A 72,089-nucleotide genomic window follows, 5' to 3' on the forward strand; every position below is an offset into this window, starting at 1 on the left:
CCTTCTAGCTGCCATAACATCACCCCAGCGGACCCCTTTAAGCAGCGTCGGTCCCCACTGACCGAATACCACAGGTGGCGTTACGAACACAAACTTTATTCACCAAACCCTTAAAAGACCTTTGCCCTTTAATTGGGGCCCAGGGCCACGGACCGGGTTGAAGCCACGTGAGATCCCCTTTAAGTGCGACTGGACCCGGTATGAGTACCCCACGGCCCTGGCGGGTGACTCACCCTCATTATTAGCCACCCTGCAGGGGCCCCCCGGAGCCTCTGGGCATCAATGCAGCCGCACCGGTTGGACCGGCGGTATGTCCGCCCATGGCCTGGGTACTCTGTACCCACTGCCACACTCCAGTAATGCCCGTGCGCTGATCTGAGTGCCACCCTGCCATGAACATGGTTATTCTTCCTCCTCGGCCTACTGTTTCTCATCATCATCCTCACATACTGTCCCATGGCTGTAAAGTTGGGTACCTGGCCAATGTTGGGACAGTAACCCACACTCCGAGCCATGTGTGGATGACAGGCCTGATAGCAGTGTGAAATGGCTCTGCTACTCTTGCTCATGAGCCACCATATCATGTACTATGGCTTGAATTGTTTTTTCCAGCAGGTCTATAAGTGGTATAGTACCGTTGGCATCATCAGCGCTGGCCATATTGGTGGCAGCACAGCACGACACACACATCTCGCATTGAGGCCCAGTCATTGGTGGTGAAGTGTTGTTCTTCAGAGCAACTCAGCCGTGCTCCCTTAGTCTCTCCAGCATATGCAAGGGAGAGTTCCACCTTGTTGGTATGTTGCAAGCCAGTGAGTGGGAAGGCAGAAGTGATGCTACAGCGCAGACAGGCGAGCAGCAGCAAGGTGAGAACATCCTAAAAAGAGCACTCACTGTCCACACTTTCAACAGCAACTCTGACATGTTTTTCAGGAAGCTCTGCATCACCAAGTTTAGCACATGTGCCAGGCAAGGGATGTGTGTCAAACCAGCTAAGCCCAGAGCTGTTTCGAGATTTTGTCCGTTATTATCACACATTACCAGACCAGCACCAATCATTCATCTGTCTGCTGTTTGATCCCAGTCCACAGCTCCTGCGCTTTGCGGGATTTGTCCCCCAAACAGTAAAGTTTAATAACAACCTGCTGTTGTTTTCCCCGGCTGTGCTCAAGTTAGTGGTGCAGGTCTTCCTGCCACCAATTTGTTGGGGAGGCGGTGGAGGAAGCAGAGTAGCAGGAGGCAACCTGGACAGATAAACTTCCAGTAGTACTAAGTGGTGATAAGACATGAGCTAGAACACCTTCCACCTCTGTCCCAGCCACCATATTTATTAAGTGGACAGTTAGGGAGATGTGACTTCCCTGACCGTGCTTACTGGTTAACGTATCCTTGGTTATATGGACCTTGCCACTGATGGCATTGCGCAGTGCAAAACCTGATTTGGTCTGCAACATGTTTATGCAGGGTATGGATGGCCAGTCTGGAAACGTAGTGGTGGCTGGAAACAATGTACCATGGGACAGCCACTGCCATCAGTTATTTAAAACTGTCCATCTCCATCAGCCATAATGGCAGCATTTCAAAGGCCATTAATTTGGAAATGCTGTCATTCAGGAAAATGGCTCATAGGTTGCTATGGAAGTATCTCCTCTTTCTCTTGAGGATTTGGGGGATGGAAAGCTGAACACTTCCGTGGGATGGTGTGGAGATGCTGAATGACACTGGTGGTGGTGGTGATGCTGTCACATTCTCTCTTTGCAGGTAGGCAGGTGGCACTGTTGATCGTGAGCGGGAGGAAAATGCCAAGACTGCAGCAGAGGGAGCGGGAGGAGGCTCAGATCTGTCATGCTTTTTAAGGCGTGTATGCGACAGCACTTTGTGCTTGAAATTCAGTTACCTCATCATATAGGTGGTGCTCAGGTTCAGAACAATTATTCAGGGTCTGATGGCACAGAGCACAAACCACCTGTTGCTTGTCAGCAGCACATTCTCTGAAGAAATGTCATACCAGGGAGCTTGTTTGAGTTGTCTTTGGTGTGCTTATTTCAATGGGGTAGTGGGCAGTAGCAGCCAACATACAGGCTAGGGGCCGCCCCTGTGCCTTTACACCCTGCTCCCTCTTTTGCCGTGCTGCTGTGGCAGCGTGGCCACTCCTCTTTCTCCAAACTGCGCACGCCACTAGGGTGGCTTCTGTTCTATGTAGAGTCTAGGACCTCATCATTCCACACATAATTTTCCACCGACTACTCTACGGGGACCCGTAGAAGCGCATATACCTGTGCATCTCCACTAAATAACTCTCCTGCCTCTGTTTTCATGTGAATCCAAATAAAAGACATTTGTTGGATCGGTGAGTGCCATTCTCTCCTCCCTTGTTTTGTGGATTTGGACATTTACTGAGAACTTTACATTTTGATTGTGGCACCTGGGATCCCTGAGTCGCCGTTTAATCACAGTCCTGGAGCAGTGCAGCTGTGTCGGTCATCTTTGTTTGCTTGCTACTGAGATTTGACCCAACAAACAAGAGTTAACAAATAACTCCAAGCATACAAAATATTCACTCACATATAACAGAGGAATACATCGGGGTGCGAAGGTAGGGGAATAAACCGAAATAGAGGATAGGGAATTACCACGCATACAAATCAAGAAACAGTCACTAATAACTCCTCCAACTCTCCTTCTCATAAGAATTGCTCTCCCTCCGTTAGCCATGCAGCAAATGCTAGCTCTGACAAGGATTTGTATCATAACCCAGATTATAAAGGGAAAAGGAGTGGCTAACCAAGCTCAGCTGTGAGCACAGGGATTTCCAACATGGCCTGTTAACTCATGTTTTTCTAGAAGGAATAAACACATTTAAAATGAAGGAGAAGTGCTTCTGCTCAGCGTCGGAGTAGAAGCAATCAGACGCTGTGGTCTTCTGGCTCCACCCTCTCATGGTAACCCCGTGACAGTGGCTTTTACCACAAAACTCTCACAGATGGGTTTCCAGAGTACACATAGCAGCTTTTAGCACAGTACTAGCACTGTACAACCACAGATATGGGTTGCAGAGTATACACATGCTCTTCTATCACTAGATAGCACATATCTCCACCTAATTCATTCTCTGGAAGCAGTATAATGAGGCATCCTTTAAAAAAGAGGAGATATCTTATGACTATATTTATGATATGTTACATTATTCCCCTCATGTTTTCAAGAAATTATATCATAGTATAATATGCTTTATGTTTTAGTTTTAAGATGTTGCACTAGTTCGAAAAAATGTAGAGAAAATAAATGCATTAAATTATCTACAGAATGCAGTTATTGCTGTTAACCACCAGAGGGTGCTGTTTATCCCTTTCAGCAGAATAACTGGTAATCAAATTTTAAGTGAATTTTGTTTCTTCCACACGGTCAGATTTACATAAATTTACATTCACTTTAACTGCAGTTATGGCCACATCAAGTAAAGTTCACTGTATTTAATTGACTACATATTCTTTTCTTAGAAATATTTTGAATGCAGAATGTAAGCGTGTCCAAAATTACAGTGACACTCTGAATAGTGGATTCTTAGAATGATATTCGCCTGTTTGAACTATAAAATTTGATGACATCTTTTCCGGACTCAATTGTAATTGAGGTTAAACATCACTACGCTATTTTACATACTTAGAAAGGTTGTCTGTGTCCACTGCTAAACAACCCCTTTTTAATCACTCAAGTGCCTGTCCTAAAATAAAAACACATGGTACTTACCTCCTGAAGCAGAGCGGTTCTAATGATGTCAGCACTGCAATTCCCAGCAGTTACATGATATAACAATGTCTACACTGACAGAATAGTAAAGTTTGCAGATAATCAATGGCCACTGATTGTTATGTCGCAAGTAGGGATGAGCAAACCCGAACTCTAAAGTGCCGAATTTGGTACCAAACTTTTAAAACAAAGACTTTTTCTGGAATTCCGTTTTACTGTTCGGGTTTGGTGCTGAATAAAGTTTGTTGAAAGGCTGCAGTGCAGCCAATCAACAAGCTTTTAGGCTGTATGTGCAATAGCACTGGTATGGAGCTACTCTGTTCCCTGTTATCCACCCCCACGCAGTGTCCACAGCTGATTGAATAACCACAGACAACAGGTCTTGGGGATAACAGCTGCTTTACTTCAGCAGAATGGGGAGATATAACATGTAGTAATGGTTTACAGTTCACATGGAGGATCCGCGGCCAATACAGTTCAGGATTGGATTCTGACACAGTATTGAGGTTCCGGAACTTTAAGAACCTGTATTAGTTAGAAGCAGTACTCGCAGGTAATTGTAAGAGAGTTCAAAGTCTTTTGGGGCATATAAGTAGAAAAGGAGATATATAGTCATGGTATTTACAGACCTGGTGTCCTGTATCCATTTTACAGCTTGTCGCGGTCTATGCTGAAATATACTTGCAGTAAATAATGGATAATTTGTGGTGAGGTGGGAGACCCTCAATTTCCTCAACACGCGGGGCAATAGGTTCTTCTGTGCACTTCAGTGCGACCTAATGCTGGAGAAGCATGGGTCAATCTGGACAGCGCAAGACCCAAGGGTTAAAAGAAAAAATTTAAAAGTCTTTAGCCATCTTGGCTGTAGAAGCCAAGGGAAAATCCTAGGCATTAGGCCTGACTGTAAGTCTTTAGATGAATAACAGAAGGATGAACCTCCAGGCATTTGGCCTGGAGGGGATGTGGAGACCCCTCAAATGAGGTCTGCTCTGGACATGGGCGGATATACCGCCGGTTCAGCCGGTGCGGCTGCACAGGGGCCCCGAAGGTGAAGGGGCCCGATCAGCTGTTGAAGTGTTTTGTTCTTTCATTGAGCCAGCGGCAGCATCTCCAGTAAGTGGAGAGGAAGGGGGCCGGTACCTGAGTCATTTGCTGTCATAGAGGGCCCTGCACGCTGCAGGAGACGCTGTAAGGCCATGTTCACATGTTGCGGTTTTTACTGCGGATCTGCGGCATTTTTGACGCTGCGGATCTGCAGCAGTTTTCCATGAGTTTACAGTACCATTTAAACCTATGGAAAACCATATCCGCTGTGCACATGCTGCGGAAAAAAGCGTGCGGAAGCGCAGCGTTGTTTTTTCCGCAGCATGTCAATTCTTTGTGCGGATCTGCAGCATTTCTGCACCTATTGGCTTGTATTGAGTCGGGCACTTCCACAGCAAAACCGCAGATGTAAAAAACATTTGCAGTTTAGCTGCGGGTGAAAATGCTGCAGATCGGGAGGGAGTAGAGTGTGGGCGGAGTGTGGGCGGAGACTGTGCGCATCAGTGTGTGTGTGGGCGGGGTCTGTGCGGGCCTGTCGGGGGTCTGTGCGGGGCTCTCGGGGGTCTATGCGGGCCTGCCGGGGGGTCTGTGCGGGCTGCGGGGGGTCTGTGCGGGCCTGCCGGGGGACTGTGTGTGCCTGCCGGGAGTCTGTGCGGGCTGCCGGGGGTCTGTGTGGGCCTGCCGGTGGTCTGTGCGGGCCTCTGGGGGGTCTGTGCGAGCCTCTCGGGGGTCTGTGCGGGCTGCCGGGGGTCTGTGTGTGTGTGTGTGTGTGTGTGCAGGCATCGTCCGATGGGACTACAAGTCCGATCAGGCTATGCCTGCTTCAATTACAGTGATTGACACATTAGCCATTGATGGGACAGTAGTAGTCCCATCATCCGGCTAATGTATTGAATGTAAAAAAGAAAAAAAAAACACAAACATATAACATACAGCATATAACATATAGCATATAACATATAACAGAACATACAACATATAACATACAACATATAACAGAACATACAACATATAACATACAACATATAACAGAACATACAACATATAACATATAACAGAACATACAACATATAACATACAACATATAACATATAGCAGAACATAAAACATAACATACAACATATAACATATAACAGAACATACAACATATAACATACAACATATACCATATAACAGAACATACAACATGTAACAGAACATACAACATATAACAGAACATACAGCATATAACATATAACATACAACAGATAACAGTACATACAACATACAACATATAACAGTGCATACAACATACAACATATAACATACAATACATACATACAGTACATTCATACAATACATACATATAACATACAGTACATATCACATAGATTACATACTCACCATCACTTGTCACTTTGATCCCCGAAGCCAGTGTCACCTGTAAAAAATATTGTAATAATAAACAAACACTATACTCCCTGATCCGCAGAAATCCAATTAAAACGAGTGTCCCACGACGAACACCCGTGGAGAGCTGCAGCATCAGCTGATACGACCGCTCTCCAGGGGCTCCAGGAATACAATGACGGAAGGTATCCTTCCGCACGGTATTCCTCCGCCACTGTAAAAAATAGTCCCTAGTCTCACTTGTGGCACTGCTGTGTGAGAAAGCTCCCGCGCAGCAATGCCATAAAGTGAGACCAATGAACTCAGGTAACCTCAGTGATGCACTGCAGGAGCCATTGTCTCCTGTCAGTGTGTCACTGAAGGTCTAAAGAGCAGTGACATCACCCGATGTCACTGTTCTATAGGGGAGATCATCGTGGGACACTCGTTATTAATTGGACTATGGCGGACAGGTAGTATACGGTTGGTTTATTATTTTAATTTTTTTGCAGGTGATCGAGTATGGTAAGTATGGTTAAATTAAGAATATTAAAATACTTTTTTCTGGCTGTGTCTTTATTTATTTTTTTAACTCTTTCACTACTATAGGATTAATAATCGATAGGCGTCTTATTGACACCTCTCCATTATTAACCCAGCTTAATGTCACCTTACAAGATCCCACCGCTATACGGGAGTGGGAAGAGAGGGGCTAAGTGCCGGAATTGGCGCATCTCACAGATGTGCCATTTCTGGGCCGGCTGGGGGCTGGTATTTGTAGCCGGGGGGCCAATATCCATGGCCCCTCTCTATACTATGAATATCAGCCCACAGCTGTCTGCGTAGCATTTCTGGCTATAAAATATAGGGGAACCCCACGTCATTTGTTTTGGGGGGTCCCCCTATTTTAATAGCCAGTAAAGGCTACTCAGACAGCTGTGGGCTGATATTCATAGCCTTGGAGGGGCCCATGGGTATTACCCCCTTCCCAGGCTACAAATATTGGACCCCGGCCATCGGCTTTCCCCCTCTGGTGCAGAAAATTGCGCGGGAGCCCACACCGTTTTTTTCCGCTTTTTTATTTTTTTTTAAATAAACGTTCATTACGAAACATAGGCCTCGCTATTATATATCTATGGATATATCTATGGATATGTCCATAGATAAATCTATCTATACATGGATAGCTATAGATGTATCTATAGATGGATAACTATGGCTATATCAATCTATAGATATATTTATAAATAGATAGATATATCTGTAGATACATAGATATATCTATCCATATATCTATCTGGATATTTTCACATATCAGGTTTTTGCCGTCAGGCACGATCCGGCGGGTTTAGAAAAAAATGGATCAGTGTTTTTTTCCACTGGATCCGTTTTTTCTCATAGCGTTGTATTAGCACCAGATTGTGCCTGCTGGCCACACGTTTCATTCATTTTTTGATCCATGATGGTTAGGTACTTGGCCCCAGCCAACTGATCAAGCAGGTCATTGATGCGTGGAACTGGGTATGCATCGGTGGCCGTGACAGTGTTGACAGCCCCCTGTAATCCACGCAGAACCGAGTTGCCAAGTTCTTCTTTGGGACAAGGACTACAGGCAAGCTCCAAGCGCTAATGTACCTAAAATGTAATCCTAGTAGAAGAATGTGTGACCAAGAAGAAATTTGGGTATCGTCAAATGGCTCAGTACTGAGCGTATAAATGATGCCATGTAACCCCAAAAAAATAGGATTAGAAAAGCAATATCAAAATTTATTGACAATAAATGCAAACAGTGTTAATCCAAATAACAGTTGGTGAGAAGAACAGCTAAAAATACATATGTGGAGAACATAGAATGTCAGAACCCCAGAGGTATATCTAGGTTTTCTGGCACCCGAGGCAAGAATTCAGTTTGGCACCCTTCCGCCCACCCCAAGCATATATGAAATTTGAACACTTAGTCACGTGCCGACGAGCTTCTCGCCCTAAGGCTAAGTACACACTTGCATTTGGTTGGTCTGCGTATGGCCGCGTACTTCCTCCCTTAAGCTCCGCCTATGCAGGGAGGATGTACGCAGCCATACGCAGACCAGCCAAACGCAAGTGTGAAACCAGCCTAATTCAGTGTTCAGTTAAAAACTGAGAGAAGCAGAAGAGAGGCCCATTGTTACGCAACAGTATGAAAATTGCATATGAGTGAAGCAGCCAAGTGATGACTGCTGGAACCAGCAAGCCAAGCTGAATCTTGACAGTGAATATATTTCAGGCTGTTAGGATTGGCTGCAGGGCTTCATTTTAGGTGTCTGCAGGCTTCCAAATTCTCACAGTGCATGCTCTGCACACTTTTAGCATTCTCCCCTGCGCAAGTATGTGATTTGCATTCTTCTGGCCACATTCCGACTAGACGTGGCCAGCCTCACTCAACTTCATTTTCTCAGCACGTGACCACATGTATGCAAATTGCTGGAACCAGAGAATCCTGACAGAATACAGTGCACACTGTGAGAATTCAGAAGTCTACAGTCACATAGAATGACATCACAAACTTGGATAACCCCTTTAATATTCCTAATATAAATAAAAAATATGAGAATTAGTCAGTATCACAAAAAAATTACATCCATCTTATACCTTATACATGACGTGTCACGATGCAGAAATAGGAAAACAGGAGATGAGGAATCTGGGCCCCTGAACTGCCCCTCAGGCTAGGGGAAGCTCTGTCTTTCCTTAACCTGGGGGTACCCTTGAAGGTAGGGAGGCCCAAGTCACTGACCTGTCCCTGTCTCCTGTTAAACCCTGAACTAAACCCCAAACCCCCACCCCAGGAGGTGAACAGAGAAAACAGCACCACAAAGCAAATAAACAGGAATAAACAATATGAGAGTGAGGGGAACACGATACCAAAAGGTGAATGCACAAACTACAAAGTAACAATAACACCACACTTAGCTTTCTCTGCTGCAATGCACTGCACAGCAGAGTAAGGCACCAGGAATAAGTATTAAGCTGTAGAACAACAGCACTCAGCAAGCTCCTATTCCAGCAAGGTTGGTATCCAAAGGACCTGTATAACCAACAGTCAGCTGAAGCACCAGGTGACCTTATAAAGGATGGTGGGAGTGATCACAAACATCAGCTGACCCAGCAGCAATGCAATAACACCAGCAGCCACTGGGGGAAGTAAACTGCATTAACCCCCAATGACCAGAAAGGAAAAAAGTTTATATCTGAGGGAAACCAGATCTGCCACAGATCCAAACATGGATCGTGACACGTTGTCTCTGGAGTTGTTCTCTTTCTTTTCTTCTTCATCTTTGTTTTGATCCAGAAAGGGTTTTGGGCCCTCTCTTCCCCTTTTTTCGGTCTGGTTGTGCCGGGGTTGACTTTCTTGGCCTCAGTCTGGTCTCCGGTTTGCTGTTTGTCTCCACTGTGTCCTGCGGGCCATGTCGGTTGTAGTTTCTGCCTACGGCGTGTGTAGCTGACTCCATTTGCACTGATTTGTCCTGCTACTTGCTTACTGAACCCATGTCTGTTTATCCCCTCTTCCCTTTCTGACTCTGTGTTCCCCTTTCGTGTATTGACTCACTTGTTTTGACTTGGCTTGGACCCTGACCTGTTGTTTTGTCTCTTGTCTTTGGCATATCTGCTCCTGACTGGTACTGACCCATTTGGCTTGTTATTGACTCTGTGTTTGCTTATTCCTTTTGTACTGCGCTACAGTCTTATATCCACCCAGCTTGTTTTGTCTATTCTGCTGCCACCAGGGGGTGGCCTCATCGCTGCATTGCAGGTCTGGTCTTGCTATGTGCAGTCCTCCCTCCACTCTATTGCCACCTAGTGGAGCTATTACCTGCATTGCAGCGGCGTGACAATCTTGTCCAGACTCCATGAGTTTTCTCATCCACAGCCGTCTCTGCAGACTTCCATCTTCTCTGGTCTTCTACATTCCCACACAACACCCTTAAAGATAGCAGTGTCAATATAGTGCTCCCAAATAAAAATATCTGCCCTATGCTAAGCCCCTGAATAAATAATTGATCATCACTATATTCCCTGCACAAAATATGACCCTCACACTGTCCTTCTTATAGTACATGCCCTTCACACTGTCCCCTCCTTTCCATACTGGGCCACCTCTTCACACTGCTCTCTCACACTGAGTCACCCCTATAGGGCCCAGTCTCTAAACTGTGCCCCCTTGTCACACTCTCCCTCCTTGGTATACTTTTGCCTCCTGGCTGTACCCTTACACTGTTCCCCCATGCTACACCCCCACACTACTCAATCTCTTTTCTATGCCCACTCGCACTTTTTTCCCACCATAATATCTCTTTGCAAGTTTCTTCCTCCCTCCTCATACATTTACCTTCTCACTTTCCATACTACCTCTTCATACATCACTCCAACTTCCCATACTGTTTCCACACCCATCCCATCACCCTCACTCCCCACACTATGTCCTCATACAGTTTTCCCTCATTCCTCATATTGTGTAATCAAATTTCTCCCGCTCCCCATATTGTGTCTGCACCTGTCCCTTCTTTGCTCCCCAAATTTGTGTCCTCCAATCATTCCCCGTTACACAAAATCTCACCCAGCCCCATTATACTAAATACTCCATCACAGCAAATCTCCGTCTCCCCCACACAGTAAATACCCCCCTCACACACAGTAAATATTTACCCACAAACAGTAAATACCCCCATCACACACATTAAATTCCCCCCTTTCACACAGTAAATACCCCCTCACAGTAAATGCCCCACCTATTCAGTAAATACCCCCCCACACACACACACACACAGTAAATACCACCTCACACACACACAGCGAATACCCCCACACACACTAAACACAATCACATTCAAACACAGTAAATGCACTACCCCCAGTAAACACCACTCACAACCAGTAAATACCCCACACACTAAATACAACAACACACACAGAGAAGGAGTCGTATAACCGAACCTTGGGGGGCACCGACAGGCAGTGGGCAAAATAAGGAACTGGTGTGTGAGTGGGACACTCTGAATGTCCAGTCTGTTAGGTATGAAGAGATCCACGATAGGGCTGTAGTAAGAGGGAATGGTTCACTGCGTCGAAGGCAGAGGACAGGTCTAGGCGTATTAAGTATTAAGGGACCAGCTGGTTGTGGACATAAGAGACACCTACATGAGGCAGGTACTGAAAGGACAGCTGCTCTACAATCCCATCATGAGGTTCCACAAGGTCAGAGCAGATGCTAGAGTTTGAGAACAAGAGACCGGACGGTGGAAGGTCTAGTCCGAAGTCATGAATTAAGCGCTTCGGGGGCTATGAATGTCGAATCAGACTGGGCCCATGAGTTGCGGAAAGAAATGAAACATATCAGTGGGGAGATACGAAGCATAAGAAAAACCCCTGCAGCTATGCCGAAACCAAATCCTGTACCCTGGAATCAAGAACGACTAGAGAAGGGGTATCCTCCTCCGGGAGAACAGCGTAACAGACCTAAGCACCCACCAGACAAGCACAGAATTGAGTGTTCCTGTGGAGGAATATGATACATGTCGTGGAGAACTCACCACCTCTTGTAGCAGCCTGTTCAACTTATTGATCACCCTAACTGTCAAAAAGTTTTTTCTAACATCTAATCTGTATCATCTCCCTTTCAGTTTCATTCCATTGCTTCTCACGTTTACATGTGCAAATGAGAATAATGCACATGGAAACATCCAGCCTGGTCAGCTTCCCTGAGCGAACTGACTAAGGAGAACATGTAGAGTAATTATATACAGGGCTAGTGTTAGCAGCAGGTTAATCAGCGTGATGTCCACAACGAGCAACAGAGAATGTTCATTTATTAAGAATTAAGAACATCCAGCTTACAACATGAGAACAGGATTAATCTGGTTTCTGAGAGAGAGAGAGCTGCTGTGACCTTCAGCTTCAGCTGCACACACAAGAATGTGCTCACAGAGAAAAGGGGAGGAGGAACATCCTGTCTGTAAATGAGGACTCCTTTTTTTTTTAACTTTGTTGACATGTGAACAATATGCGTGCAGATATATAAATCATTTTACGAGACACAAAACTGTATATAACAGTATATGTACCTGCGCTTGACCTTATTGAGAAACTATAGTACATAAACACGATAGGTAGTTACCTTCAAGGTGGGAAAACAGTAATGGATCCGTTTAGGGTGCATAAAGTAAGACTGGAGTGGCTGGTATGCAGGGACTGACTGAAATAATCGGTGTGCCGGGACTAGAATGGGGAAGAACAATGGCAATGTTGCAATAAATATGTAGATAAAATCATACGAGTAATAACTAAAAACCCCGAGCAGTAAACAGCCTCATATAAATAGTGCGTATATATATGTGGTCTTACAGGCGGTACCTCCAATATAGTAGAGATCAAGTACCTGTCTTATGGTAAGCCCCGGGGAGGAAGTTAGAAAAAATAATACTAAAAGAAATCCGCAACTTGTAGGTAATAGTCGCACTGTAGAAACGTTGCACTTAGCTCAATTGAGCGTAACAGTGTAGAAGTTAGGAGCGTTGTACTTAGCTCAATGAAGCGATGTGGTTGAAGTGTCCTCAGGAGGTTAATGCAGGCGCCGTCCCGGCCGGTGACGGGCGCTCGCGCGGCCTGTGTGAAGTCCTGTACGATGCTGTGCAGGACCTGCGGTGACGTTCGGGTCACGTGCTAAGGAGTCACGTGGTGCCCTGGATGATGCTACGGAGCGCTGTGGGAGCCAAACCAACGCGTTTCGGAAAAAACTTCGGTTTCCTTCATCAGGGTCCCCTGGTTTGGCTCCCACAGCGCTCCGTAGCATCATCCAGGGCACCACGTGACTCCTTAGCACGTGACCCGAACGTCACCGCAGGTCCTGCACAGCATCGTACAGGACTTCACACAGGCCGCGCGAGCGCCCGTCACCGGCCGGGACGGCGCCTGCATTAACCGCCTGAGGACACTTCAACCACATCGCTTCATTGAGCTAAGTACAACGCTCCTAACTTCTACACTGTTACGCTCAATTGAGCTAAGTGCAACGTTTCTACAGTGCGACTATTACCTACAAGTTGCGGATTTCTTTTAGTATTATTTTTTCTAACTTCCTCCCCGGGGCTTACCATAAGACAGGTACTTGATCTCTACTATATTGGAGGTACCGCCTGTAAGACCACATATATATACGCACTATTTATATGAGGCTGTTTACTGCTCGGGGTTTTTAGTTATTACTCGTATGATTTTATCTACATATTTATTGCAACATTGCCATTGTTCTTCCCCATTCTAGTCCCGGCACACCGATTATTTCAGTCAGTCCCTGCATACCAGCCACTCCAGTCTTACTTTATGCACCCTAAACGGATCCATTACTGTTTTCCCACCTTGAAGGTAACTACCTATCGTGTTTATGTACTATAGTTTCTCAATAAGGTCAAGCGCAGGTACATATACTGTTATATACAGTTTTGTGTCTCGTAAAATTTTTTCCCCCTTCTCCTCGGTGTGGTGAGGAGCAGTACCTGCAGCTACCTCTATCCATCTCACAAGCGCCGCTAGTGTATACATTACTGTACATCTAGATATATAAATCACATCATATTAAACAAACAATAGTTGTTGCAATACATACAGATCAATATGCATTAGGCCAACAGCTAGCTAGGTAATCTAATCAGAACCTGTAGAACTAGGATTTAACCCTAGCCAGCCTGGCTTTGTTAAAGTATATATACAGTATGTATATATAAGTGCAGCGCCCCAGAGATCTGGTCGTTGCAGTATGACACTCTGCCACTAAGGGGAGTGATGGTACGTCTGATGGCACTGAAGGAATTCTACTGACCAGGTATCACCAAGCACACATTACACTTCACACTCCGGCCACTAGGGGGAGAAAAAGGCTTTATTTATTGGGCCACTCCTCACACTGGTAAAACTAGGGGTTGGATAGGAAGTTAGTCAGAAGCTGACTGGGTTGGATTCAGGCAACATCCCGTGGCAGGGGGTGTTGCAGGGAGAAGACACAGGGGGGTCCCTGTCAGGCGTGGGAACCTGGCAGGTGCCTAGCGAACAGAGCAGAACGTTACGGAACCGCGCCTGCACACCCCGCGGCGGTATCCTAAGGAAGTGACACGAAGGGAAGGATATTGTGGAACAGTGAGAAACGAGATCAAGCACAAAGGAGAACCAGTCGGAGTCGTGCCGTGAGACCGAGGCAACATCCTACTGAGGCGCGTAGCCGGTGGCAAGAACACCGCGGGAGTAACTGACTTTAGGCCTTACTTCGAACTCCGCCGGACAGTTAATTATAGCTTGGCTGTCTACCTTAAATTTCCTACGAAGACATAGGGGGCAACGTGTGGAGAGGGGCGTCTCTAGGGTCCCGGAAGAGCTCCGTGCCTTCCCGTCATACGGGTGCGTCCTAGCCAAAACATACTGGGGGACGAGAAACTAGTAACATCTGGAACAAGCGAGAGAGAATTAGAAAGAACGAACGAACGAGAACAGCAGTTGTGAGGACTATTCCGAATGCTCAGCAGGGTAGCGCTACAACACACAGGCGCTAGTGGTAGGCACTGATTTCCACCTGCAAAGGGAACTCTGGAAGTGCCCATCAGACCGGCCGGTCTCAGATAGCCCTGTTAAGCGTGCTCTGGATTGAGGATCCTGAAGTCTTCAGTAAAGAGACTGCAACCTTGTGTCCTCGTTATTGACTGCACCTCACACCATCACCATCCACCTTACTGGGAAGCCCTGGGGACATACTTCACCTGTGGGAAGGTATACCATCCAGCTGCCATTCCATCACCCGAGCGGACCCCACAGCAACGTCGGTCACCCTGACCGAACACCACAGGTGGCGTCACGAAACCTTGACATACTCCTATCACCTTTTATTGGACGCCGCTTAGCAGGGTCACGGACCGGGTCTAGCCACCGTGACAGCCTCAGCCTCAGAACCGAATCAGAGAGGCCCGGTACCGAGAACTCGTGGCCTGGTGTCTGGGGGCGCTCCATATATATATATATATATATATATATATATATATATACAGTCATGGCCAAAACTATTGACACCCCTGCAATTCTGTCAGATAATACTCATTTTCTTCCTGAAAATGATTGCAAACACAAATTATTATTTATTATCTTCATTTAATTTGTCTTAAATGAAAAAACACAAAAGAGAATGAAGCAACAAGCAAAGATTGATCATTTCACACAAAACTCCAAAAATGGGCTAGACAAAAGTATTGGCACCCTCAGCCTAATACTTGGTTGCACAACCTTTAGCCAAAATAACTGCGACCAACCGCTTCTGGTAACCATCAATGAGTTTCTTACAATGCTCTGTTGGAATTTTAGACCATTCTTCTCTGGCAAACTGCTCCAGGTCCCTGATATTTGAAGGGTGCCTTCTCCAAACTGCCATTTTTAGATCTCTCCACAGGTGTTCTATGGGATTCAGGTCTGTACTCATTGCTGGCCACCTTAGAAGTCTCCACTGCTTTCTCTCAAACCATTTTCTAGTGCTTTTTGAAGTGTTTTGGGTCATTGTCCTGCTGTGGAAGACCCATGACCTCTGAGGGAGACCCAGCTTTCTCACACTGGGCCCTACATTATGCTGCAAAATTTGTTGATAGTATTCAAACTTCATAATGCCATGCACACGGTCAAGCAGTCCAGTGCCAGAGGCAGCAAAGCAACCCTAAAACATCAGGGAACCTCCGCCATGTTTGACTGTAGGGACCGTGTTCTTTTCTTTGAATGCCTCTTTTTTTTCTCCTGTAAACTCTATGTTGATGCATTTGCCCAAAAAGCTCTACTTTTGTCTCATCTGACCAGAGAACATTCTTTCAAAATGTTTTAGGCTTTTTCAGGTAAGTTTTGGCAAACTCCAGCCTGGCTTTTTTATGTCTCGAAGTTTTTTATGTAAGAAGTGGGGTCTTCCTGGGTCTCCTACCATACAGTCCCTTTTCATTCAGACGCCGACGGATAGTACGGGTTGACACTGTTGTACCCTCGGACTGCAGGGCAGCTTAAACTTGTTTGGATGTTAGTCGAGGTTCTTTATCCAACATCTGCACAATCTTGCGTTGAAATCTCTTGTCAATTTTTCTTTTCCATCCACATCTAGGGAGGTTAGCCACAGTGCCATGGGTTTTAAACTTCTTGATGACACTGCGCACTGTAGACACAGGAACATTCAGGTCTTTGGAGATGGACTTGCAGCCTTGAGATTGCTCATGCTTCCTCACAATTTGGTTTCTCAAGTCCTCAGATAGTTCTTTGGTCTTTCTTTTCTCCATGCTCAATGTGGTACACACAAGGATACAGGACAGCGGTTGAGTCGGCTTTAATCCATGTCAACTGGCTGCAAGTGTGATTAAGTTATTGCCAACACCTGTTAGGTGCCACAGGTAAGTTACAGGTGCTGTTAATTACACAAATTAGAGAAGCATCACATGATTTTTCGAACAGTACCAATACTTTTGTCCACCCCCTTTTTTATGTTTGGTGTGGAATTATATCCAATTTGGCTTTAGGACAATTCTTTTTGTGTTTTTTCATTTAAGACAAATTAAATAAAGATAATAATACCAAATAATTTGTGTTTGCAATTATTTTCAGGAAGAAAATGAGTATTATCTGACAGAATTGCAGGGGTGTCAATACCTTTGGCGATGACTGTATATATATCCTTTTACATTATTTCAAAACACTCTTTTTTGGTGATTACTTTGTATCTCCATTCATACTGCACCCACACACACAAATGACACACCATTTGAAAGGTTAGCTTGCCCCCTTCAGCAAGAAAATAGCCAAACAAACCACGCATTCATGATGTGATCACAAAATACACTTTAAACATTAATTTTCATAAACCTGTAGTAAGGAAAAATGACCTGCATGTGGCACCACACTACCCCAAAGCATACTAATACAAAGCTGAAACAAATCCTAACATTTGCCTTGGGGCTTTCCAGCTTGCCAAACTCATTGCCCAGCCGATTTCAGGCAGGTACATTTAAAATATTTGCTACATATGTGGAAGTAGAATAAAAATAAAACTTTACCTATTTAAGACTTCAGCTTTAAAACTGAAGATATAAATGAATGCAAACTAAAAGGGACCGGACAGGTTCTGAACCATCAGATTTTACGTATTATTGGACAGTCATTGAAAAGTCTATTTTCCTTCTAAGGTTGTAGCTTATTGGTGACCTGGAGTCACCTCTGGTTCCATGTAAAAAACTACAGCATTGGCATAACTCAGACTGTACATTGTTTCCCGATGGGAGAGAAAAAAATCCAACCATAGGGAAAAAAAAGGTTAAATAATCTGCAGGTATTACTTTTTTTAAAAGGGATATTCCCAATTATTATACAATGGTGTAAATACGCTCAGTTATGGGGTCAATCCTCCATCATTTTTACTGTCAAAGTGGCACTGCTGTATGTTGTAGGCTATGTTGTGAGGCAAAATTTTAACCCCGCGCGTTCCAATTCACCAAACAATTTTGCCCCTATTTACATAATGGGGAAAAAGTGAAAGGAAAAGTGTTGGAGGCAAATTGACAGCCAGGAGGAGATGGCATACAGGTATATACTATATACAGGGGAGATGACTTACAGGTATATCTAATATATAAAGCTGAATGTGTGTGTGTATGTCTGGGATTGGCATCTGCACCGTTGCAGCTACAGCCACAAAATTTTGCACAGTCACACGTCTGGACCCCGAGAGCGTCATAGGCTATGCTGTGACGCGAAATTTTAACCCCGCGCGTTCCAATTCACCAAACAATTTTGCCCCTATCTACATAATGGGGAAAAAGTGAAAGGAAAAGTGTTGGAGGCAAATTGACAGCTACCAGATGTGAACAAGGGGGACTTAAAGAGTGAGAGCGATAGCGCCAAAGAGTATATACCATACAGTTGCTAAGGTGGGGCCCCGACATGGGATACTCACCACACACGGGGATATGAACACACACACACAAAATGCGCCACACACTACCACGTGCTTGAACACATATACCACCATCAGCACACATTTCACCACACATACACCAACCTCGCCACATAAAAGTCGAAACACAAAAGTCACCGCTCAAAACTTGCCACGCGCAAAACACGCCACGTGCAAAACTAGGCTCACGTAAAACTCGCCACACGTGTAAAACTCACCTCATGGAAAACTCGCCACACATAGAAAAATTGCCACATGCACAAAAGTTGCAACACATGCAAAAGTTGCCTCACACAAAACTTGCACATACTCAAAACGCACCACACATAAAACTCGCCACGCGCAAAACTCACCATGCGCAAAACTTGCTGCACACAACTTGCTACACTAACCTGTCACATGCAACTCGACACAAAAAGTTGCTACACGCATGTCGCCACACAAAACTCATCTCACAAAAGTCGCTACATGCATGTCGCCACACGCAACTCAACACACACAACTTGACACATGAAACTCGCCCTAAAACACACACAAGTCTGGTATTATCCTTCAAAAATAAAAATCTGATTAATAAGCAGACAAACTACAAGAGCAACAACTGTACCATAATAGAAATACGGCAGCTGTCAGTCACATGACCTGTCTATTATGTGTATGTGTGAGCTAATATATACTGCCAGGGGGGAGGGCTTCCTGTTGGCTGGGGATTTATCAGGCTGCCAATTTAGCTTACAAATAATAAGGTAAAAATACTGAGCAAATAACGTGTGAACGATGTCTAATACAGGAGGAGATGACACACAGATATATACTATATACAGGAGGAGATGACACACAGGTATATACCATATACAGGGGAGATGACACACACATATATACTATATACAGGGGAGATGACACACACAGTAGACGGGCATGGCACCAGGAGATGGAACAGGATCCTTGATGCGAACAACTGGCTAAAACGATGGTGCAGACAACAAGGATTCGGATTCCTGGACCACGGTGTGAATTACTTGTACGATGGACTCCTCGCCAGAGACGGACTACACCTCAACAAACCTGGGAAACACACATTCGCCAGAAGACTCGCTACACTCATCAGGAGGGCGTTAAACTAGAAAAAGAGGGGACGGGAAGAAAAACATTAGACTCGAAAAAAGAAAACCCAGGAAAACATACTCAGAAGGGAGGTAAGAACATTTCTAAAACAATCCACAGCGAGGAGATTGGAACAAAACAAAATCCTCTAAACTGCATGCTCGCAAACGCCAGAAGCCTGACAAACAAGATGGAAGAACTAGAAGCAGAAATATCTACAGGTAACTTTGACATAGTGGGAATAACCGAGACATGGTTAGATGAAAGCTATGACTGGGCAGTTAACTTACAGGGTTACAGTCTGTTTAGAAAGGATCGTAAAAATCGGAGAGGAGGAGGGGTTTGTCTCTAAGTAAAGTCTTGTCTAAAGTCCACTTTAAGGGAGGATATTAGCGAAGAGAATGAGGATGTCGAGTCCATATGGGTCGAAATTCATGGAGGGAAAAATGGTAACAAAATTCTCATTGGGGTCTGTTACAAACCCCCAAATATAACAGAAACCATGGAAAGTCTACTTCTAAAGCAGATAGATGAAGCTGCAACCCATAATGAGGTCCTGGTTATGGGGGACTTTAACTACCCGGATATTAACTGGGAAACAGAAACCTGTGAAACCCATAAAGGCAACAGGTTTCTGCTAATAACCAAGAAAAATTATCTTTCACAATTGGTGCAGAATCCAACCAGAGGAGCAGCACTTTTAGACCTAATACTATCTAATAGACCTGACAGAATAACAAATCTGCAGGTGGTCGGGCATCTATGAAATAGCGACCACAATATTGTACAGTTTCACCTGTCTTTCACTAGGGGGACTTGTCAGGGAGTCACAAAAACACTTAACTTTAGGAAGGCAAAGTTTGACCAGCTTAGAGATGCCCTTAATCTGGTAGACTGGGACAATATCCTCAGAAATAAGAATACAGATAATAAATGGAAAATGTTTAAGAACATCCTAAATAGGCACTGTAAGCGGTTTATACCTTGTGGGAATAAAAGGACTAGAAATAGGAAAAACCCAATGTGGCTAAAGAAAGAAGTAAGACAGGCAATTAACAGTAAAAAGAAAGCATTTGCACAGGATGGCACCATTGAAGCTCTAAAAAACTATAGGGAGAAAAATACTTTATCTAAAAAACTAATTAAAGCTGCCAAAAAGGAAACAGAGAAGCACATTGCTAAGGAGAGTAAAACTAATCCCAAACTGTTCTTCAACTATATCAATAGTAAAAGAATAAAAACTGAAAATGTAGGCCCTTTAAAAAATAGTGAGGAAAGAATGGTTGTAGATGACAAGGAAAATGCTAACATATTAAACACCTTCTTCTCCATGGTATTCGCGGTGGAAAATGAAATGCTAGGTGAAATCCCAAGAAACAATGAAAACCGTATATTAAGGGTCACCAATCTAACCCAAGAAGAGGTGCGAAACCGGCTAAATAAGATTAAAATAGATAAATCTCCGGGTCCGGATGGCATACACCCACGAGTACTAAGAGAACTAAGTAATGTAATAGATAAACCATTATTTCTTATTTTTAGGGACTCTATAGCGACGGGGTCTGTTCCGCAGGACTGGCGCATAGCAAATGTGGTGCCAATATTCAAAAAGGGCTCTAAAAGTGAACCTGGAAATTATAGGCCAGTAAGTCTAACCTCTATTGTTGGTAAAATATTTGAAGGGTTTCTGAGGGATGTTATTCTGGATTATCTCAATGAGAATAACTGTTTTACTCCATATCAGCATGGGTTTATGAGAAATCGCTCCTGTCAAACCAATCTAATCAGTTTTTATGAAGAGGTAAGCTATAGGCTGGACCACGGTGAGTCATTGGATGTGGTATATCTCGATTTTTCCAAAGCGTTTGATACCGTGCCGCACAAGAGGTTGGTACACAAAATGAGAATGCTTGGTTTGGGGGAAAATGTGTGTAAATGGGTTAGTAACTGGCTTAGTGATAGAAAGCAGAGGGTGGTTATAAATGGTATAGTCTCTAACTGGGTCGCTGTGACCAGTGGGGTACCGCAGGGGTCGGTATTGGGACCTGTTTTCTTCAACATATTCATTAATGATCTGGTAGAAGGTTTACACAGTAAAATATCGATATTTGCACATGATACAAAACTATGTAAAGCAGTTAATACAAGAGAAGATAGTATTCTGCTACAGATGGATCTGGATAAGTTGGAAACTTGGGCTGAAACGTGGCAGATGAGGTTTAACAATGATAAATGTAAGGTTATACACATGGGAAGAAGGAATCAATATCACCATTACACACTGAACGGGAAACCACTGGGTAAATGTGACAGGGAGAAGGACTTGGGGATCCTAGTTAATGATAAACTTACCTGGAGCAGCCAGTGCCAGGCAGCAGCTGCCAAGGCAAACAGGATCATGGGGTGCATTAGAACAGGTCTGGATACACATGATGAGAGCATTATACTGCCTCTGTACAAATCCCTAGTTAGACCGCACATGGAGTACTGTGTCCAGTTTTGGGCACCGGTGCTCAGGAAGGATATAATGGAACTAGAGAGAGTAATAATAATAATAATAATCTTTATTTATATAGCGCCAACATATTCCGCAGCGCTTTACAGTTTAACAGTTTCAAACACAAAAGTCATAAGTAACAACGTTAACAATACAATAATTAAAGCAAAATAAGACGACCCTGCTCGTGAGAGCTTACAATCTACAATGAGGTGGGGGAGATACAAAGTACAGGTGTGTATTTACAATGATGTATTTACAATCATGGTCCAGCCATCTTCAGGGGGTGGGGAATAGATGGGGATAGTGAATGGGCTACACACACACACACAAACATAACATAACTTTGATTAGTGAACGTGATAGGCCGCTCTGAACAAATGTGTTTTGAGCGAGCGCCTAAAACTATGCAAATTATGGATGGTCCTAATATCTTGGGGTAGAGCATTCCAGAGGATTGGCGCAGCACGGGAGAAGTCTTGGAATCGGGAGTGGGAGGTACGGATTAGTGCAGAGGTTAGCCGAAAGTCATTTGCAGAGCGCAGTGGTCTGTTAGGCTGATAGACAGAAATGAGGGAGGAGATGTAAGGGGGTGCCGCACTGTGGAGAGCTTTGTGGGTGAGAACAAGTACTTTGAATTGTATCCTGTAATGAATGGGCAGCCAGTGTAACGACTGGCGAAGAGCGGACGCGTCCGAGTAACGATTAGCCAGATGGACGACCCTGGCTGCTGCATTAAGGATGGACTGGAGAGGGGAAAGTCGAGTGAGGGGGAGGCCAATTAATAGAGCGTTACAGTAGTCCAGGCGGGAGTGGATCAGGGCGACCGTGAGGGTTTTAGCTGTCTCCATGGTGAGAAAAGGGCGGATTCTAGAGATGTTCTTTAGGTGTAAGTGGCACGAGCGGGCAAGAGATTGTATATGGGAGGTGAAGGAGAGATCGGAGTCAAACATAACACCCAGACAGCGCGCCTGCTGCCGGGGTGTTATTATGGTGCCACCCACGGAGAGGGAAATGTCAGATTTAGGGAGGTTAGTAGATGGTGGGAGCAGAAGAAGTTCAGTTTTGGAGAGGTTGAGTTTCAGATAGAGAGCGGACATGATGTTGGAGACTGCGGACAGACAGTCAGTGGCATTCTGTAGTACAGCGGGGGTAAGGTCAGGGGATGACGTATATAGTTGTGTGTCGTCGGCATAAAGATGGTACTGAAAGCCAAATCTGCTGATGGTCTGTCCAATTGGGTCCGTGTAGAGAGAGAACAGAAGGGGGCCAAGGACTGAGCCCTGAGGTACCCCAACAGTGAGAGGAAGAGGAGATGAAGTGGAGCCAGAGAACAGAACACTGAAGGAGCGGTCGGAAAGATAGGAGGAGAACCAGGAGAGAGCAGTGTCCTTAATGCCTAGTGACTGGAGCCTAGAGAGCAGGAGAGGGTGGTCAACAGTGTCAAAAGCTGCAGAAAGGTCGAGAAGAATGAGCAGAGAGTGGTCACCATTACGTTTTGCTGTCAGAAGGTCATTGGTCACTTTGATGAGTGCAGTTTCTGTCGAATGTAGGGGGCGGAAACCGGACTGTGAAGGGTCTAGGAGGGAGTGAGTGGAGAGGTAACGGGTAAGGCGGGAGTATATCAGGCGCTCCAAGAGTTTAGAGATGAAGGGGAGATTGGAGACCGGTCTGTAGTTGTTTGTGCAGGATGGGTCGAGGGTGGGTTTCTTTAGTAATGGAGTAATGATAGAGTGTTTGAAGGAGGAGGGGAAAATGCCAGAGGAGAGGGAGAGATTAAAGATTATAGTTAGGTGACTTGTGACAACTGGAGAGAGAGACTGGAGGAGATGTGAGGGAATGGGGTCGGTAGTGCATGTAGTCGGACGAGAAGAGGAGAGGAGCTTGGAGACTTCTTCTTCTGTGATGGGATCGAATGTGGAGAGTGAGCCAGGGGCAATGAGGGGAGGGATGGGAGTCACTGAACTTAGTTGTTGGGAGCGGATTTCCTGACGGATATTGTCTATTTTCTCTATAAAGTGGGAGGCCAGGTCACCAGCACAAATATCTGTGATAGGGGCTTGTGCTTTTGGCCTGAGGAGGGAGTGAAAGGTGTCAAAAAGTTTCTTGGGGTTGTTGGATAGTGAGGAGATCAGAGTGGTAAAGTAGGTCTGTTTAGCGAAGTGAAGGGCAAAGTTATAGGTCCTTAACATAAATTTGAAGTGTATGAAGTCTTCTGGTGTGCGTGTTTTCCTCCATAAGCGTTCAGCACACCTAGAGGATCGCTGGAGAAATCAGGTTTGCGATGTGAGCCAGGGCTGTTTTATTCTGTGTTTGGAGGTCCTGAGGGTGAGGGGAGCTACTTGGTCAAGGGTGCTTCTAAGAGTGTCATTGAAGTGATGTACCGCCAGATCAGGACAGGAAAAGGAAGAGATTGGGGACAATGATAAGCGTAGGGAGTCTGAAAGTGTAAGAGGGTTAATGGCTTGTAGATTTCTGACTGAATGGTGTGTAGGAGGGTGCTGGGGTGAGCGAGGATATGTGAGTGTGAAGGAGAGAATGTTGTGGTCAGAGAGGGGAAGCGGTGAGTTATCTATGTAGGAGATTGAGCAGAGCCGGGCAAAAACCAGGTCCAGGGTGTTACCGTCCTTGTGTGTCTCAGAGGTTGAGAGCTGTGAGAGGCCGAGAGAAGTGGTTAGTGACAGAAGCTGGGATGCAGATGTGGAAGTGGGGCTGTTAATGGGGATGTTGAAGTCTCCCAGGATAAGGGTTGGTAGTTCTGAGGACATGAAGTGCGGCAGCCAGGCAGAGAAATGGTCCACGAAGCGGGTGGGTGAGCCTGGGGGCCGGTATATGACCGCTACTCTGAGGGAGAGGGGGCGAAAGAGCCTGATGGTGTGGACCTCAAAAGAAGGGAATGAGAGTGATGGAACTGAGGGGATGACCTGGAAAGTGCATTGTGGGGACAGGAGTATGCCAACTCCACCACCAGGTCTGTTTGTTGGTCTCGGGGAATGGGAGAATTGTAAGCCACCATGGGTAATGGCAGCAGGAGAGACAGTGTCAGAATCCTGAATCCAGGTTTCCGTGAGGGCCAGCAGATTCAGAGAGTTTTTCAGAAAGTAATTGTGTAGGAAAGGAAGCTTGTTACATACAGACCGTGGATTCCAAAGGGCACAATTAAAAGAAGGAGGGGATGAAGGAGTGCAATTAATATTAGTAAGATTAGTAAGGTTTCGATGTGAGGTAGGGTAGGGGTTGAGGTTGGTGGATGGTGGACCGGGGTTTGGGGAGATGTCTCCTGATATCAGCAGGAGTAGGAAGATAAAAAGCAAGTAGCTTTTGGGATTGTATGAAGTTTTTTTATGCAGTCTGTTTGGGTAAGATGGACTGAGGTTTTTCAGGAAGGTGAGAAGTGCATGGGAGCTGTACATGGGAGAGGGAAGGAGAGAGGAGCTGATGTATGTGAGTCGTGATGGAGGGGGGATTGGGCGGTGAATGTGGATTGCAAGGGAGCATAGGAGGATAGGAATAATGCACATGGATAGAAGGGAGAGCAGAGTGTGGGTTACCTGACTCCTGCCCTGACTAACTGCCATGGAATAACTGCGGTGTCACGACGCTTACAAAGGAGTGCAACAAAATTAATAAAGGGGATGGGAGAACTACAATACCCAGATAGATTAGCGAAATTAGGATTATTTAGTCTAGAAAAAAGACGACTGAGGGGCGATCTAATAACCATGTATAAGTATATAAGGGGGCAATACAAATATCTCGCTGAGGATCAATTTATACCAAGGAAGGTGACGGGCACAAGGGGGCATTCTTTGCGTCTGGAGGAGAGAAGGTTTTTCCACCAACATAGAAGAGGATTCTTTACTGTTAGGGCAGTGAGAATCTGGAATTGCTTGCCTGAGGAGGTGGTGATGACGAACTCAGTCGAGGGGTTCAAGAGAGGCCTGGATGTCTTCCTGGAGCAGAACAATATTGTATCATACAATTATTAGGTTCTGTAGAAGGACATAGATCTGGGGATTTATTATGATGGAATATAGGCTGAACTGGATGGACAAATGTCTTTTTTCGGCCTTACTAACTATGTTACTATGTTACACATATATACTATAAACAGGAGGAGATGACATACAGGTATATACTATATACAGGAGGAGATGACACACACTTATATACTATATACAGGGGAGATGACACACAGGTATATACTATATACAGGAGGAGATGACACACTGGTATATACTATATACAGGGGAGATGACATACAGGTACATACTATATACAGGGAAGAAGACACACAGGTATATACTATATACAGGGGAGATGACACACAGGTATATTCTAGATACAGGAGGAGATGACTTACAGGTATATACTAGATACAGGAGGAGATGACACACTTATATACTATATACAGGAGGAGATGACATACAGGTATATACTATATACAGGGGAGATGACATACAGGTATATACTATATATAGGAGGAGATGACATACAGGTATATAGTATATACAGAAGAGATGACATACAGGTATTTACTATATACAGGAGGAGATGACACGTAGGTATATACAATATACAGGAAGAGATGACATACAGCAGGTATATACTATTTACAGGGGAGATGACATACAAGTATATACTATATACAAGAGATGACATACAGGTGTATACTATATATAAGGGAGATGACAAACATGTATATACTGAGGGGAAAATGAGAGGTGTGAGGTGAAAATGAGGGGTGTGAGGTGAAAATGAAAAGGTGTGAGTGCAAAATGAGAGGAGTGAGGGAAAATAGTGGAGTGATCGGAAAATGACAGATGTGAGGTCGAAATGACAAGTGTTAGGGGGGAATGAGAGGAGTGAGGGGGAAAATAAGAGGAGTGAGGGGGAAAATGAGAGGTGTAAGGGAGAAAATGAGAGATGTGAGGGGGAAAATGAGAGGCGTGATGGGAAAATAAGAGAAGTGAGGTGCTATAACTAACCACAGATATTTACTATGCCCAGGCAACGCCGGGCTCTTCAGCTAGTATATTATATACATGCACTAATTAACAAAAATGTTTGATTTATCTGGATATGGAACATGCTCTGGGATGGACTCCCTGGTTTTAACATGCGCCTCTTGGTCTTTAAAGACTTGAACATTTAAAGGGACACTGTCACCTGAATTTGGAGGGAACAATCTTCAGCCATGGAGGCGGGGTTTTTGGGTGTTTGATTCACCCTTTCCTTACCCGCTGGCTGCATGCTGGCTGCAATATTGGATTGAAGTTCATTCTCTGTCCTCCGTAGTACATGCCTGCACAAGGCAATCTTGTCTTGCGCAGGCGTGTACTATGGAGGACAGAGAATGAACTTCAATCCAATATTGCAGCCAGCATGCAGCCAGCAGGTAAGGAAAGGGTGAATCAAACACCCAAAAACCCCGCCTCCATGGCTAAACATTGTTCCCTCCAAATTCAGGTGACAGTGTCCCTTTAAGGGTGCGGTTTAACAACTTTTTTTGTTTGCTCATTTAGGCTGGAGTCACACACAACGTATAAAAAAATCGGTCCGATTTACATGGACGAGAATCGTAGAAATGTTCCCTGAACAGTGATCCGTATGTCATCCATGTGCAGTGTGAGGATGCGATTTTCTCGCATGTAAGCATCCATGTGACATCTGTATGACATCCGTATGGTGAGATGTTCTCGCCGGCCTGCAAAATGGACATATAATGGATCCATGGGCTCAAATAGACGTGAAAACATATATATATATATATATATATACTAGATGGCAGCCCGATTCTAAAGAATCGGGAGTCTAGAATCCATATATACTTTATTTATTCAAATGTAAGAATAATACAATTAATAAATAATAGTAAGAAAGAACAAAAATAATAGGCAGTATATGGAGAAAACACCAAACAAAAGTTCAAAATTGGTGTGAAAATGTCACTGAACCACTTCACAACTAAATATATATAGTTTTGGTAAATGGTATTATCATTTTTTTGACGAAATTCGGCAGGAGCTTGAAGAGCAACGTCACTGGGCCCGCCTCCACGCAGTAGAAACTTGCTGTGAGGTAAAAATTCAAAAATCACACCAAAATGGCGGGCGGAGTGTGTCACAGTACGGCACGTTTCTGATTGGTCGCTCGCAGCAGGCGGCAACCAATCAGACACTGGACACTGTTGACGTCACTTATCTCCGGACATTAGCTCCGGACATTAGCTCCGGACATTAGCTCCGGACATTATCTCCGCACATTAGCTCCGGACATTAGCTCCGGACATTAGCTCCGGACAAAGCCACGGAAGTTGGCACAAATTGCAGGAAGTAGTATTCTAGGCAATTAATCTCCGGACATTAGCTCCGGACATTAGCTCCGGACATTAGCTCCGGACAAAGCCACGGAAGTTGGCACAAATTGCAGGAAGTAGTATTCTAGGCAATTATATATTAGATATATGTCAGTGACACACATACCTCTCTGTGTTCACCATCTCATTAAATTTACATTTGACCAGCTTAATTTTCCTGAAATAGCCTGCGCCTCCGACAACCAATTTGCGAAAATTTCGCATGGGCCAACTAGTATGTGGGTATATATATATATATATATATATATATATATATATATATAGTATATTGTACACAATTATAGGATATTTGCATACTGATAAAGCAATTTTAGAAATATCATAATCTATATATTTTCAGACCATTCAAACAATATCGCAATGAGGAGGGTCAGGCTTGAATAAAGAAACAGCTGCATGGTAGTTTTAAAGATATAATTTTTCATAGTAGAAATAATTATTGAAGGGAATATAATTACACAATCTATCATACCAGTGGCAGACATATTATTGGTGCAACCTGTGCAGTGGCAAAAGGGCCCAAGAGGTAAGGAGGCCAGTTCTACCTCCAAAGCAGGCGGAATTTTGCATTATGATGAGCTATTGGATTGCAATGGCCAAGTATTGTTCTTGTGTCTGCCATTGCATCACACCATAATATGCATTTTAGGCTTTATTTTACACATACCGGGTTTTTTTGCGGGCCGTTATTGCGGGCCTTTTTTGTGGGCCGTATAGCCTCTATTTTCACAATCTGCCACAATAACGAACCGCAAAAAACTTGCGGATTGACGTATTTTGAGTTTCCAAAAAGTATTGAAAAAAAAACGTCATTCTGCAAAACCGGGAGTTACGGTGCACCGCAAAAACAAGCTTCCGTTGTTTTTGCAGCCCCATTTATTTTTGTATCCGTAATCCATGAAAAATATTGAGCAGACCTTTTTTCCCGGCCGTAAATACGGCCCTCACGGCCATACGGCGCATGTCGCACCGTGAAATTATTGCGGGCCATTTTTGCGGCCCCATAGAAATCTATTGGGGCTGCAAAAACGGGCCGCAAAACCACGGTACGTATAAAAGAAGCCTTCGGGTAGTGAAAGTAAAATTAGTATAATAGTGCACTATTGTAGATATGTAGCAATCTAACTGCTGTACACGGTGCTGATTAAATTCAGTTCCTTTCCTTTCCCCGGCTGTCTCTTCCGGTATCTTTCCCTCTTCATTTAAGCATGCCATCATACACCCACTACTTAAAAAACCATCCCTCTATGAAAACTGTGCCGCTAATTATAGACTCGTCTCTAATCTTCCCTTCATCTCTAAACTCCTCGAATGCCTGGTCCACTCCTGTCTTACCCGCTATCTGTCAGATAACTCTCTTCTCGACACTCTTGAATCTGGTTTCCGCTCGTTACAATCTACTGAAACTGCCCTCACTAAAGTCTCTAATGACCTTCTAACAGCTAAATCTAATGGTCACTACTCCATGCTAATTCTCTTGGAACTCTCCGCAGCATTCGACACTGTGGATCATCAGCTCCTCCTCACTATGCTTCGCTCCATCTGCCTCAAGGAAACCGTTCTCTCCTGGTTCTCCTCCTATCTCTCTGACCGCTCCTTCTCTGTATGTTTTTCTGGTTCCTCCTCCTCTCACCTTCCCCTTACTGTTGAGGTTCCTCAAGGATCAGTCCTAGGCCCCCTCCTCTTCTCTTTGTATACTGCCCCTATTGGACAAACAATCAGTAGATTTGAGTTCCAGTACCATTTCTATGCTGATGACACCCAATTGTACACCTCCTCTCCTGATCTCATGCCTGCCTTCTTAGAAAACACCAGTGATTGTCTCACCACTGTCTCTAACATCATGTCCTCCCTCTATCTGAAACTGAACCTGTCAAAAACTGAACTCCTCGTGTTCTCTCCCTCTACTAACCTTCCTTTGCCTGACATTGCCATCTCCGTGTGCGGTTCCACCATTACTTCAGAGCAACATGCCCGCTGCCTTAGGGTCATACTTGATTCCGAGCTTTCATTCACCCCCCACATCTGATCACTGGCTCGCTCTTCTCATCTGCACCTCAAAAACATTTCTAGAATTCGCCCTTTTCTTACTTTCGACTCTGCAAAAACTCTTACTGTTTCACTTATTCATTCTCGTCTGGACTATTGTAACTCTCTACTAATCGGCCTCCCTCTTACAAAACTCTCCCCGCTGCAATCTGTCCTGAATGCTGCAGCCAGGATCATATTCCTCACCGATCGTTATACCGATGCCTCTACCTTATGCCAGTCATTACACTGGCTACCCATCCACTCCAGAATCCAGTACAAAACTACTACCCTCATCCACAAAGCACTCCATGGCTCAGCACCACCCTACATCTCCTCTCTGGTCTCAGTCTACCACCCTACCCGTGCCCTCCGCTCCACTAATGACCTCAGGTTAGCATCCTCAATAATCAGAACCTCCCACTCCCGTCTCCAAGACTTTACACGTGCTGCGCCGATTCTTTGGAATGCACTACCTAGGTTAATACGATTAATCCCCAATCCCCACAGTTTTAAGCGTGCCCTAAAAACTCATTTGTTCAGACTGGCCTACCGCCTCAATGCATTAACCTAACGATCCCTGTGTGGCCCATAAAAAAAAAAAATAAAAAAAAACTTAAACTATAATCAGGTTCCTCATATCATGTTCTCATACACTTTATGCAGTTATTAGCCCTCTGTGTCTGTACTGCTACATACTTAGGCAGTTTACTGGTTCATGCAGCTTTACATGAACACCCGAGCCTTACACTATAGCTGGTCCGAATAACTAAAGCAATTGTTACCATCCACCTCTCGTGTCTCCCCTTTTCCTCATAGATTGTAAGCTTGCGAGCAGGACCCTCATTCCTCCTGGTATCTGTTTTGAACTGTATTTCTGTTATGCTGTAATGTCTATTGTCTGTGCAAGTCCCCTCTATAATTTGTAAAGCGCTGCAGAATAAATTGGCACTATATAAATAAAATTATTATTATTATTATTTGAACTACTGACAAGGAGCAATGTGGTCCCAAAGACAGGATCCTAGCCATTGGGTTTTTAATGGGATGTATGTTCAATGTATAGAAACATTTTACTATATATACGCATAGTATTATCTTTTTGCTTCATTGCTGTACCCAATCATTACACTAGATGGTGCCATGCTACATAAGATTTGCTGTAAATTGTACAACTGTCTGTAAATAAATAATACATCAAAGCGAAAATTATCTTTTTCAGTTAGCTCAGTAAGCATACTTAATCTGGAAGTTAGTTAAAATGCTACAATGCATGTAAATTTATCCAAAGCCTTTTCCTAGTACATACTTATATATTAGTTATAAATTAGTCAATTTTGCCATGTTCTAAATGGAAACATTTTCACACATAATATTTTTCGCCTGCAGATGGCACTGTGATCTGACAAGTTCCCTGTCCCCATGTACTATTGAGGACAAAGTATTCTTCCTGTTTATAAAGGTCATTTTGAAATAAATTAGTGGTAATTTATGATCTACAGTAGGGCTTGTACAGATTTAACTCTTTATAGAAATGGCCATAAAACACCATCAAACATAATCATGTATATAGCCTAACCCCACCCATGCATATAAATTGTACAGAACAAATCCCACGTTGCCTTGTGTCTTAGTAGAATCAACCAGTACATCTATAACATTTAGTAAGTAGTACATTTAGTCAAATCATGTGTATGATTTACAGATAAAACGTATAGTTACAGAGACCATATACGTTCCTAAATTACGTTTAAAGTCAAATTTGGCATTTCCTTTTAATTTCTGATGTACAATAACAAATTGCATTGTGGTACCGTGTTAATTTCTAAAACAAATAAATAATAACATTAAAAATAAATGTGAAATGTACCTTAGAATGATTAGGGAATTGCGTCAATTTGAAACAAAAAGGTTTATTTTTATGCATTCTGCTAATAACAATGCATTTATAAATTCAGCGCTCAAATTTATATATGAAAATAAGGGAAAAAGGGGGACAAAATAGAAAAAAAATCATAATATAGCTAAAGGAAAATGATGAAATATACTATATCCTAAAGAAGAAACCAAGTCAAGTCATGAAGGGGTTAACAGGTAAAGGCAGAAGTTCATATTCTGAGTTTTATTCTTATCCCATATCCATTGCCTGTTATCTAATCATCAGTAAGAAAATTTAGTGTCCAATAAAATGCTTAAAAGATTGGCATGGTTTTTATTCCAAACTGTGCAATCGAACATTTCAGGTATTTATTAATTTTTTTACCTGCAAAATGACATCTTATCCTTAGTAAGTACTAAAAGTTTTCTCCTGCACCCATACATAATCATATTTGCCTTTGCTCCCCTCACATAATGCACCGTGGCTGATGTGACAACCCTGCTATACAAATTGGGGAAAAAAAACTTGGAGATATTGGTGATCAAGAGAGTTGACATTTCTCTATCGAGAGCAAAGATTCCAAGCTTAAAGGCCAGCGATCATCAGAAAATTACCTAATGTTTAAATTAGGTTTTTTTCTGAAACGTTTATATACCGGTATATCTATTTTTTATTTTTTTTTGCCAATGTTATTTTTTCAGATCACAATCTCCATTAAAAACAAAAAATAGAAATCTCGCAATTTTCACATTTGATTCCCCATGAGAGAGCGTAACAGCAAAACGCGTGTCGGGGCACAAGTGGCTGTATGTAGGGTCCCTTCACCTTAATATGGTAAGGTCTATACCACCTTTATATTAGATAGGAACTGATTAAGCGTTTTTTTTTTTTCTTGTATTCCAATATTATACTGCATGATGTACAGAGAAAAAAAATTAGAATGCCAGAACTGAAGGTTTTTTGGTTTCTGCAAATCCACAATAAGTTGCAAAGTGTTGAATTTACCCCCAAAATAGTATCAATTAAATCATCAGGTTATCATGCAAAAAAAAAAAAAGAGTCATCACACAACTGCATCGAACCGAAAAATAAAATTGTTATGTATCTCTGCCATGTATTTTTAGGAAACATGTTCGTTTGTTTTTTTCCAACACCTAATTAAAACTGATAAAATATAAAAATTGAGAGTCAGTGGATGCTAAAGTGTTTAATATCGTGTCAAGAATATCACACCGAGCCGCTGGTCGCATTTTAATTCACATGAGGCCACCTGCTATGACTTTCTGTCATGTATTGTATCTTGCTATCAATCTTTAAGAGACCATATACATTATTAATTCTATCCCTCCTGCTGCAGAACAAGCAGTGTGAAAACTTCTGCTACATATAAAGAATTAAGGTTAATGCCAGTGTGATGTGGTCATAGAACAAAAGAAAAATGTAATAATAACCCTTTAGTTTCTGACAGGAGAAAACTTGCTGTTCTATCTCTTCTGACATTCCCACAACATGCTGCCCTGGGATATCTCTGCTTTCTGCTCTGGCCCTCCCTTTTCTCATACTCAGCAAGCGGAGGAATATTGTGCACAATGTGGAGAGGGAGAAAAGCATCTAAAGTTAATCTCACATGTTAGAATAATGTCAGCTGAATCCATGATTTTCAGGGGACAAGCTAACCATTTAGTGTGTATTGGGTATGATTACTCTAGCCGAACAGCAGGTGTTGGTGGAGAGTTGAATTGACTTCTCAGGAGAGATACGCTCACAACAGAAATATCTGCTTACTTGCTACACCCCATTTATAATGTATGGGGAAGCAGTGATACCCTTGTGGAATCCTTGCAGGATGCAATCATAGTGAGGAAGGATCGCCATCTACTGGACTGGCGTAGGCAGGTGGAACCAACTCATACTGGAAGTGTTTCAGGGAGGGCAGCTTTATGTAGTGTTCCTAGTCAGGTGACTCACGGGGCAGAGCCCTGGGGTATAAAAACCTTATGCGCAAAACCCAAAGAGGTTATAGTGCCAAGAGCAGCAGGAAAGACGGAACAGGCCCATAGTGGTGTAGAGGATGGCGTGATAGGCCTCAGCAGGAAACCTATGCTACCGGAGCACTGGACACCGCCTGCTAAGAGTCAGACCACATCTGAGGAGACCTGGAGGCCAGACTCCACCAGACAAGTGCCAAGTCCTCTTCCCCTCCACTCAGAAACCCAGCTGACATTCAGACTACGAGGACCTGCGAAGAGGCGATGTCACAAGAGGCACAACTGCGATTGCACTGAGGTGGCAGGAGTTTACAGTGCCATCACTTCCAGCCTAAACATATGGTACCGGGGTTGATCGGGGTTAGGATGACAGGTTGGGAGGGGACCATTAGGGGCAACTGGAGGCTCAGAACGCACTAATAGACTACTTCAGAGAGAGACTTGCAGCCTAGTAGTAAAATCTGGTGACCCCCCACTATTGCCAGACCACTGGAAAGAGAGCCAGAGCCACTGTGTGGTAATTCCTGTGAACGGGTGTACCAGGGTCGGGCGGAGAACTACAGCAGTGCATAGTGAAGAACTTCCATTATTAATTGACTCATCGCAGACTCTGGTTTATTGTTTAGTTTATCCTGTTACTATTAATTATGGCCTAGAATTGCTGTAAATTATTGTTGCATATAAACAAAGTTATATCATTCGCTGACTGTTCTCGCCTTACGTTTTCTGTGAGTTGCATTCAGTCTCCTGCATTATAATAACACATGCGCACTTGGACAAGCCAAGTGTGCAGATGTGCAGATGTATGGTTGGTGAGGTCTGTAGAGAAAGATATTGGTCAAAAAATCATCTGCTTTGGGAGGAAGGGAAAAAAGATCACACAGAACTCACATGCAGCTTGGGTTTCAAAAAGAAATGGATAGACATCAGTGTTAGATGTTTGAATTTAAAGTATCAGCTAAATCTTTCTTCTTTTCTACTGAACAACATGGACATGAACTTAACTCATTATTTTTTCCCCCATCTCCCTCTACCCCAACCACTATATCTATCAATCGCAATCTATACTTTCTTATCTGAGAAATCGGTTGCATTGATGTAATCATTGACTCTACTCTACTTTTCAAGTCTTTACAGCTTCCTACCTCTTCCAACACGAAAACATCTCATATCTACACTTTTCTTAACTTTTACTCAACAACTTCTTAGTGCATGCCATTAACATTTTGCACCAAGACTACTGCAATATCCTTTTTTTCTAGCCACCTATCTAACACACTAGCACCATTATGAACTTTATGTCGCCTTTTTAATACATCTTCCCACTTCGCTGTTATTACTCTATGCCAATCCTTTCACTTTCTACTCATTTTCATACCCCGATTTATGATGCACAGATACGGCAGAGAAATGTATAGTACAATGCCAGATTTCACTTCTTACATGAGTGACAGCTATTGTAGATTCTGCAGTGTATATATACAGGAGGAAAGGTGCTGTGCAGTGTATATATACAGGAGAGGTGCTTTTCTGTTTTGAGTTTTTCTATGAAACAAAGACTTTTCTACATAAACAACGTTGTTTGGTTTTGCGGCCCCAACAGATCTGTGCTACAAAGTAACAGGCGGCTCGGGCATTAATGAGGGACCTGATGCTGAATCCTTTCCACAAACCCTAATGACCCAATTAGTGCCCTGTCATTAGAAGCTCATTAAACGCCTCCCTGTCCCGAGCAGTCATGTACAATATGGGGGGATCCTGCAGCTCACCCCCTGACTGCTCCATACCATACACTGCCCTCTGTCACGCTCACTATTATCCTGTGCATTTCTCCGTCATCGTTACCCCATGTTACACTTGTCACCCCCCACTACAGAGTAGCAGGGCAGCCAATGTCACTCCCTCCCGGACCCTAATGGCAGCAGGAAATGTCTGCTCCTCTATTGGGTTGGAACCTGATTTAATCAAGGAATAATGTGGATTTGTTGCCGGTGGCTGCAGGGGAAAGGTTAAGTGATGCCATGTCCTTGGTGGGAGCAGTGGCAGCTGCTGGACCTGGACAGAGACAACCAATGTTGCTGTGACTGCACAGTGTGATGTGGAGGAGAGAAGCTGAGACTCCGGAGCAGAAATCACCCACATGCCAGCACTGGGCAGAGTCCCTCCAGTCACCAGCCTGGGGCCACGGGGCCCCAACGTACAGCCCACAGCTCAGTTTTATCCATGGCAGCAGCTCCCCTTCCTCCTGGCATCTGGTTAACCCCATTTATGCGGGTCGGATTGTTATCTTTAAGGTTCAGCAATAACCTTCATACAGATGGGAAGGGGTTAAGCTTCTTCCTACCCCACTGGTGCAGGTTTGGTGCAGCATGCATGTATTCTGGGTGAGCTGGGCGGCTACAGGCTGCACCCCATCAGCTGCTCCTCCAGACATCACCCACATTTTTAGGCAGCGGAGACAGACAGCAGCAGACTGAGCCACAATTGCAACCACTGATGGATACCTTTGCACTCACTCAGTCACTAGTAGGACGGAGCTCCTCGGAATCTGCCTGATAAACTTCAGCACTGTCTGCAGCCACCCAGGGGGGAGAGCAGAGAACGTGCTCTCTCCGCCCACAATGTCACACTGGCTGCCTTCTGTTAACCCCTATGTGTGCCTGCCTGGTTGCACTGACTGAGTGAGAAGATGCTTGTGTCAGAGCTGGCACATAGGGGTTAAGAGAACGCAGCCAGCAGTGACTTTGTGAGGGGAGAGAGCATGTTATCTCCTGCTCTGCTCTCCCAGCTGTATCTATGACAGCGTGAGTGGGCCCCCCCTCTCCCCAGGGCCCCGGCATTTGCCCGCTGTGCCGGGTGCTGACGCCGGCCCTGGCTGTAAGGACAGGGTTCTCACTACCTCCATACCAGTCTGTCACCATTTATTCATGTTTATTGAACTTGCTTTCTATTTTATGTATGTAAATCCTCTTTACATGTACAGCATCCTGGAATTAAAGGCGCTGTGTGGGCAATATTGAACTTTTACCAATAGCTTGGTATATTAAGAATTAACTAACAAAGGTATACCTATCGGTGCTTTTTAATATGATGAAAAATAAATGTCAAGTTTTAGGAATCATTTCTGCTGTGGTCGCTGGAGACAACTTTTCTACACATTGGATATCGGCACTCACTGGGGTCCAGCACAGGCTACTCTGTGGCTTTCATATACATTGGAAGGAAATTGCCATCATTCAAAGCGGCAGCAGGACCACTGGGACCTGTGATTAGCTGCAGCGGTCAGGTGATTTCAGCCTCGCGTCGTTGCTGGTAACAACCAATTACATCATTTTCCGCTGTAAAAGAAGACCATGGAGTGATGTGTGCTGGATCCCTCTAAGTGCCGATAGGTGAAAATAGCTTTGTTTGTTATTTTTTAATATACTATGCCACTGTTAAAATTTTAACTTTAATGGTGTTTTTTTAAAAAATGGCTAGGAAGAGTAAAAGAAGTGGGCACTATTTAAACTTAACTTTTTGTACCAGTTGGTCTCTTTGGCACTCATAAATGAAGTCTCATGTTTTCTAAGACTGACATTTTTATGGCAGTCAAAGTAATCGAAATAGTTGCAGTTATGTGCTTTAAAATTATTAAAAGGTACAACACATTCTTAACAGCGAGGAGGCAAATGTAGATTTCCTCCTACGTCAAATAATAAATTATAGCCTAATCTACTTTTTTTTTAAGAATGTGACTGTTTTGTGACTTAGAAAATTTTCAAACATCTATTTGCAGGGTTTTTTAAGGAACTTATGCAAAGACCATCTTCAGTTCCCCATTGGTAGTGTTGGGCGAATGTTCTGGTCCGGCAACATCGGCAAAACAATTTTAAAAAGTTCAGTTTGGGTACCAGAGCAGTACCCTAACCCAAACCCAAACCTGAGCTCAGACCTCATTAAGATGACATGACAGTGCAGGAAACACTGCCTCTGATCGGCGGTAAGATCCTTACCGGAGGTCAGAGAGCTGCGGTTCTTATGCTGTCAGATGACAGGGTGAACCAGCAGCTGTGACCAGAGATAAAAAGTTTACCTATGGTCACAGGCATCAGCTGATGAGAGTACTGGCGTGTGTCCCCCTCTATTTTGGATAGCCAGCATTTTTAATAAACAAAAATACGCCCATTCTATTGAAATCCTTGTCTCCTGTAAAAAAAAAAAAAAAACTAAAAAACAACCATATTCCTCACCTGTCCGACATACTGTCCGATGCCATAATCCATGTCTGCAATAAGTGGTTTTCAACCTGTATGGTGCCAAGATGCAACAGTCCAGGCTAAAAACTACAGGAGAATGAGCTGATGCAAGCGCAACATCAGTGACTAGCAGTGACATCATCAAGATTACCGCATGTCACTGAGGATGCGTCCTCAGCTCACTTTGCTGTGAGTCGGGCCAATGAAAAAGTCTCATGGTGCAGCATTGAGCTCATTGAGTTCACTGCAGTTCACCTTAATAAATTCTCACAAATATTACCCCACCTGCCACCACCAAACCTTTTTTGAAGTGACTGCAGGCTGTTATTTTTAGACTGGGGAAGGCAATATCCATGGCCCCTTACCATCCTGAGAATGCAAGCCCCCAGATGTCTGCTATAGCTTGGCTGGTAGTCAAAAATAGAGGGGACGCCATGCCATTTTTAAAAATTATTTATTTAAACAGTTTAACAAAATGGTTTGGGGACCCCTTTATTCTTGATAACCAGCCATAATAAAGCTGACAGCTGAGGGTTGCAGCTGTCAGTTTTGCCAAGCTGGTTATCAAAAGTAAAGGGGGAACCCCCACCATTTTTTTATATATATTCGATTATAGCACAGGCGCCGGCTGATGAATACTCCCATCAGCCGCCACCTGCTCTTGCTGTTATCAGCGACAGCAGACACAGGCTGATTGGAGTAGTACTCCTATCAGCCAATGCTTGTGACAGGAGGTAAACTTTTTACTGCTGGTCACAGCTGCTGGCTCACTCTGTGTGACTGCAGACTTATGAATCCACCCAGCGCATGCAATGTGTTCTGCGAAGATTCACCAGTCTCTGAGCCGTGACTGGAGGGTATGTACAGTGAAAAGCAAAAAGGTAACTGTTATGGACCTGGTGGTTAGGAGCACCCGGAACGACCTGATGGTTAAACTCACACAGGACAAGCTCTGGGAAGTGGGAGCTCTGCTGACCACAACCCCTAATCCTATCACACAACTAGAAATAGCCGTGGAGCGTACCTAACACGACCTAGATGCCTCTTCACAGCCTAAGAGCTAACTAGCCCTAAAGATAGAAAATAAAGCCTACCTTGCCTCAGAGAAATTCCCCAAAGGAAAAGGCAGCCCCCCACATACATATTATTTCCACCATAATATGCAAATAAAATGATAAAAAAACAGACAATGTGATTTTCTGGATTTTTTTTCTCAGTTTGTCTCACATAGTTGAGGTCTACCTATGATGTAAAATACAGACGCCTCTCATCTTTTTAAGTGGTGGAACTTGCACTATTGCTGACTGACTAAATACTTTTTTGCCCCACTGTATATTGACTGTGTGTTAAGATGAAAGTCACAAACACAGAAATGAAACAGGTTTCAGCAAAGGGAGGCCAGACTTACTAAACAGACAGAGGATAGGAAAGGTAACTTTGCGGTCAGCACAAAAAACTACAAAAAGTCCACGCAGAGTGTGCAAAAAGACCTCCGCACCGACTCACGGTGCGGAGGTGCCACTCTGCATCCCACAGCTTCCAGCTAGCAAGACAAAATCATGATAGCCAACTGGACAAGGAAACAAAGAACAAATAATTATCTAGCAGGGACTTAGCTTCTGCTGGAGTAGACAGGTCACCAGAAAGATCCAAGAGCGAACTGAACCAGTACAAGAACATTGACAGCTGGCATGGAGTAACGATCTGAGTGGAGTTAAATAGAACAGCCAGCCAAAGAATAAACTACGTCACCTGTGGAAGGAACCTCAGAAGCAGCAGCTCCACTCACAGCTACCAGAGGGAGTCCATGGACAGAACTCGCCGAAGTACCATTCATGACCACAGGAGGGAGTTCGAAAACAGAATTCACAACAGGTAACAATATTTTGAACTTTTGACTTTCAGGCTCCATATCTCACCATCAACTACTGCTTTGATTGTGAGACTACCATCATTTTATAGACAATCATCTTGGCTATCTCGTACATAAATTTGACTTGCAACTATTTAGCATATTATTAGTTATGCAGATTCTTGTCATGTCACTGCATTGTTGCTATTTTTCTTCTTGAATGCTGCAAAATTCAACCTGTTCTCACGTTTCTTAATAGCTCAGTGTATTATTAGTTTGATTCCTAAGTGAAAGGTCATTGGTTCAAATCAAGGAGCAGCCATGGGGATGATTTCCCAAGAAAAGAGAAACAGCATCATTCAGCTCATTGATAGCAGTCTCTTGGCCAAGAAAATTGCCAAACTGCTTCATCTAAGTTCCATGACAGTTGGAAGAATACAAAATGAAGTCCGTCCATCCATTCAGGAGCTAAAAGGTGGACATCCAGGCAAAATATTGGTGACAACAAGTCAGCTCATCTCAAGGTCTATCAGTTCTGGAGCGACAAAGACAGCAGTGGAGGTGGCTCGTATGCTTCAAAATAGTAAAATCACACACGTCAATGCAAGCACTGTGCAACGCACATTACACAAGTCTTTAATGGTGGCCCCAAAATAGGTGAAGAAGCCTCAACTTCAACACTGTCATAAGGAGTGTTGGTTCGAGCTTGCAAACAAGTATGAAAAGTGGATATTTAAAGATGTGAAACAGGTGATTTGGAGGCACAAAAATAAGAAATTATATGCAAAAAGCCAAAAATCACACAAGAACAACACACAATTGTTTAAAAACACTTTAAAAAGTCCACAACATGGACTATGGTCTTACCATCTTACTATCCGACTCTATCTCTGTCTTTAAATTACAGATGGACAGACTGTGATCTATGTTATTACAGCATGGAATTATCAATAGGAAGGAGGCTGATTTTCTATCAGTAAAACATCCTGTGGTACCAGCATTTTATATTGCTACTGAAAGTCTACAAATCCATCACAGAACCCCTAGCTAGACTCATCATTTCGGGGATAGGGGGTTTGTATGAAAGGCCTTGCATTTACTTGGACTATTTTTTGCAGCCTATTGTCCATATACTGGGTTCCTACATGAGATTCATCCCATCTTATCCAGCAGCTAGAGGGCTTGGAACTACCAGAGAATACCATCCTTGCTTCTTTGGATGTGGAGGCATTATATACCAATATAAACCACAATCTAGACATTACTACAGTCTCACACTTTCTGGACCATCATACTACCGGGGAAAAAAGGCATGATTCGTTTGTTTTGGAACTGTTAAAATTTGCCCTGGTGAAAAATTATTTTGATAGGGCTTCCTATAAGCAAGTGTCTGGGATGGCTATGGGGGCAAGATGCGCACCCTCATAAGCCAACCTCTTTATGGGATGGTGGGAAGACACCCATGTACATGCACTTTCGCCTTTCCAGTCCTATGTACTACATTGGCATAATTTCATCGACGATATTATCATCCTTTGAACGGGTACAGCTGAACAACTGGAGTTATTTGTTAGACAACTGAATGAGAATTGTTGGAATATTAAATTAACATCATGTTTCTCCACCAGATTTGTGGACTTTCTGGATCTCAAGATTCTATACAAGGCAACCATATCATCACGACCTTACATCGCAAGACTATTGCCACCAACAACTTATGGCACTACTCGGGGTTCCATCCGGCACATTTACGCAACGGCATCCCAAAAGGACAACTTTTACACTTGCCAACAGATTTCGGGAATTGGATTATCTACGCAGGATAATTTCTAGGTCTTTTGAGCACTCCTGTTGCAGTACAAGAGAGGAGCTGCTGAAGCCCTGGGTGAGACAACCATTAAGGACAATAAACTTGATCACCCAGTTGAACAATCAGTGGGGTGATATATGTCACATACTTGAAAAGAACTAGGGAATATTACTCAGTGAACCAAGACATAGACCTTTTATCATGGATAGCCCAAAAATGGTGTCAAAAAGGGCAAAAAATCTGAAGAACCATTTGACCAGCAGTCACTATAGATGAGCTAGACACAAACTGAGGACAAAAGGTTCATTCCCATGTGGGGGTTGAACGGTCTGTCCACTTATGGTGTCAGATATTGGTGTCTCACTTTCTTATCTGCCCACATAGGTACAGTAACAATCATACTTCAATTGCCATTCTCGCAATCTTATTTAAGCCCTGACTTGTGGGTGTGACAAAGTATATGTGGGACAAACCACACAGGATTTGCACTGGAGGGTCCAGCAGCATCTGTCAAACATCACCACAGCAAGAAATGACAGACTCAAAGGTAAATAATAAACTTCGGTAGCTTCCCACTTCCTTGACTACCATAATGGGCTTCCAGGAACTCTTGGGGTTATGGGCATAGAAGGTGTTCTCTCTAACATAAGGGGGAGAGGATCACTGATGAACTATAACGACGAGAAGCCAAATGGGACTATAATCTCAAAAGTTTGGCACCATGGGGTCTTAGTGAGGGACTATTATATACAGGGTTCTATAAAAAAAAACATAGTCACTTTGTGGGGTATATATGTATATTTTTGTCTAATTTGTATACTCATCTTTTGCTTGTTCACAAGACACTGTTAATCCTTGGTACCTTTTCCAGTCACCAGAATACTGAGCACGCCTGCACTTTACAAGATTGTTATGGATGTCTTAGCTTGCATTTATCTAATCACTTTCTATAATCATGCTGTCAGCACAATTTAAAATACTGTTTTCTACATTTACTCACTATGTATATAAATATATTTTATGACTTATTAGATATATAGCACCATTTATTTTTAATTGGGAGTTTTCAGGGTTTTTTTCTCCTTCTCCCTGGTCATAGGTTGTGATCCTTGAGCTAGGGGACTTATTATGTGCCTCATGTTCATCCTGTATAATACTTACCCTTCTACTCACTGGACATATTCACCAGATGATCGTTACCATATTTAAAATGACCATATTTGTGTCTCTTGCCTGGAATATGCCCTTTGGGATTAAGATCATCCGTGTATTTGTAGACACATTTCCAGATTGGAGAATTTATGATAGGCTATGTGCCGCATGCTGACACAGCTTTTTGTATCACTTACATACGAATCCTGTAGAGAAGACATGTGCAGTTTGCACGTGTTACTCTGACGTACCAGACATAGGTGCGCGGCTGATATATTACACCTATAAAAGTATGTGTGAGGTCTTTGAATAGCGCATGCTTGTCTTCTTTAAACCCAGCTAGTTGTCAGTTTACATACTGACTTCCGGTTATCGTGTCTGACCCATGCGCAATCATCATACTCTGGTCTCAATGATGCCTATAAAGTGTGTGTGAGGTTTTGTGAATAGCGCATTCGCTCGCTTTCCTTATACCCAACTGTCAGTCAAAATACTGACTTCCGGTTATCACGTGGTTGACGCAGACGCAATTGTCGTCTTCTGATCTGAATGATACTCTCGGCACTTCCGGATATGATGTTTTTGGGCACTTGTGGAGTACTTCTGACAGGACGCTGACTGTGTGGCCATGCTTCCCCTGATCACCGCCGAACTGAATTGGTTATTACTTATTCCTGATTATCTAACCTTTTTATAGCTGAACATAGAACTCATAGGTTAACTTACCTTGAGGAAGACACCTTAGGTGTCGATAAGCGTGGGTGCATGTACCTTACACAGCCTGGTCTGCTTGCATGTGGGGGTCACTTTACCTGATTTGTGCTAAGTATTCATTATACATCTGTTCCTCCATCCTCTCTCTTCTTCCCTTTTGTATGCCACTGTTTTATGCGCACACATATGGGTTGGAATTTATTTTTAGACATAGTACAGCTATTGTGCTGACAGCATGTATATACAGTACAGACCAAAAGTTTGGACACACCTTCCCATTTAAAGATTTTTCTGTATTTTCATGACTATGAAAATTGTACATTCACACTGAAGGTATCAAAACCATGAATTAACACGTGGAATTATATACTTAACAAAAAAGTGTGAAACAACTGAAATTATGTCTTATATTCTAGGTTCTTCAAAGTAGCCACCTTTTGCTTTGATGACTGCTTTGCACACTCTTGGCATTCTCTTGATGAGCTTCAAGAGGTAGTCACCAGGAATGGTCTTCCAACATTCTTGAAGGAGGTCCCAGAGATTCTTAGCATTTGTTGGCCCTTTTGCCTTCACTCTGCGGTCCAGCTCACTCCAAACCACCTCGATTGGGTTCAGGTCTGGTGACTGTGGAGGCCAGGTCATCTGGCGTAGCACCCCATCACTCTCCTTCTGGTCAAATAGCCCTGACACAGCCAGGAGGTGTGTTTGGGGTCATTGTCCTATTGAAAAATAAATGATGGTCCAATTAAACGCAAACTGGATAATTAAGAAATAATTAAGAAACGGGGAGTTAAAATGCTGGAGCATACACCAAATGATGATCACTTCACTAGGACTGGGAGTGAGAGAAAATGGGCACATCTGATTAATTCATGGAGAGTCCAGAGGACAAATGCTCCCCCAGTAATATGGAATAAAGCTGACGGGTTCGAGCGCCGGCAGAGCACAAAAAAGGGGTTCGGCTTCCAGAAAGGCACAGAAACTTAATGATTGGACAAAGAAGAAGCACATAAACATAATATATATAAAGCAAAACCTTACAGCCATTAAAACTTAGTAAACCTCTACAATTTTTGAAATTCTTCTTGCGGCAGCGCGGCGATGATCCTATTTTCTCCAATCTAAATGTGTGCTTTAATCAGGTCCTGCACTGACCTGTGGATCTGCAGCAGCCGCCATTAATATATGTCCTTCCTTCAACCTCACCAGGTGAGTAGTTCCCTTGGTGGGCAACTTTGTGTAATGTTTGATAAGACCCTATTTGCGCTTTTGTGTCTCCCTCTTTTCACTGGTTCCGCATCACTAGTCACTTGGCCTTGCTCTGTACAAGTGTATGGAGCGAGGCCGTGCACACTGGATGGGCTCTGGCCAGGAGTAGGTACAATGTATACATACCCTAAGGTCCCGGCTAAGAAACCAGCAAATCCCCGCCGCACACATTGCGTGCTAGGAGGGGGGATTCATAAGTCTGCAGTCACAACAGAGTGACTGCAGACTTACCGATTTGGACTGGACAACAACTTTAACTAAAATAGGATAATTGGATTTTTTCAAAAATCTGCAACATCAAAAACTCACCAAATATTAATCAAGGGAATGTAGCCTAAGTATACCTCTTACAAACAGGTTGCCGCCCACAGAAAACATTTTACCAGAATGAACATGTCTTTTTAACTTGCTTGCCAGACTCCCTATGCTCCATGACTATACCTTCATGTAGTATTAAAGAGTGACTAAAGAGTAACCTGGGAAAAAGCAGAGAAGTTATCTGGTATTGAACGTTAACATCTACAGGGTACAATGACACATACTGAAAGGGAACCAGGCTGGAGATTTACCACTATTAGCTAATTACAGTGTTGCATTTGTCATTTAACACTGATTTTTTAGCAATCCCAGTGTTTATAGAAAGTTTACACTGTAATCATTGCCCAGTCATGGCTGTATCTATATATTCGTGGAATTTAGGGAGCAGGAAAGAGGTGAGAAAAAGGCACTGCAGAGACATTAATCCGCCTCTGTGGACAAAATATCAGCTTGTGGGGCTGCACTGGTCTGCACCACACCTCTTGGACTAGTCCTGCAAATTATAACATGTGGAGCCATATTATTAAAAAGCTGATTTTTTATTAAACTGTAATCTTTGTCTATGCATGCTAATCAGTGCTAAATGTCAAATGCAATACTGTCGGGTTCCCTTTAGGTTACTGACTTTCCAGTCTGTTTACCAAAATGTTAGAGCAACACAAGGGTTTCAAGACAGCTTTATAATATGACCAATCCACATTTATAATTTTACAAGTTTATAGAGGACAAGGTAGAACACATTCACACAACGCTAGCCCATAATAATCTTTTTCTGCCACTTTCCATATCAATGCATTGCTCCTAAACCCTGACTTTCCGAACTACTGCTTTTGTTCTTTTATCATCAATATGCTGCATTTATTAGAAAATAAAAATAAGTACTTATGTTGGACTATTCTCGAAATTCAATCACCCGTGTAACATAAAATAGAAACATATTTGCAAAACAGTGTTTGAAAAGGATTTTCAACAAGTACGTTTCTGGTACAAGTGTAATAAAGAGGCAGTGATACAGGACATTATTATGTGGCGTATAATGAATACATTCTAAAGATAATAATAATAAGGCATTGCGTGTTTGCCACACATCACTAGTAATGCCACAATAATCACACTCTCAACAGTAATGTTGTCCTTTGCAATCAATATTGAATTGATTAAAGTATTATTCATAGACCAACACGATCAGCGTGTGACTTTTCTGCATCAACACCATATTTTAATAACTTGCAAAATAATCAATCCACTATTTTCTCTTCTGGTTCTACTAAGTGAACACAGTAAATGTTTGGTAATACTAACAAACTTAAAGCACTTTCATTAGAAAAACATTGAAAGAGAGCCATGACCATGAAGCGGTAATATACAATGTTATACTTTTTTGTGTAATTCTGCTATTGGAAACTTGATATAATTTAAAGACCAATATTCAAGCAAGTAGCATTTAAGTATAATAGCCATTTTGTAAAATATATTTATACAACTGAATACAATCTATGCTTTACATTAGGTTTGAAAGAGTAAGTCACCGAAAACTGTGCAATAAACATTGACAATGTGTTATGTGTGCAAACAATATTACTTCAATAGTGACAGGGGGTTCTAGCATTAAATGATGCTAGTCTTCAGAAACTCAACATTAGCAGAATTAGCAGCTTTGTCAGTGATCATGTAGGTAAACTAAAGAAACCTAGTTGGATGGATGGATGGATGGATAGATAGATAGATAGATAGATAGATAGATAGATAGATAGATAGATAGATAATAGTGCAGATAAGAAAGATAGGATAGATAGTGTAGGTAAGGAAGATAGAAAGATGGATAGATGGATCAATAGATAGATAGATAATAGATAGATAATAGTGTAGGAAAGATAGATGTATAGATAGATAGATAGATAGATAGATAGATAGATAGATAGATAGATAGATAGATAGATAGATAGATAATAGTGTAGATGAGAAAGATAGAAGGATAGATAGTGTAGGTAAGGAAGGTAGAAAGATGGATAGAAGGATCAATAAATAGATAGATAATAGATAGATAGATAGATAGATAGACAGATAGATAGATAGATAGATAGATAGATAGATAGATAGATAGATAGATAGACAGACAAGTGTTGGTAAGGAAGATAGAAAAGATGGATTGATAGATACTTTTTTTTTTTTATTTTAGGAGTATTTACCAACAGTCAAAATGTACAAAAAAGTATTTTTACTCATGTATAATATTATATAAATATAAAGATTTAACTTACCAAAAGGTATTCTGTATTCGTCATAAATCCACAGCCCTGCCATAAGCTAAGTTTTATGATGTTCTTCCTCAGGATTACAGACAGCAAAAGTAACAGTCTGCAAAGAAGTATCTGTCTTGCTCCTCCATGTACTCCCCTGTCCAGTTGTGTGCAAGGAGCAAGGTGCTGTCAAGCTGTTCTCATACATAGAAAACATGTAGCACCAGCCCATTTCCAGCAGCTGGCAGAAGTCCTTCTAGATACAGCGATGAGCACAGCTTGAGATCTTCTCTAATTAACCAAATATTGCATGACTGCAACCCATCAACAACTAAACCCCAAGCTTCCAATAAAAGAAAAGTACTATTTCATCAGGAAAAAGAGAAAGCCCTTGTAGGATTGTTCTAGCAGAGCGCTTTCCTCTAGTTCTTCACTGTACCACAATGCCATAGGACTGGCTTTTTACCCTGTTGAAAGAACATGAATATATTATTATCCACACAAAAGAGCAGGTTATTGTTTATGAATTACCAGCCTTTCCCGCAACAAAGGCTATTTTCATAAGAAAACTCAATTTCATTTCAGCTCCAATTTGATTACTAGCTGAAGAAAAGAAGTCTATGCAGAAACCTCAAAGGATTTTTATTCATACTGTTCAATGGGCTTTATTGCTTCCTTTTCAAACCTGACGCAGGAAGCACTTGGAGTAAAAAAAAACACTGACAAAAAATATTGCTCTGCTATTTTGTACCATAACAGAACTGAAGAAGGCCAATGATTTTTCAGTCATTCTCCACTATACTTCAGAACAGTAAAGGCTAGAATTAATGATAGGCCTGTTACAGGAGCCAAGCTTAGATTTCACAATGCATGTCAAATCTAAATGATCACTATACATTGAAAAGAACCAAAAGGGCCTGCAGCTGATTGATTCATGGCTTTGAAAAGAAAGACAGGCCTGAGGAGTTTATTGCACCACAATTTACTGGGAATTATCATAAAAAATGACTGTCGGTGGCTCAATATCACAGTGGCATGTCTCCAAAATAACACTCGGAGCTGCAGCCAAGTTTAATGTATCACAGGTGCCGTGGTAGTTGCTTAACATAACTTCTATAAAGTTATATAATTTGATATTTTCATTCCTTACTAATTATAATAATGCAGATTAAGGTGTTCCTTTGCTACAATGATGCCCTGAAGTTTTAAATCTCAATAATAGATTTGTTAGTGGAAATATGTATTCACAGGTTTCAAATTTTAAGCAAGATTTCCTTCACCGAAACCATTATTATACAGTAATTCACGAATATCTTGTTGACAGCCTTCTATAAAAGTAGGGTATTTTCTGCACGTATGGTGGAGGGGATTTCTGACATGCTAAGCCAAACAAGTTCGGGGGATTACTTTATGCTATAATTATATACAGTGGTATATACAGGTCCTTCTCAAAAAATTAGCATATAGTGTTAAATTTCATTATTTACCATAATGTAATGATTACAATTAAACTTTAATATATTATAGATTCATTATCCACCAACTGAAATTTGTCAGGTCTTTTATTGTTTTAATACTGATGATTTTGGCATACAACTCCTGATAACCCAAAAAACCTGTCTCAATAAATTAGCATATTTCACCCATCCAATCAAATAAAAGTGTTTTTTAATAACAAACAAAAAAACCATCAAATAATAATGTTCAGTTATGCACTCAATACTTGGTCGGGAATCCTTTGGCAGAAATGACTGCTTCAATGCGGCGTGGCATGGAGGCAATCAGCCTGTGACACTGCTGAGATGTTATGGAGGCCCAGGATGCTTCAATAGCGGCCTTAAGCTCATCCAGAGTGTTGGGTCTTGCGTCTCTCAACTTTCTCTTCACAATATCCCACAGATTCTCTATGGGGTTCAGGTCAGGAGAGTTGGCAGGCCAATTGAGCACAGTAATACCATGGTCAGTAAACCATTTACCAGTGGTTTTGGCACTGTGAGCAGGTGCCAGGTCGTGCTGAAAAATGAAATCTTCATCTCCATAAAGCATTTCAGCCGATGGAAGCATGAAGTGCTCCAAAATCTCCTGATAGCTAGCTGCATTGACCCTGCCCTTGATGAAACACAGTGGACCAACACCAGCAGCTGACATGGCACCCCACACCATCACTGACTGTGGGTACTTGACACTGGACTTCAGGCATTTTGGCATTTCCTTCTCCCCAGTCTTCCTCCAGACTCTGGCACCTTGATTTCCGAATGACATGCAAAATTTGCTTTCATCAGAAAAAAGTACTTGGGACCACTTAGCAACAGTCCAGTGCTGCTTCTCTGTAGCACAGGTCAGGCGCCTCTGCCGCTGTTTATGGTTCAAAAGTGGCTTTACCTGGTGAATGCGGCACCTGTAGCCCATTTCCTGCACACGCCTGTGCACGGTGGCTCTGGATGTTTCCACACCAGACTCAGTCCACTGCTTCCTCAGGTTCCCCAAGGTCTGGAATCGGTCCTTCTCCACAATCTTCCTCAGGGTCCGGTCTCCTCTTCTCGTTGTACAGCGTTTTCTGCCACATTGTTTCCTTCCAACAGACTTACCATTGAGGTGCCTTGATACAGCACTCTGGGAACAGCCTATTTGTTGAGAAATTTCTTTCTGGGTCTTACCCTCTTGCTTGAGGGTGTCAATGATGGCCTTCTTGACATCTGTCAGGTCGCTAGTCTTACCCATGATGGGGGTTTTGAGTAATGAACCAGGCAGGGAGTTTATAAAAGCCTCAGGTATCTTTTGCATGTGTTTAGAGTTAATTAGTTGATTCAGAAGATTAGGGTAATAGGTCGTTTAGAGAACCTTTTCTTGATATGCTAATTTATTGAGACAGGTTTTTTGGGTTATCAGGAGTTGTATGCCAAAATCATCAGTATTAAAACAATAAAAGACCTGACAAATTTCAGTTGGTGGATAATGAATCTATAATATATGAAAGTTTAATTGTAATCATTACATTATGGTAAATAATGAAATTTAACACTATATGCTAACTTTTTGAGAAGGACCTGTATAAGTTTGGGTAATAAATTACTGTTATTGTGAATAGTTAAGCACGTTGAAGATGTAATGATGTCTAAAATGGCTGAAGTTAAAGATGACACATTTCATTTGCATTTTAACCCCTTAGCGACAGAGCCAATTTTGTCCTTAACCCCTTCATGACCTTGGGATTTTTCGTTTTTCCGTGTTCGTATTTCACTCCCCTCCTTCCCAGAGCCATAACTTTTTTATTTTTCCGTCAATTTGGCCATTCGAGGGCTTATTTTTTGCGGGATGAGTTGTACTTTTGAACAACATCATTGGTTTTAGCATGTCGTGTACTAGAAAACGGGAAAAAAATTCCAAGTGCGGTGAAATTGCAAAAAAAGTGCAATCCCACACTTGTTTTTTGTTTGGCTTTTTTGCTAGGTTCACTAAATGCTAAAACTAACCTGCCATTATGATTCTCCAGGTCATTACGAGTTCATAGACACCTAACATGACTAAGTTATTTTTTATCTAAGTGGTGAAAAAAAATTCCAAACTTTGCTAAAAAAAAAAAAAAATTGCGCCATTTTCCGATACCCGTAGCGTCTCCATTTTTCATGATCTGGGGTCGGTTAAGGGCTTATTTTTTGCATGCCGAGATGACATTTTTAACGATAGCATTTTGGTGCAGATACGTTCTTTTGATTGCCCGTTATTGCATTTTAATGCAATGTCGCGGCGACCAAAAAAAATGTAATTCTGGCATTTCGCATTTTTTTCTCGCTACGCCGTTTAGTGATCAGGTTAATGCTTTTTTTTAATTGATAGATCGGGCGATTCTGAGCGCGGCGATACCAAATATGTGTAGATTTGATTTTTTTTTTATTGATTTATTTTGATTGGGGCGAAAGGGAGGTTATTTAAACTTTTATATTTTTTTTATTTTTTTCACATTTTTTTTAACTTTTTTTTTTACTTTTGCCATGCTTCAATAGCCTCCATGGGAGGCTAGAAGCAGGCACAACGCGATCGGCTCTGCTACATAGCAGCGATCATCAGATCGCTGCTATGTAGCAGAATTGCAGGTGTGATGTGAGCGCCGACCACAAGGTGGCGCTCACAGCTGCCGAGGATCAGTAACCATAGAGGTCTCAAGGACCTCTATGGTTACTATTCTGAAGCATCGCCGACCCCCGATCATGTGACGGGGGTCGGCGATGACGTCATTTCCGGCCACCCGGCCGGAAATGGTAGTTAAATGCCGCTGTCTGCGATTGACAGCAGCATTTAACTAGTTAATAGGTGCGGGCAGATCGCGATTCTGCCAGCGCCTATTACGGGCACATGTCAGCTGTTCAAAACAGCTGACATGTCCCGGCTTTGGTGCGGGCTCACCGCGGAGCCCTGCATCAAAGCAGGGGATCTGACCTCGGACATACTATCCCGTCCGAGGTCAGAAAGGGGTTAATGACCAGGCCAATTTTTACAATTCTGACCATTGTCTCCTCATGAGGTTAAAGCTCTGGAACGTTTCAACGGATCCCACTGATTCAGATGAGACTGTTTTTTCGTGACATATTGTACTTCATCTCAGTGGTAAAATCTATTTGCTATGACTTCCATATGTTTATGAAAAAAATGGAAATTTGGTAAAAATTGTGAAAATTTTGAAATGTTCAAGCTTTTAATTTTTGTGCCCTTAAATTAGAGCATCATATCACACAAAATAGTTAATAAATAACATTTCCCGCATGTCTTCTTTACATCAGCACATTTTTGGTAACATAATTTTTTTGTTGGAACTTATAAGGGTTAAAAGTTGACCTGCGATTTCTCATTTTTCAAAAAAATTTACTAAACCATTTTTTTAGGGACCAACTCACATTTGAAGTGAGTTTTGGGGGTAAATATGACAGAAAATACCCCAAAGTGACACCGTTCTAAAAACTGCACCCCTCAAGGTGCTCAAAACCGCATTCAAGAAGTTAATTAACCCTTCAGGTGCTTCACAAGAGCTAAAGCAATGTGGAAGGAAAAAATGAACATTTTACTTTTTTCACAAATTTACTTTGGAACCAATCTTTTTTATTTTCACAACGGTATTAGGAGAAAATGGACCACAAAATTTGTTGTGCAACTTCTCCTGAGTACGCCGATACCCCGTATGTGGGGGAAAGCCACTGTTTGGGCGCAAGGCAGGGCTCAGACAGGGGGGCTTGGAGGCGCTAGAACCTTATTTCTCAGCGTCATTAAAAAGCGGCGCTGAGGAATAAGTACCCTTAACACCTGCACAAATATGGCTTTCAAGGAATAATCATCAGAAGAAAACCTCTCCTGCCTCCTCACCAAAAATGGCAGCATTAAAGTATGCAAAAGAACATCTAAACTAGACTGATGCATTTTGGAAACAAGTCCTGTGGAGTCATGAGGTTAAAATAGAACTCTTTTGTCACACTGATCAAAGATAGGTGTAGAGACAAAAAGGACACAGAATTTCAGGAAAAGAACATCTCGTCAACCATTTAGCAAGGGGGTGGATGAATCTTGCTTTGAGGTTGTGTCGCAGCGAATGGTACGACGAACATTTCACAGGTAGAGAGAAGAATGGATTCCATGACATTTCAACAAATTCTTGATGGAAACATAACACCATCTGTGAAAAAAAACTGAAATTGAAAAGAGGATGGCTTCTACAAATGGACAATAATCTTGAACACATGTAAAAATCCACAATAGACTACCTCAAAAGGCATAAGCTGAAGGTTTTACAATAGCACTCACAGTCCCCTGATCTGAACATCGTTGCAAATCTGTGGCTAGACCTCAAAATAGCAGTGCATGCAAAATGACCCAAGAATCTGACAGAACTGGAAGAATTTTCCAAAGAAGATTGGATGAAAATCCCTCAAACAAGAATTGAAAGATTCTTGTCTGGCTACAAAAAGCATTTACAAGCTGTGATACTTTCAAACGGGGGTGCTACTAGGTACTAACCGTGCGGGTGCCCAAACGTTTGCATCTGCCTATTTGCCGTTTTGTCATTTTTAAAGTGTAAAAGATGCAATTTGGAATGTCTGTGTCCTGGAAATGAAATGTACCTCACACAACATGGTTCTTTACTTTCAAAAAGCTAAAGATAAGCTGAACTTAACACTTTTGAGGTGGAGGAATCAAACCAACCAAATTATTAAAATAATCCTTTCAAATAGAGCACCCCCTGTTATTCTATTGATTTATTGCTTAGAAGAACCACCTAATGTGCTCAGTTCTGGTGAAGAAACCACTTCTAGTATGTTAATATTGACAGGCCTAAATCATACTAGGCAAGCTTAACTTTATAGTTAATAAAAAATAAACTTTTATTTGATATGCAAAAGAGTTTGATTCGATACTCCCTTAGCGTTACCTATGCCTTGGTGCACCATCATGCCCTCCTATTTGCATGATAAATCAGTACCTCAAAATGATTGACTTGTCTCAAAGGCCCAGAGCCCTTCCAGCGGTGGCCACTGACGGGCCCGGACATGTACTGGCTTAAGTGGGGAGACACGTCTGGTACTGCAGGATCTGAGTCCCTGGCGGTGTGGTGTGTTACTGATGGTAGCCTTTGTTACGTTGGACCCAGCTCTTTGCAGGTCATTCACTAGGTCCTCCCGTGTGGTTCTGGGATTTTTGCTCACCGTTCTTGTGATCATTTTGACCCTACGGGGTGAGATCTTGCATGGAGCCCCAGATCAAGGGAGATTATCAGTGGTCTTGTATGTCTTTCATTTTCTTATTATTGCTCCCACAGTTGAGTTAATCACACCAAGCTGCTTGCCTATTACAGATTCAGTCTTCCCAGCCTGGTGCAGGGCTACAATTTTGTTTCTGGTGTCCTTAGATAGCTCTTTGGTCTTCACCATAGTGGAATTTGGAGTGTGACTGTTTGAGGTTGTGGACAGGTGTCTTTTGTTACGGATCTGCAACACAGGACTAAGGTAGAAGGGGGAAAACTGACCCTGCACTATGACTAGGCTGAAACCCTACGATGAAGTGGAGACCCATTTTTTGCAAATAGACCAACCAACGATCCTAGGTTAACCTCAACCAAAAACCTATAGATAAGGGGAAGGGGTTCCATAAAAGAACTAAGGACTCGGTACAAAAACGGGTTACCTCCTAATAGAAAACACAGAGAAGGCTGCAGAAACCAATAGAAAACAGAAACTAAGGCTAGCAGAACCAGAGGTACCAGCACTGCAATAATAACACACACAGAACACTAAGCAAAGCACCAAGCTAGAAAGCTAGAATTCAAGCAGATTAACACTGTTGTCCAGCAAGGACTGGGACGCAGGTGCTGGTTAATAAACAGTGATACAAACACCTGACCCAAGACAAACCCAGCACCAGAGGAAAAAGACCAGCGGCCAGAAATCCACAAGAAAATGGCAGATAGTAGCAAACTAAACAGATTCTAACATCTTTTATACTGATATCAAATTCAAACAGGTGCCATTACTACAGGTAATGAGTGGAGGACAGAGGAGCCTCTTAAAGAAAAGGTTACAGGTCTGTGAGAGCCAGAAATCTTGCATGTCTTTAGGTGACCAAATGCTTATTTTTCACCATATTTTGCAAAATAACTCTTGCCAAATCAGACAAGGTAATTTTCTGGATTTGTGTTCTCATTTTGACTCTCATAGTTGTGGTCTACCTATGATGTCCATTGTAGGCCTCTCTCATCTTTTTAAGTGGGAGAACTTGCACAAATGGTCGCTGACTAAATACTTTTTTTCCCCACTGTAGGTGATTGGTGATCGTTTAATGGTCTGAATTCAGCTGCCTCCCTAAATGTCTCTGTGTGATGGTACAAATATGTTGGCATTTTGAGGCCCTACTTTTATTTTTTTTTATTTATTAAAATCTTGTTAACCCTTAGTGGCACACAAAACTTTACAAAAAACACCAACTATGGTCTGACTTATAAATTATTTTAAGGTATAATTTTGTTTCCACAATATGCAAGAAAGATTATTCTATTACATACTTTCAAAAGATTATTAATATTAAAATATTGCTAATTTACTATCTCTTTATCTTGTAAGCCCTTGACAAAGTAATTGATTAATATGTCTAAAAGAATTAATGCAAAAACTAACATCTGTGGTGCTCCAGTACACGAATGACAACCATATATCCATTTATTAGCCCATTAACAAATGTTTTCTCCAATTTTAGCTGTCGATTTACAGTTGTAGTCCAGTTCGCTCTCAATAAGCTGCCTCTGATAAATAAAATATAATGCTAATAACAAACAGCCCTAAGAAAATATAGTGTGACAAAAAAATGCAATTTGTGTCTTGTATGGGGATTTTTTTTATAATCAGATCAATATAAATCTACTTTGATTTGTCAATTGATTTAATTGAAAGCTGTCTCATGTGCCAGTTATGTGATGTAAGCTATAAACAATATACAGTGGGAACGGAAAGTATTCAGACCCTGTTGAGGCTAGTGGAACGCACCGAGTAAATATAAATGTTTTATTGTAATAGATGCGTTCGCAGCCCGGGGTCCACCGTGCAGGAGAACCTGCTGCTAGCAAACGGCGGAACTATATGGCGGTATGAACTAACTCTGTTAATTCACAGAGTAGCCGTGAAATCAAAGCACTGCGCCCTGTTAGACTTCACAGAGGCACAGGCTAACTACCCAACTGAGAGCAGTCTGTGGTCATGCAAGCAAACAAAACTCCTCGCCGGAGGTGCCAGCATTCTAGGGGCTTATTTCAGCCAGGTCCCTGTTAGGTGTCGAGTTCCTGCCTCTGCACAGGGGGAATCTGGAACCATCTCTGCTGCGGTCTCCCATTCTTCTCCAACCGCAGTGGAGTCTGCTCAGCGGAGACGTCGTTCCCAGCATCTTGCTCAGTCTCACTCTGTGCATAGGATTACTGCTGCTTTTCCTGCTTCTGCCATTGAAGCCAGTGCTGGGCAGCGGCGAGCAGACGCTTTTGGGACTAAATCCTGCTTTTTCCCTTCTGAGCATGCCCAGGGTGAGATCTCCCGTTGGGCTAAGTATTTCATCATCAGAATATTGGTTGTTAACCCCTTTCTGCCATTAGACGTACTATTGCGTCCATGTGGGGTGGGCTTTACTTCCCAAGGACGCAATAGTACGTCATATGCGATCGGCAGCGCTCACAGGGGGAGCGCCGCCGATCGCGGCCGGGTGTCAGCTGTTTATCGCAGCTGACATCCGGCACTATGTGCCAGGAGCGGTCACGGACCGCCCCCGGCACATTAACCCCCGGCACACCGCGATCAAAGATGATCGCGATGTGCCGGCGGTACAGGGAAGCACCGCGCAGGGAGGGGGCTCCCTGCGGGCTTCCCTGAGCCCCCCGCAGCAACGCGATGTGATCGCGTTGCTGCGAGGGTCTCACCTCCCTCCCTGCTCCCTCCAGCCCCGGATCCAAGATGGCCGCGGATGCGGGTCCTGCAGGGAGGGAGGTGGCTTCACAGAGCCTGCTCAGAGCAGGCACTGTGAAGCAGCCTGCACTCCTATCAGATCAGTGATCTGACAGAGTGCTGTGCAAACTGTCAGATCACTGATCTGTGATGTCCCCCCCTGGGACAAAGTAAAAAAGTAAAAAAAAAAAATTTCAAATGTGTAAAAAAAAATAAAAAAAAATATTCCAAAATAATGAAAAAAAAAATAAAAATATTATTCCCATAAATACATTTCTTTATCTAAATAAAAAAAAAAAACAATAAAAGTACACATATTTAGTATCGCCGCGTCCGTAACGGCCCGACCTATAAAACTGGCCCACTAGTTAACCCCTTCAGTAAACACCGTAAGAAAAAAAAAAAAAACGAGGCAAAAAACAACGCTTTATTATCATACCGCCGAACAAAAAGTGGAATAACACGCGATCAAAAAGACAGATATAACTAACCATGGTACCCCTGAAAACGTCATCTTGTCCCGCAAAAAACGAGCCACCATACAGCATCATGAGCAAAAAAATAAAAAAGTTATAGTCCTGAGAATAAAGCGATGCAAAAATAATTATTTTTTCTATAAAATAGTTTTTATCGTATAAAAGCGCCAAAACATAAAAAAATGATATAAATGAGGTGTCGCTGTAATCGTACTGACCCGAAGAATAAAACTGCTTCATCAATTTTACCAAACGCGGAACGGTATAAACGCCTCCCCCAAAAGAAATTCATGAATAGCTGGTTTTTGGTCATTCTGCCTCACAAAAATCGGAATAAAAAGCGATCAAAAAATGTCACGTGCCCGAAAATGTTACCAATAAAAACATCAACTCGTCCCGCAAAAACCAAGACCTCACATGACTCTGTGGACCAGAATATAGAAAAATTATAGCTCTCAAAATGTGGTAACGCAAAAAATATTTTTTGCAATAAAAAGCGTCTTTCAGTGTGTGACGGCTGCCAATCATAAAAATCCGCTAAAAAACCCGCTATAAAAGTAAATCAAACCCCCCTTCATCACCCCCTTAGTTAGGGAAAAATTAAAAAAATGTATTTATTTCCATTTTCCCATTAGGGCTAGGGTTAGAGTTAGGGCTAGGGTTAGGGCTAGGGTTAGGGCTAGGGTTAGGGCTAGGGCTAGGGTTAGGGCTAGGGTTAGGGCTAGGGTTAGGGCTAGGGTTAGGGTTAGGGCTAGGGTTAGGGCTAGGGTTAGGGCTAGGGTTAGGGCTAGGGTTAGGGCTAGGGTTAGGGCTAGGGTTAGGGCTAGGGTTAGGATTAGATTTAGGGCTAGGGTTAGGGCTAGGGCTACAGTTTGGGTTGGGGCTAAAGTTACAGTTAGGGTTTAGATTACATTTACGGTTGGGAATAGGGTTGGGATTAGGGTTAGGGGTGTGTCAGGGTTAGAGGTGTGGTTAGGGTTACTGTTGGAATTAGGGTTAGGGATGTGTTTGGATTAGGGTTTCAGTTATAATTGGGGGGTTTCCACTGTTTAGGCACATCAGGGGCTCTCCAAACGCGACATGGCGTCCGATCTCAATTCCAGCCAATTCTGCGTTGAAAAAGTAAAACAGTGCTTCTTCCCTTCCGAGCTCTCCCGTGTGCACAAACAGGGGTTTACCCCAACATATGGGGTATCAGCGTACTCAGGACAAATAGGACAACAACTTTTGGGGTCCAATTTCTCCTGCTACCCTTGGGAAAATACAAAACTCGGGGCTAAAACATATTTTTTGTGGGAAAAAAAAAGATTTTTTATTTTCACGGCTCTGCGTTATAAACTGTAGTGAAACACTTGGGGGTTCAAAGTTCTCACAACACATCTAGATTAGTTCCCTGGGGGGTCTAGTTTCCAATATAGGGTCACTTGTGGGGGGTTTCTACTGTTTAGGTACATTAGGGGTTCTGCAAACGCAATGTGACGTCTGCAGACCATTCCATCTAAGTCTGCATTCCAAATGGCGCTCCTTCCCTTCCGAGCTCTGCCATGCGCTCAAACGTTGGTTTCCCCCAACATACGGGGTATCAGCGTACTCAGGACAAATTGGACAACAACTTTTGGGGTCGAATTTCTCCTCTTACCCTCGGGAAAATACAAAACTGGGGGCTAAAAAATAATTTTGGGGGGAAAGATTTTTTTTTTAAATTTTCACGGCTCTGCGTTACAAACTGTAGTGAAACACTTGGGGGTTCAAAGCTATCACAACACATCTAGATGAGTTCCTTAGGGGGTCTAGTTTCCAAAATGGTGTCACTTGTGGGAGGTTTCTACTGTTTAGGTACATTAGGGGCTCTGCAAACGCAATGTGACACCTGCAGACCATTCCATCTAAGTCTGCATTCAAATGGCACTCCTTCCCTTCTGAGCCCTCCCATGTGCCCAAACAGTGGTTCCCCCCACATATGGTGTATCATCGCACTCAGGACAAATTGTACAACAACTTTTGGGGTCCAATTTCTTCTCTTACCCTTGGGAAAATAAACAATTGGGGGCGAAAAGATAATTTTTGTGAAAAAATATGATTTTTTATTTTTACGGTTCTACATTATAAACTTCTGTGAAGCACTTGGTGGGTCAAAGTGCTCACCACACCTCTAGATAAGTTCCTTAGGGGGTCTACTTTCCAAAATGGTGTCACTTGTGGGGGGTTTCAATGTTTAGGCACATCAGTGGCTCTTCAAACGCAACATGACGTCCCATCTCAATTCCTGTCAATTTTGCATTGAAAAGTCAAACGGCGCTCCTTCCCTTCCGAGCTCTCCCATCCGCCCAAACAGTGGTTTACCCCCACATATGGGCTATCAGCGTACTCAGGACAAATTGTACAACAACTTTTGGGGTCCAATTTCTTCTCTTACCCTTGGGAAAATAAAAAATTGGGGGTGAAAAGATAATTTTTGTGAAAAAATATGATTTTTTATTTTTACGGTTCTACATTATAAACTTCTGTGAAGCACTTGTTGGGTCAAAGTGCTCACCACACCTCTAGATAAGTTCCTTAGGGGGTCTACTTTCCAAAATGGTGTCACTTGTGGGGGGTTTCAATGTTTAGCCACATCAGGGGCTCTCCAAACGAAACATGGCGTCCCATCTCAATTCCAGTCAATTTTGCATTGAAAAGTCAAATGGCACTCCTTCGCTTCCGAGCTCTGCCATGCGCCCAAACAGTGGTTTACCCCCACATGTGGGGTATTGGCATACTCAGGACAAATTGTACAACAATGTTTGGGGTCCATTTTCTCCTGTTACCCTTGGTAAAATAAAACAAATTGGAGCTGAATTACATTTTTTGTGAAAAAAAGTTAAATGTTCATTTTTATTTAAACATTCAAAAAATTCCTGTGAAGCACCAGAAGGGTTAATAAACTTCTTGAATATGGTTTTGAGCACCTTGAGGGGTGTAGTTTTTAGAATGGTGTCACACTTGGGTATTTTCTATCATATAGACCCCTCAAAATGACTTCAAATGAGATGTGGTCCCTAAAATAAAATGGTGTTGTAGAAATGAGAAATTGCTGGTCAACTTTTAACCCTTATAACTCCCTAACAAAAAAAAATTTTGGTTCCAAAATTGTGCTGATGTAAAGTAGACATGTGGGAAATGTTACTTATTAAGTATTTTGTGTGACATATCTCTGTGATTTAATTGCATAAAAATTCAAAGTTGGAAAATTGCGAAATTTTCATAATTTTCGCCAAATTTCCGTTTTTTTTCACAAATAAACGCAGGTACTATCAAATAATTTTTACCATTGTCATGAAGTACAATATGTCACGAGAAAACAATGTCAGAATCACCAGGATCCATTGAAGCGTTCCAGAGTTATAACCTCATAAAGGGACAGTGGTCAGAATTGTAAAAATTGGCCCGGTCATTAACGTGCAAACCACCCTTGGGGGTAAAGGGGTTAAATAGGACTGGCATAGCTGAAAACATCATTTTGTCCTGCAAAAAAGAAAATCCTCATTCAGCTCAATCAGTGGAAAATAAAGAAAGATATGAAACCTAAGATAGAAGCAAAATGAGCTAAACCCCTGCTGTAAGTAAAAAGTAATAGTACAAACAGTCATGGCCAAAAGTATTGACACCCCTGCAATTCTGTCAGATAATACTCATTTTCTTCCTGAAAATGATTGCAAACACAAACTATTTGGTATTATTATCGTCATTTAATTTGTCTTAAATGAAAAAACACAAAAAGAATTGACCTAAAGCCAAATTGGATATAATTCCACATCAGTTTTTCTTTTTAAATAAATTTGCAAAAATTTCTACATTTCTATTTTTTTCAGTCAAGATGGGGTGCAGAGTGTACATTAATAAGAAAATAATGAACTTTTTTGAATTTACCAAATGGCTGCAATGAAACAAAGAGTGAAAAATGTAAAGGGGTCTGTTAGGGGTCGAGTTCCCGCCTCTGCACAGGGGAAATCTCAGGCCATCTCCGCTGCGGTCTTCCATTCTTCTCCTGCCGCAGTGGAGCCTGCTCAGTGGAGACGTCGTTCCCAGCGTCTTGCTCCGTCTCACTCTGTGCATAGGATTACTGCTGCTTTTCCTGCTTCTGTCATTGAAGCCAGTGCTGGGCAGCGGCGAGCAGACGCTTTTGGGACTAAGTCCTGCTTTTTCCCTTCTGAGCATGCCCAGGGTGAGATCTCCCATTGGAGATCAAGGGTCACATGCTCAGATGCTGCAGCGGTTCCCATTGGTCCTTTATTGGAAGGTCCTGAACGTGCTGCAGCTATATAAGCTGCTCATGACCGCACGGCCATGCGCTAGTGTACAATTGCATACGTGTGTTTGTTGTGAGTGCAAGTTGTCCTTGGAAACCCCTACCCTATTGTGTGACTGTTCGCGTAAGGTGTATGGCTGCTATCTAGCGCCCGACTAACCTCACTACGTCTTACACACGAATCAGCGTCCATTGCTGTGACCGCCAGTGCGGCGCCAGTGCGCTTCCTACCCACGTCCGGGTGTCTGGTGGTGTCTGCCAGCACGGCACAGTTTGCACTTCGGTGCTCTCAAACTATTTGTTATTACACCCAGTTGCGGTGTTGTGCGCAAGTAGTCAGAACGGACTTCTACCCTGAGTCTTGGGACTGAGTTCGCTGACTCCTTGCTTGCACTCTTTAGTGCGGTATTGCGGTCCTGTGGCTTAACAGGGTTCGCTTCCACCGCCATATAGTCTGTCATTACTTGGCAGCAGGCTCCATCTCTGCACGGTGGACCCCGGGCTGCGAACGCACCTTAATCTATCTTATTATTTGGTGCATTCCGCTAGCACTAACAGTCCCTGAATACACACAAACACAATCTCCTCGTCGGAGGTGCCAGCATTCTAGGGGCTTATTTCAGCAGGGTCCCTGAACACAAACTTACATGACCACACTGGCACAAAGCACATAACATAGAAAGATACTAGCAGAGAGGAATTATTCCATCGGGGACAGGGAGTTGCTAGCCATGAAGTTGGCTTTCTCGGAGTGGAGACATCTCTTGGAGGGAGCTCGTTTTCCCTTCCAAGTCTTCACAGATCATAAAAATTTGGTGTACCTGCAGACAGCCCAGTGGTTAAATTCTCGCCAGGCCAGATGGTCCTTGTTCTTCTCCCGGTTTCATTTCACCCTCCATTTTCTTTCTAGGCAGAAGAACATTCGGGCCGACGCTCTCTCTCGCTCCGTTGTGTCATCTGTGGAGGAGGAAGAGGAGCCTCGGCTTATTGTCCCCACCGAGAGCTTGAGAACTGTGGCCCCGGTTTCGCTAGAGTCTGTGCCTCCGGGCAAGACTTTTGTACCATCCAGTTTGCGACCGGAGGTTCTCTCTTGGGCACACTCGTCCAGGGTGGGTGGACATTTTGGTTCCAAAAGGACATCTGAGTTACTGGCGAGGACATACTGGTGGCCACATATGGCTCGTGATGTCGCAGAATATGTTCGAGCGTGTGTCTCTTGCGCCAAGAACAAGTCCCCTTGGCAACGGCCAGCTGGTTTGCTTTACCCTCTGCCGGTGGCAGACAGGCCCTGGGAGATGGACTTTGTAGTGGGCTTACCCACTGCACCATTATCTGGGTGATCACCAACCATTTTTCCAAAATGGTGCACTTGGTGCCTCTTCCACGGCTACCTTCTGCACGGGCTCTGGCTACGTTGTTCATCAACCATATCTTTCGCCTACACAGCTGTCTAGTGTCAGCTGGCATCAAGCCCTGATATTAATAATGGAGAAGCGTCTATCAGACACCCCCCAATAATAACCCAGTAAGTAAAAAGATTTTTTTAAAAACACGCATGAAAATAATAGTCCAAGGATTCTGACGTAGTCCTCAAATGGATACCTGAAAGACACAGAAAGAAATAAAAAAATAGAAACAAGAGACAGTCCCTCGTTCACCAATTTATTAAGATAACAAAAGTACCCAGCTTCGACATAGAACCCTGGTCCCCCAATGTTCCTCAATTACCTAGATCAGGGCCAGGGAACGTTTTTTCTGCCAATTGTCATTTGGATTTTTATAGCTTCCTTCGGGGGCCTTACAAATTGAGCGCTAACTCCGCCCCAAAGCACATCCTGCTGCTGGGATCGTTGTTAGGACGTAATCTTTCATTTCACGTGTCTCAGGGTTCAACAGTGAACATTGCTCACAGAGCTTAAAGAAATTAAAGGGTCGATGGCCATCAAAGCACAGCTGCCAGCCCAAGCACTGCAGTTCCCGGAAGTCTGCCAGTGGGCCGGATAAAAGGTCACTGTGGGCCATAAACAGCCCACAGTCCTGAAGTTTCCCATTCCTGATCTAGGGTTTGCTATGGACACCCAGAATGAAGCTCCATAGGCTTTGAAGAGCAGCCTCTCCCAGCTCATGTGAGACTCGGTGACTGGGGGGGCAGTGAAAATATGCTGCATCCAGAACACTAGTTCTGGGCAGTGAGAATATGCTGCATCCAGAACACTAGTAACACTGAAAGTGGGAATGTGCCCTTATACCTCTCAAAATAAGGTGATTTAAAAAAATATTTTTGCAAAAAGCTTTTTCACTTTCAGAAAGTAGTAAAACCTAAAAAAAAGAATGAATCTGATATCACTATAATCATACTGACCTGAGGAATAAAGCCGTTATATCACTTAGGCTGGAGACAGACACAACGCATAAAAAATCGGTCCATTTTCATGGCCGAGAATCGCCCAAATGTTCTCCGAATGATGATCCGTATGTAATATGTTTTCAATGCGAGGATGTGATTTTTTAGAATCTAAGGATCCGTGTGACATCCGTATGGCGTAATTTTGTTGCACATTTGCAAAATGAGCAAATGATGCATCCATGGCCTGAAAATCATTAGAAATGAATGTGGGATCCTATTTATTGGCTCCTTAACAAGTCCCCTCCTCCTAGCTTTCCATGAGAGTGTTTGCTGGTGTATTTTTCGAGCTGATGTGTCTGAAATATGTCATATAGGCTAACCCTTAACACCACTGAGCAGGTGCTTTTACACTGGGTTTTGGTGAACCTTACCCATTGATTGTGGATCCGAGGAGGCGGAGAAGAATGTGGGTCCATCCGCTTTTGAGGCGACGGATGACTAAAGGGCATTTTCACCGTCTGTATGCTTCACTACACAGCCATCCCGACAAATTTGACCAATATACTCGGATGAGCCTGGCCACATTTGATATTCTTCTTGAGACTCTGCGCCCTGGTATCACCAAGAAGGACACCGTGATGCGCAAGTCTATTTCGGCAGCGTCTTCTACTTACTTTACGGTATGTCCAAAAAATTGTTGATATTGGGGCCTATGGTAGAACAGGAGGCTGCCAACTCAAATGTTCCATTCTTCCATTATGGGTTGTCGGATGCACAATAATCAGTTGGACCTGCCACCCCCAGTCAGCTACCATGGTCTAATCTGGAAGCTGTCCCTTAGGTCATGGTTGGTGATGAGGCTTTTCAATTAACCAGGAACCTCATGAGGCCCTATCCGCGTAGAACCATGGACCACTGGCGTTGAATTTTTGATTTCCACCTATCCCTTGCACGACGCCTGGTAGAGTTTGCCTTTGGCAATCTGTGTGCCAAATGGCGTGTTATGCTGTCTGCTATTCAACTAAGTAAAGAAAATGTGAATCAAGTTATCAAAACATGTGTTGTACTTCACAACTTCACAAGAATTCACGACTGTAGTGCAAATGCTGGTGATGATGTGGAGGATGCAAATAATGTCCTGACTACTTCACATGGACATCATCCACGCCGTCCGCCCTCTGGACTTAAAGTGCAGGATGTCTTTACTAATTATTTTGTTTCACCAGAGGGATATACTCCGTGGCAAGAGAATGCAGTGTCTATGTTATAATTTTTTTTGTTTATGTGTGTGAAATAAAATGCTGTTAAATTTTATAAACTGTGATGTGTATTGCAAAAGGTGAGCATAAAATTATCAGAAAAACATCATCTATATAGTGGAAACAAAGATTCATACATATTTAAATAACTCAGTTTACTTACATAATGTTTGTATTCAAAAGTAACCATATTCACATCATATGGCAGTTATGGCCACTATTACCGGGTCACAAGCAAGTTTTGTCCAAAAAAAAAAAAAGATATACATAGAATAACAGCCTGAAAAAAAAATTACAAAAAATTACAAATTTATGTATGTAGGTGGAGGAGACGGCGGGCCAGCAGCCTGAGTGCTTTGGCTACTTTGTGTGGCTAATTGACCATGAGCCTGAGTGGTGCTTTAGGATGCATGATGGAGCATGGAAGGGACTGGGTGTGGAACATGCTGCTACTGAGCACCTTGGTATTGATGAACATAATAATCCTGGGTATTGGTAGTACCCATTTGTGGATACCCCCCAGAATGTCCATGTCAACCATACCCATGTAGTGACCACTCTCCTACACTGGGTATAGTCAAGTAGCCATACTGGTGAGGTGCAGCTGGTGGCATGAAATGGCCATGTTGTGGCCAGTGTGGTATTGGGCCTTCAGGTATTTGTGGTGAAAGACTCCGTGTGGGAGGGGGTTCACTCTCAAATCTTGTGGTGTCCTCTAGTAGTCCCCGATTTTGGAGAAGGTTTTGCCATGAAAGTTGCCATCTTTCAAGGTAAGCCAAGATCGGAATGGGGTTATTGAGTGGGGTGCATGCATCTATAACTATTTGGAATGCATAGTAAATATAGGTAAACTTACTGAACAGCAATCTAGTCTGAACTGGTGCATAACCAAAAAAGACTTACATAGCAAATAGATCAATGGCTACATTCAACTGTACTAAAGCAAGGAAATGTGCGATACATGAAATGTGAATAGCTTAATGGCTTGTGAAATCTATGAAAAAACACATTAGATGCTTAGCCCAAGATTTGGCCAAAAAATGTGAGCCCATCCACCAAACGTCAAGGTAATCTCAGATCGGATGGGTCCCTGACCTGACTTCCTAGTGTGAACACTTACCTCTGGCTAATAACATGGTAAAGCCTGCATTTATAGGAAGGTCGGAACCAACTGTGTTTGGATGTAATTAAAATCACAGCATGGTAAAGGGTGGGGTGTTCAAGTCAGAAAAAATAGTACATAGTAAATATAGGTAAACTGACTGAACAGTTAAGCTATTCACATTTCATGCATCGCACATTTCCTTGCTTTAGTACAGTTAAGTGCAGCCATTGATCTATTTGCTATGTAAGTCTTTTTTGGTTATGCACCAGTGCAGACTAGATTGCTGTTCAGTCAGTTTTCCTATATTTACTATGTACTATTTTTTCTGACTTGAACGCCCCGCCCTTCACCATGCTGTGATTTTGATTACATTCAAACACAGTTGGTTCCGACCTTCCTATAAATGCAGGCTTTACCATGTTATTAGCCAGAGGTAAGTGTTCACACTAGGCAGTCAGGTCAGGGACCCATCCGATCGGAGATTATCTTGACGTTTGGTGGATGGGTTCACATTTTTTATCCAAATCCTGCGCTAAGCATCTCATGTGTTTTTTCATAGATTTCACAAGCCATTAAGCTATTCACATCTCATGTATCGCACATTTCCTTGCTTTAGTACAGTTCAGTGCAGCCATTGATCTGTTTGCTATTTGGAGTGCATCTCTGGCCCGCAGCCTCACTTCTCGGGGATTGGGAGGAGATAGCAAGTCAAACTCTGTGAATAGGCCTCTTCCCCATCATCATTGGCAATGCGGTACGGGTAGTTCAATAACCCAGTATCCACTTGCCATTTGGTCCCAGTGGTGGCAAGCTCTCTCCTGCGGCAGCCACGTAGTGAGAATACTGCAGGCTGTGGTGATGTATCAATCGGGAGTGTTGGGCTGCTACTCTGCCACGGTTTTCCTCTTCTTGAGTTGGCTCCTGTCCCTTAGAAGGGCGTGATGGTGGTTGCTGACTTGTTGATGGTTGGGAAGATGGTCTAGCCTGTTCTTCCCCTTCACCAACTGGGTCAACGTGGACCTCCTAGTCTAAGCCAGTCTCCCACTCAGTTATGTTTGATTCTGTTCTGGTTTTCATAAAAATAAAAAAAATATTTTGCACCGTAAGACAACGTGGCAAATGTGTGGTGAATCATGCACTTACAGACGGAGATCCAGAACTGGAGCAAGAGAATTTAAGCGATCATAGTATATATTTTCACTTTTTGTGTCCCTTTGAACCACTCCTGGCCTGATTCTGACGCTCTCTGCCGAACTGGTCACGGCAGCTCCACCATCGTCTCATGACATCAGACACTGCAAAGTAACCCAACAAATGTTTGACATTAGGATCACAGTGTATGTATAGGCAAATTTAGGCTAAAGTCTAATGTGGCAAACTACTTGACAATTGTAAACTTGAAAACAGCCAGGCTAGCAAGCATAACATCACATATGATGATGTTTTGCTCATTTGTAGCTTCATTTTAAACAATTCAAGTTTTAAGATATTTAGGGTAGTACTTACTCATTTCATTCTGCACCTCAGGTGTACTTTCTTCATAGGTAGGAAACATTTGCTGGCAGATACGCTTCCATGAGGCGTCCTGGCAGGCACGGTCAGCATAATGTGCCGTGCATCACGTACATCCCAAATTTCTGGCCTCTCCTGCACCAGAGCGATCAGAAGCTCGATATTAATTTGCCTTGCCATCTTGCTGTACTCCATGGAGGCATGATAGTGGCTTGTTCTAGAACTTCCCAGGCAAATTAGCATGCCAAAGCTTCCTGAAGAATGGCTGAGGCAATTTCCTGTCGATTTTTTTACACACCTATAGACTTGCATTGGCGACACTCGGCCGAGATATACAAACAATAGCAGAATGCTGCGATTTCACTCGCAAGTATAATACAGATGAGAAAAAAAAGGATGATGAGAGCTGCCCCATAGATTAATATTGATCAGAGTGCTTTGTGATTTTTTTTATCGCATAGCACTCGTCCGTATTATACGGTAGTGTGAATCCGGCCTTACAGTGGGTACAGAAAATATTTTTCACTCTTTGTTTCATTGCAGCCATTTGGTGATTCAAAAAATTTCATTTTTTTCACATTATCCCCTTAACCAAAAGGGTGGTTTGCATGTTAATGACAGGCCAATTTTTACAATTCTGATCACTGTCCCTTTATGAGGTAATAACTCTGGAATACTTGAATGAGTCTGGGTGGTTCTGACACTGTTTCCTTGTGACACATTTTACTTCATGTGAGTGGTAAAATTTGTTTGATATGACTTGCGTTCATTTGTTAAAAAAACGGAAATTTGGCAAAAACTTTGAAAATTTCGCAATTTTCCAACTTTGAATTTTCATGCCTGTAAATCACAGAGATATCTCACACAAAATACTTATTAAGTAACATTTCCCACATATCTACTTTACATCAGCACAATTTTTGAACCAAAATGTTTTTTGTTAAGAAGTTATGTGTTAAAATTTGACCAGCGATTTCTCATTTTTACAACACCATTTTTTTTTATTGGGCACCATCTCACATTTAAAGTCACTTTGAGGGGTTTATATCATAGAAATTCTCAAAAGTGACACCATTCTAAAAGCCACATTCAAGAAATTTATAAACCCTTCAGGTGCTTCACAGGAAGTTTTGCAATGTTTAAAAAAAATGAACATTTAACTTTTTTTCACAAAAAAATTACTTCAGATCCAATTTGTCTCATTTTACCAAGGGTAACATGAGAAATTGGACCCCAAAAGTTGTTGTGCAATTTATCCTCAGTACGCCGATACCCTATATGTGGGGGTAAACAACTGTTTGGGGGCATGGCAAAGCTCGGAAGGGAAGGAGTGCCATTTGACTTTTCAGTGCAAAATTGTCTGGAATTGAGATCGGACACCATGTCGCGTTTGGAGAGCCCCTGATGTGCCTAAACAGTGGAAAAACCCCAAAAGTGACACCATTTTGGACAGTAGACCCCCTAAGGAACTTATCTAGATGTGTGGTGAGCACTTTGAACCCCTAAGTGCTTCACAGAAGTTTATAATGTAGGGCTGTGAAAATAAAAAAATAATTTTTTCCACAAAAATGATCTTTTCGCCCCCAATTTTTTATTTTCCCAAGGGTACCAGGAGAAATTGGACCCCAAAAGTTGTTGTGCACTTTGTCCTGAGTACAGTGATACTCCATATGTGGGGGTAAACCACTGTTTGTGCTCATGGCAGAGCTCGAAAGGGAAGGAGCGCTGTTTAACTTTTCAATGCAAAATTGTCTGGAATTGAGATTGGATACCATGTCACATTTGGAGAGATCCTGATGTGCCTAAACAGTGGAAACCCTCACAAGTGACACCATTTTAGAAAGTAGACCCCCTAAAGAACTTATCTAGATGTGTGTTGAGCACTTTGAACCCCCAAGTGCTTCACAGAAGTTTATAATATAGAGCCATAAAAATAAAAAATCATATTTTTTCCACAAAAATGATATTTTTGCCCCCAATTTTATATTTTTCCAAGGGTAACAGGAGAAATTGGACCCCATACGTTGTTGTGCAATTTGTCCTGAGTATGCTGATACCCCATATGTGAGGGTGAACCACTGTTTGGGAGCATGGCAGATTTCGGAAGAGAAGGAGTGCCGTTTTGAAATGTAGACTTTGATGGAATGGTCTGCGGGTGTCACGCTACGTTTGCAGAGGCCCTGATGTACCTAAACAGCAGAAACCCCCACAAGTGACACCATATTGGAAACAAGACCCCCCAAGGAACTCATCTAGATGTGTTGTGAGAACTTTGAACCCCCAAGTGTTTCACTACAGTTTATAATGCAGAGCTGTGAAAATAAAAAAATAATTTATTTTTCCACAAAAATGATTTTTAGCCCCCAGTTTTGTATTTTCCCAAGGGTAACAGGAGAAATTGGACCCCAAAATTGTTGTGCAATTTGTCCTGAGTATGCTGATACCCCATGTGTGGGAGAAAACAACTGTTTGGGCAGACATCGAGGCTCGGGAGGGAAGTAGTGGCGTTTTGGAATGCAGACTTCGATGGATGGTATGCGAGCGTCATGATGCGTTTGCAGAGCCACTGTTGTGCCTAAACAGTATAAATCCCCCACAAGTGACACCATTATGGACACTAGACTCCCCAAGGAACTTATCTAGATGTGTTGTGAGAACTTTGAACCCCAAAGTGTTTCACAAAAGTTTATAATGCAGAGCCGTGAAAATAAAAAATCATTTCTTTCCCACAAAAAATGATTTTTTAGCCCCCAAACCTTTATTTTCCCAAATGTAACAGAAGAAATTGGACTGCAAAAGTTGTCCAATTTGTCCTGAGTACGCTGATACCTCATGTGTGGGGGTAAACCACTGTTTGGGCGCACGGCAGAGCTCGGAAGGGAGGGAGCATCATTTTACTTTTTTAACGCAGAATTAGCGGGAATTGAGATTGGACGCAATGTCGCGTTTGGAGAGCCCGTGATATGCCTAAACAGTGGAAACCTGCCAACCCTAACCCGAACACACCCCTAACCCTAATCCCAACCCTAACCACACCCCTAACCCCAACACACCCTAACCCTAATCCCACCCCTAAACATAAATCTAACCACAAAGTGAACATAAAGCAACGATCACAGAAGAGTATAAAAATATAATTTTATTGCAGAAAAAAATAAATAAAAAATACAAAAAAAGAAGAAAACAACCAGTAATACTACACCATATTACAAAGGATATACTGAATGAGGAGACCACATCCATATAATATAAAAAATACTAGAAAAATATATACTAAAAAAATATAAGACCCTCCAAAGTGCAAAAGATAGATGACAGAAAAAATAGGCCATCAATCTCAATAAAGTGCATATACATCCATAATAAATAGTCTAACCAAGACAGAAACAAGTGCATAAAACTCTGGAGCAATACTAGTACCAGTGTGGAGATGATCTGTGACCCTCAAGGACTCCGACTCCAACGTACGTTTCGCCTAAGTGGCTTTTTCAAGTAGTGGCTTTATGTTCACTTTGATATTGGTTTTATATTTGATGGTGGACATTAATTCACTAGGGTGAATTTTGTTGTTTATTTATATAAACCTAACCACACCACAACTCTAGCCCCAACGCTAACTTTAGCCCAACCCTAACTTTAGCCTCAACCCAAACTTTAGCCCAAACCCTAACCCTAACTTTAGCCCCAACCCTAACCCTAACTTTAGCCTCAACCCCAACCATAACTTTAGCCCTAACTCTAACCCTGATGGGAAAATGGAAATACATTTTTGTTATTTTATTATTTTTCCCTAACTAAGTGGGTGATAAACGGGGATTTGATTTACTACTAATAGGGTTTTTATAGCGGGTTTTTATGTTTGGCAGCTGTCACACACTAAAAGACGCTTTTTATTGCAAAAAATAGTTTTTGCATCACCACATTTTGAGAGCTATACTTTTTCCATATTTTGGTCCACAGAGTCATGTGAGGTATTCTTTTTTGCCGGACGAGTTGATGTTTTTATTGGTATCATATTCTGGCAC

This window comes from Ranitomeya imitator, chromosome 3 (assembly GCF_032444005.1).
Source record: "Ranitomeya imitator isolate aRanImi1 chromosome 3, aRanImi1.pri, whole genome shotgun sequence".
Lineage (NCBI taxonomy): Eukaryota > Metazoa > Chordata > Amphibia > Anura > Dendrobatidae > Ranitomeya > Ranitomeya imitator.